Source organism: Vigna unguiculata, chromosome 3, assembly GCF_037176805.1.
Source record: "Vigna unguiculata cultivar grain cowpea cultivar isolate G323 ecotype 2 chromosome 3, ASM3717680v1, whole genome shotgun sequence".
Lineage (NCBI taxonomy): Eukaryota > Viridiplantae > Streptophyta > Magnoliopsida > Fabales > Fabaceae > Vigna > Vigna unguiculata.
In genome coordinates, this window is record NC_140794.1 from 39,033,908 (window position 1) to 39,105,996 (window position 72,089).

The following is a 72,089-nucleotide window of genomic DNA, read 5'->3' on the forward strand; positions in this document are numbered from 1 at the left end:
AATCTTATAATAATAATTATAGCAACATTAAATATCTTACTTTTATTTTTTGAATTTAAAGTGTTAAATCAAACTTTTTGAGAATGAGCGAGGAAGATTAGTAGGTAAGGCCATTTTCTTTTAAAGGTAATAAACTGAGTTTAGTGTATATAATAATTTTTTAATTTAAGCTAATATGATATTTTCTTACGATTTAACTATAAATTGTTTTAGATATTATTTTTGTTTGATTCGATGCATTGGATTATAAAGTTTTAGGGTTTCAAAATTAACATATAATTTATTGGATTTGAAGTCTTAAGTTATTTTCAATGATTTTTAAAAATTGCGATAGATTTTATGATTTTCATTTAGAAAAAAGCCATGCAAATTTGATTTTCCATTTTTTAGCTTGAATTTTTATAATTAGGCTTATGGTCCTAATTAGAGCCCATAATTAGGTTGATGACACGTATTTGATACACACATTTATCATACAATGAATGTAATTTTCAGGTTTTATTTTACATTTTTAATTCATTTCCTTTAGGTGGCAATAAATTGGGTTCAATATATATATTTACTTTAATTTTGTGTTTTTAGCTCGTGTGACTTTTGTTCACTGTTTTAGTTATAATAACTTTTCATCATGATATTATTTTTTTACTAGTGTTTGTTACATTAAATTTTGTATTTCCAAAGATTTCGAATTGACATTCGATTCGTTGAATTTGGAGTTTTTTTTTTTTTTTTTGCTATATTCTAAGATTTTTAGAAGTTGGGGTAAATTTGTTAAAATTCTAATGAAAATAAGATTTTCTTTGAATTAGCTTAAAATGTTGTAATTAAGCTTGTGAATCTAATTAGAAAACCTATTTAGGACCATGTTTACGTTAGATTTTAGAACCTATATATATATATATATATATATATATATATATATATATATATATATATATATATATATATATATGTTCTAAATATGCTTTAAACTTTCACACATAAATCATTTACTAATTTTTCAATTTTGTAAATGGTTTCTTCACTTCCTTTTCCTTCTTTCCTCAAATTTTTGCTTTTGAGTTTTTCTCTAGTTAGAGTCCACATTTATCACCCTATTTACATTAGATTTCAAAACCTATATATGACATGAACATGCTCTAACCTTGTACCTGAATCATTTACTAAATTTTTAATTTTAGGAATTGTTCCTTCATCTCTTTTTCTCCAAACTTTTTTCTTGACTTTTCCTCTTCTCCTCTCCTTTGCCTTTTTGTGTTGTTCATCAAGGAAGAACTAATTTTTGAGAATCAGTTTATGGAGTAAAGATCAAACAAGTTGAATTGCGTTTTACACTTATTGTTTAACGTTTCAAAGTTATTCTTTTATCTAATTTTGGTTTTGCAATGTTGAATTTTGATAGATGATTAAATAATATTAGATTGAACGATACTTTGATTTTATTCATATAATCGGTTTGATTAATTAATTGCACCAGTTAATTGTTTAAATTTGGATATGAATCTTTAGCGGATTGAGATAAAAGAGGAATTGTGTGGGTCATGAATATGTGGATTGAACATTTCATCTTCTTGATTTTTTATTTTTTATTTTCTTGTATTTTTCAATTTACGTTTTTACGATTCGAAATCCCTAGACCCCCAAATCAATTGAATAGGAAGAATATAAAAGATTGAATATAATTAATGTGTCATCTAATCGTTGGCACAATTAATATGTGTTCTCTTGTAATCGATGTTGTGATATATATTACAAAATTTAGAAGAAAAAAAACTTTAGTATATTTTATTTGAAGAACAATATTGAAAATCATAGGCCTATGCATGTATATAGCTCATTATAAAGCTTATATATAAACTAAATATGCTCTAAGTAACAAGCGACTCAATTAATTTGTTTAGTTTTTTTATTTTAGAAATTGTGTTTTCTTTTCTTTTACTCTCAAATTTAGTCTTCCTTTAATTCATAGGATTTAATTTATAGAATCAAAATCATAAAATCCTAACTAAGTTTTACAATAATGGTTTAATACTCCAAATTTGTTATTTTTCTCATGATTTTCTCTCTATCACCTTTCGGTTCTTTTTTCTAGTGTCTCCTCCTAATCCGTGACAAACATCTCATACTGAAATGAATAACTAAGTGTCTTCCTTCTCATTTCTTCATTAAGAGTATTGCTCTTTGTCATTTGGAAAGAAACAATGTCATTTGGAACTAAGTTTGTAATTGAAACCCGAAATATCATCCAAGACTTTGGTAGAGTATTTAGTAATCATTGTCCTAAAACTTCATCATTAAAGTTTATACCCATTCTTGACAATTTATTTAGATGCCTTTAAAAATCATTTAAATGATCTAATATGGAAGATTTCTCCCTATGCATCAAATTCATCAAGCAATTTAGCAAATGAAATTTATTATTACTCGAATCAGAAGCATGCAAAGACTCGATCTTCTCCCACAAAATTCGAGCTTGTGTCTCATTAATAATGTGATTATAAACATTATCTTCTACACATTACTGAATAAAACCACACCCTTGTTGGTGCTCAAAGTCTCATTCTTCATTAGACATAGAATTCAAATTCTGTGTAGCAAAGATGAGAAGATGCAATTTCTTCACAAACAATAATTCTTTCATCTTTCCCTTCAGAAAATGATAATTTCTACCATTCAAAGCAATCATCTTTATATTTGCCTCCATCATTCAAGCAAGTAAATATAGCTCTAAACCAAGAGCTTTGATGCCACCTTGATGGTGAAAACAACAACACAACCAAAATAGCAGAGAATGCATCATATATAATTTCCCTAACTTGTAAGAATCTATGAGGAACAACTACCAATGAACAATAATAATAAATTACAAAAATTACAGACAAAGATACCAATATTTTTAATGTGAAAAATCCCTCCAAAGAAGGATAAAAACCAAAGAAATAGTGACATTATGATCAACAAAGATACAAAAGAGTCTTGATCAATTGGACAAAATACTGTTAACACTCGATCAAACAACAAAGCAACAAAACTTGCAAATAGAGAATAAGGAAGATAAAGAAAACCTCGTTGTTCATTAAGTGTATCTGAAATGTTTTTGATGATGTCCATAATAACATGAAAATGGTTAAAATGACATGTATGTGATAATCTGAAAATGTTAATCTGCTGCCCCGATAGTCGACTAGCCAACTAATGTAGTTGACTAGACTCGTGCTGACAACAACTGATTTATAAAATCAGATCATTGCACCTTCTGTTTTCAGAGTTGTTCAACCAAAAGAAAGAAAGAAAGGTGTGAAACAGGTTCTTGGAGAATATACTGTAGCAAGGTCTCATTGTTCATCAAGATTCATCATCAAGATCAAGTGAAGAGAGTGTAATATTGACACTAAAGCATTGTACAAAATCAGGTGTTATTGTTTCATTATTGTCACTGTTTTCTATCAATTTTGTATTAGTTTTTCTGTATCAGTTTCTTGTAGGTTCTTGAACTTGAAATTGTGTGTGTTATCACTGTGTTTGTGGTAATTGTGTGTAATTGCTTGGAGCATTACTGTTTTCACATTTCTTGAAGGAGTGTTTTCTAGAAAGTGTGGTTTTAGAGTTTAGGAATTGCATAGGTGTTTCTTGTATTCCTTCTCTTGTTGATATAGTGAAATTTCTAGTGAGGAAAGCTAGAGACTGGATGTAAATTCGTTTGAATCAAACCAGTATAAATCTTGTTGTCTCTTGTGCTCTCTTTCATTCTCTTTTAATTTTTGCTAGATATAAAGGTTGAACAATATGCATTCTTAAACTCCTTTTGTCAATTAGTTAAAGATTTCATAAAAACTATTTTTAAAGTGTAAGAACAAATCAAAAGTTTGAAAAACCAATTCACCCCCTTCTTGGTTGTGAAATATTGGTGCATCAAATCCAACAAGTGGTATCAGAGCTGGTTAGTCTAATCCATAGTCGACTAGATCCTTATAGATGGCCAATATTTCACAAATGTTTTCTGAAGGGGTTTCTATCAGTAGACCATCTTTGTTTGTTGAGGAAAACTATCTTTTCTGGAAAATAAGAATGAAAATATTTTTAGAATCCATTGACATGGGTGTTTGGGATGCTATTGTAAATGGATCATTTATTCCTATGCATACCATTAACAATGTGCAGGTTGAGAAAGACTTCTATTTGTGGACTGCGAATGAGAACAAGAAAGTGCAATATGATGCTAGAGCTAGATATATCATCTCCTCATCACTCACCATGGAAGAATTCTACAAAGTTTCTACATGTAAGAATGCAAAAGAAATGTGGGAAACCTTGGAGAAAGCTCAAAGGGGCATTGAAGAACTTGACCACAACAATTCAGAAAGCAACAATAGCAGTAAAGATGTCAACACATGCTTCATGATTGATATTGAGTCCCAAGAAAGCAAAATAAGTACTTTTAATTCTAATATTCAAGCAAAGTATGATGAACTTCTTGATACATTTGAAGAATTTCATAAAGATGCAAATGAACTTAATTGTTTAAACAAAAAGCTTAAGAAGGACTATCAAGAGTTGGAAAATAGATTGGATCAATTAGAAAAGGCAAATAAGAAATTGGATTTTGATTTGGAAAATTTGGACATCATTCATAAAACCTCCTCTTGTAATTGTAATTCAACCTTGCAAGTTGAAAATTTTGATTGTAAAGATTGCAAGAACTGTAAAAAGAGAGTTGAATTTCTTGACGAAATTCTTGCAAAGTTTACAGCAGAAAAATCCAATTTGGATACTCTTCTTAATTCTCAAAAGTGTGTAATGGATGAATATGGATATTCCTTTTCAAAGAAGCAAAAGTCTTTTAAAACTCTTTTCTTTCATCCTAAGAAGGCATTCAATACAACATTTGCATCTTGCTTTTATTGTTTAAAGAATGGTCATACATCAAATTCTTGTTATTTTAAAAATGTTGGTGTTCCAAGTGGAAAATATCTTTGGTTGCCTAAAAACACCATCTATGTTGCTAACATGAAAGGACCCAAATACAAAGTGGGTACCTAGATGTATTTTACCTGTTTTGCAGGGTTTGTGAAAAGCCTAATAATCAATGTGGTATTATTTTTTGGACTGCACAAGTAAAGATAAGTTTGAATCATTCCATGCTTCAAAAATGATGTGAGTAAAACAACTTTTAACACTTTTTGATGATGTTTCTTAGGACATAAAAATTAATCTTTTACTACCAAAAGTGTTTCAACAAATACAAATTGTGTTGTTACATCTATGTTATTATTCTTCAACATTTTAATGAATTAGGCATACTTGATTTCACATTTACAATATAAAAATCTGCATCAGATTTTACCATTCTGCACCAAATAAAGTCGACTACCTAGTTAATTATCATCTAAATACTACAACAGACTTGTCACCACTGCACCAATTTTTTCTGTTTCTGCATTACATAGTCAACTCATTAATTAACTATCCTTTTCATACTACACCAGATGTGTCACCACTGCACCAATTTTTCTGTTTTCGCATTACATAGTCAACTCATTAGTTCTCTATTTTTTTCATACTGCATCAGACTTTGTCATTTTTGTATCAAGTTTTCTTATTCTGCATAAAATAGTCAACTTGCTAGTTAACTAGCCACGTATTTTTGTGTGTTCCTGTGTCAAAATTTGCACCTATTCGACTAGATTAGTAACCTAGTTAACTATGTTTGCAACAAACATGGTTTGGTAAAGTTTCTGAAATAAATATCAAATTAAATTCAAAAGCCATAAACAAAACTACCAAATCCTTAAATAAGATCAGAACCCTAAATCCCCATTCTCTTATTGTTTTCAAAATTCTCAATCTCTTTAAAACCTTTGAATTGTGTTGTTGTTGTTCATCCTTCCCGCAACCTTCATATGCATCTGAGGAGGAAGAAGAGAAATTTATCGTTGCCACTGCTGATAATGAGGAAGGATCTTCACAAGCTGAAATATCTGATTTAATGGGGTTGTAATCTTGTTATCCTTCTTCTTTTGCTTTCATTTTTCGCTTAATTTGGTTTTAATCTGTATAATACCCAATCTAAGTTGACAATTGATATAGGGCACATCTTTTGTTTCTTTGTTGTATGTGTTGTTTGCCACTTCTTTGTCTGATTCACATTTATGAAATTGGTACTGAATATTTCTTCTTTCATACCCTTATTTTGCTAATACCCAAAAAGGGGGAGTTTTACACCACTTTGTTAAATAGTTGCTAAAGACATATGGTGAATATAACTTGTTTAGTATCATTCATTGTGCTTTTGAAAAAACATCTTTTGGATTTATTGCATGCTTGTTCACTAAAAAGGAAGAACCATGACTTTTGGTTCTTATCATATTTTTCTGCATAAAATAATCAACTAGATAATCGATTAAGAGATTGTTTTCTCTACATTTTTGTGCTTATATTTTTGCTCTATGATATTCGTTTATGCCAAGATCCAAGTCAATTAATCTTCTGCAAAATTGATTGCATGATGCTTTGATAATCCATCTCTCACCAACACTTTTTACATTTTAATCTTTGAAAATCTATGATAAGAAAGTACCTATAGGTGTTGAGTGTTTGTTCCTAGGGGGAGTAACCATGCATCTAGATTTTGGGATTAAGATTGTTCTTTTGTGATTGATTGTACTTTGAGCTCATATGATAAAATTTGTTGTATTTGGTTTGCCCATTAAGTCCATGTTGCTCTTTTCTTGGTACTTGATTTGACAATGTTGCTTGTACTTTGGTATTCTAATTTTTGTTATTCGCATCTGCTGCATTTTACTTTGATACCATATTATATAATGACATGCATTCCATAGTTATGACATTCTATGATTTCATTGGCCTATTCGTTATATAGGGGGTTTCAAGTTAGGGGGAGCAAAGTTAGCCCATGGTTTTGAATGCTTTTAGCTATATACTTCATTGAGATTGGCTACTTTCTGCATTGGTTTCTTCTTTTTTATCCCTGTTTTTTATCATGTCCAAAGGGGGAGAAAGGTTTGTTGTTCTATGTAAGTTTGTCCATCATCAAAAAAGGGAGAGATTGTTGTTGATTAAGTGTATCTGAAATGTTTTTGATGATGTCCATAATAACATGATAATGATTAAAATGACATGTATGTGATAATCTGAAAATGTTAATATGCTACCCTGATAGTCGACTAGCCAACTAATGTAGTAGATTAGGCTCGTGCTGACAGTAGCTGATTTATATAATCAGATCACTGCACCTTCTGTTTTCAGAGTTGTTCAACCAAAAGAAAGAAAGAAAGGTGTGAAACAGGTTCTTGAGAATATATTGTAGCAAGGTCTCATTGTTCATCAAGATTCATGATCAAGATCAAGTGAAGAGAGTGTAATATTGACACTAAAACATTATACAAAATCAGGTGTTATTGTTTCATTATTGTCACTATTTTGTATCAATTCTGTATTAGTTTTTCTGTATCAGTTTCTTGTAGGTTCTTGAACCTGAAATTTTATGTGTTCTCACTGTGTTTGTGGTAATTGTGTGTAATTGCTTGGAGCATTACTGTTTTCACATTTCTTGAAAGATTGTTTTCTAGAAAGTGTGGTTTTAGAGTTTAGGAATTGCATAGGTATTTCTTGTATTCCTTCTCTTGTTCATATAGTGAAATTTCTAGTGAGGAAAGCTAGAGACTGGATGTAGATTTGTTTGAATCAAACCAGTATAAATCTTGTTGTCTCTTGTGCTCTCTTTCATTCTCTTTTAATTTTTGCTAGATATAAAGATTGAACAATGTGCATTCTTAAACTCCTTTTGTCAATTGGTTAAACATTTCATAAAAATTGTTTTTCAAGTGTAAGAACAAATCAAAAGTTTGAAAAACCAATTCACCCCTCCCCCCTCTTGGTTGTGAATTATTGGTGTATCAAATCTAACAAACCTAAGTACACAACTGTAGTGAGAACTGAATATCTCCCAACTTAGACCTTGTATGAACTATCCAACCAATCAAATTGTAGAACAAGATGTCTCAAACCTGTTTCAAATTTCTAGCACAATCTAACAATGAACGAATTTGTATATTCAATTTTACAATAGCAATTTAGTAAAAACGTGAACAGATTTCCCTCTTTCTCTCTCTCTCTGTATATATATATATATATATATATATATATATATATATATATATATATATGCTGGTGTTCTAAGTGAATTATGACCTTTCCTTTTTTGTCTCTCTCTTACACTTCAGTCCTCTCGCCACTAGGTTAAATGAGACATTAAGTGAACTTATCAACTTTTGGGCATTTTCTTCGCATGAAAAAGGAGCCCCATATCCAACAAAAATATTCATACACTACTAAACAATGCTTCATTGGTAACCAATTATAGTGACCAAAAGTTGTTAGTTCACTATAGTAACCAATTTAGAAATCAATTTAAAAATTAAAAAAAAAAATATTGGTTACTAAAATAATCACTATTATAAATAAAAAATTATAATTGGTCACTAAATTGGTCATTAATTAATTAGAGACCAATTTAGAAACTAAGTCATTTTGGTAGCCAAAACCTAGGTAGATAATTTTTATTGACCAATTTCCTTTGGGAGCCAAAACCATGGTAGCTAATTTTAAAGACCAATTTAGTGACCAATTATAATTTTTTATTCATAATACTAACTATTTTAGTAACCAATAATTTTTTACTTTGTAAATTGATTCTAAATTGGTCACTATAGTGACTAACAACTTTTGGTCACTAAAATTGGTTATTAATGAAATATTTCCTTGTAGTGATATGTGATATAAGAATCAACTATAAGTTGTGTTATGTAAAATTTAAAGAAAACTTGGATACTAAATAACATTGAAATTCACAAAGATTTTTTTTGCAAGGTTATTTTGGACATTTTATATATCGGCTCTTAAATCAATATAAACAATAAGAAAATTTAATATGATTTAACATGTGAAAATGGTATTCCCCATTGAATTTGAAGAGACGTAGAAAAGAATATGTTATATTTTTTTAGTGATTACAATTGGTGTAGAAATTGACTACAACTAGTGTATAAACAAACACATTTTACTTTCTCTTCTTTTTTTTTTCATAACTAATGTGGAATCAAATATTTTGAAATATTGTTATCTTTTATGCATTTCCCCCTAAACCCCCCTAAATAGCATATTAAACCAAACAAGATATCAAATATGTCTTTATCTCAACTAAATTCCACTAAAAATAAGATAATGCTTAATATATACATATATATATATATATATATATATATATATATCTTTTAAAAACCTAATATTGTAATGCATATTATACTTTAAATAAATCTTAAAACCAATACATTACGAACTAATAATTTGTAATGTAGAAAAAATACGTTTTCCACTTGCATAAGTTTTTTTCAATTCTCAGTATGTCAATGACTTTTGGTTTGCAAAAGGTTCAAACAGATATAATATATATTAGTTTTTCAATATAAAAAATTTAAAGCTAGAAAATTTAATTTAAAAAATCTAAAATATGTTATTTTCTAATAATATCAAGAATCTTTAATACCCGAGACATCCTATATATGATTTATTAGTCTTTGAACTTTGTTTCTTTACTCAAATAAAAACCCCTTCATTGATCCTCTTCTTTAATCTCTCTTGCATGAATAACCCAAATGAGGACCCTATTATCATCATCTTCCAAACCAATCTATTTCAAAATGGTGCAAAGTAGTCATGGTCATGGTGCGGGGAAATGTGGAAGTGAGGACAAAGGGACACAAAATAGAGCGCAAGTCCCACAAAGAAGACAAACACGTTGATGTAACAACACGACAAAGTGGGAGTGTCAAACACTAACTAGGGTTTACTTTGTTTTTTGTTGTTGTGTTTGTGAATGAGTGTGTGAAGTTCAGTATACGCCGCTTTGATCTTCAGACCAATTGTGATTGAGTGTGTGTGAAGTGGGTTATTCGTGCGTGTGGTGTATGTGAATGTAGTTTGGAATGTGTGAACTCAATTGGGACTAGTGTGAGAGTGTGGAGTGGGTGGAGGAGTTGTGAAAAACTTAATGAGTAGTAAGTGTAACATGTGCATAAATGTGTTGAATTATTATATCATTAGATGATCATTTTCAAAAGTAGTGTTTCCACAATATTTGTTTAGACTATTGGATCTTGAGATCTATATATAGTATAGCTGTCAAATCTGGTTAGCATGAATTGGTCGAATCTCTTCTTCTGAATCTGCTTGAAAACATTTAGATTTGAGATTCACTTTTTGAAATATATGAGTTGTGGGGATTGAAATCGAACTTTGCCAAATTCTCCTAGACAACCCTAATGGTTGTTATCAATATGCAGAATAGAAAAGCAAGTTTTCTTCACTTCGTGAGCCACATGGGTTGGTTGAATCTATGGAGAAGAGGTTGGGCTAGCTGAACTGGAAAACTTCGAACTTGTTCATTCAAGCAGAAACGTGGGAAATTTCAAATACAGGTCAATAATTTAATAAAGAACCCATTAAAAGTATTGAAACAATTACCATAATAATTTTTCAGAGTTTGTATTCAATCTCTCTTAGAATTTGCATTATCAATCTATATACAAGCATTTGACTTATTTTAATTTTATAATAACACAAGATTTATACTTATGAGTTAGAGTTTTTATAAGATAAGATCTCTAAATGAGATTATGACGTGGAATAGGAATTGAAGTGGTTGAAACTAATGATTGTTGACATATGAAGCTGATGGGGACAAAACATGAGCCAAATATCTCAAGACATAGTTGAATGAAGATAGTGAAGTTAGAGCAGAAACCATGTACCAAACCAACAAACATGTTAAACTTTGAAGCCTATATATGAGTATAAGTGGTTTGCACGTGGTGTGTAAACCACACTTGATTAGTGCTCTAAATGAAGTAGAAAAATCAGCAGCCATGGGTTCATAATGTGTCAAAACTCCAAATGACTTTTTGAGGCACCCAACAGGTATAGTGTCATGGAACTTAATCTCTAATACTTGGGTTGGCATGTTGTATTATTACAAGGTGTGGTATCGGTGCATTTCTGCATATAAAGTGCAGTGGTTGAGCATGTTAGACATGTCGTGAGGCATGCATGTGCACCAGAATTTGATTGCAAGTATCAATTATTAGGAGTAAGAATTTTTATGGATTATATTTAGCCAATTAATTATATTACTTTTTATATTATTAAATGATATTATAGTAAAAGTAATATATATTGTGATATTTTAGTTATAATAATAGATATTTGTTATTTATACTTTTTTATTTCATTAAGCATCATATATTGGACTTTTATTTGGTATCTATGAATGATTACATAAAAAAAATACCATTGATTAGAAAGAAATTGCTTGCATAAGATAATACTTTTCTAAGAGTTTATATATTGATTACAAATATGAAATTAAGATTCCTCCGAGGATCAATTGGTTTACAATCGGTGATAGAAACACTTTTTTTTTCATTCTTTTGTTAAGAAGCGAAATCATGTTGTTGGTATTACTAAATTAATTGCGGATGGTAAACTTTTGGAGGATTCTAAACAGAGGATGATATTATACAATGCTTCTTAAGAACTTGTATTCTAAAGAAAGATCAAATTTAAGTTAACAATTGGATGATTTGATTGCTAAATGCATTCAAAGTCTCATTTCTGATGATGAGGATAATAGTATGATTAAGTGTCTTGATTATAAGAAGATTAGACATGTTTTTGCTCTAAATGATGATAATGCACCAGGTCTCAATGGATTTAGAGATCCTTCTATCATGCTTATTTGGACATTATTGGTGTCGCGATGTTTGTAAGGTTTTGTAATAGTTTTTTCTCTCTAATTGGATTCTGTCTGGGATGATCTCCAATGTGGTTTCTCTCATTTCAAATGCAACAACATATCAGATTAAAGACTTTTGACCAGTTGATGCGGCTAATTTTCGTTTTAAAATCATTTCCAATATTTTGGCTGATAGGTTGGGTCATATTGCTAGTTGAGTCATGTTTGTCCATTAAAATGGCTTCACTCAAGGTAGGCAAGTCAGGGATTATATTTGTGTTACTTTAATTAATTTGCTCTCTAAAAAATCAAGATCGGGTAATATTGCTTTTAAAATAGATATTTCAAAATCCTTTGACACTTTGAATTGAAATTTTTTTATAAAAGTGTTACATGGTTTTGGATTTCATAACACATTCAATTCATCGATTTTAACTATCTTCAAACTTATTATACTTTTATGTAGTATAAAATGGATTAATTATATTTTTAATCTCTTAACTTTTAAGTGAAATTAAATATGTCAATGTTCCAAACTTTAATTTATTTTCATCCCCAAACTTTATTATTGAATAGATATAGTCCTTGTGACCAAACAAAAATAAAAATTTGTTAATATGACAAACGACGTTGTGTGTGTCTAAGTATTGACACATGTACTTTGTCCAAAATGTTGTCATGGACAAGAATTTTTCAATGATGTGATGATGTGACAATAGAAGTTGAGAACAAGGAAACACTAACACAAAATAGACATTTTATGTCTGCGATTTTACGTCTGACCTACTAGAATCAAAAATAAAAAATTATCGGTGGCAAACTTGTAAATAAGTTATCAATTGTTTGTGTCTAGCGCCTTAGGGTCAGACGTAAATTTCATTTCTTACATCTGATTGCACACGCCGCATGTAAATTTACGTCTGATTTGTCTCAGCCAGACGTAAATTTACGTCTGAGTATAGCGCATTAGACATAAATGTTAAAATATAAATCCCTAATCTTCTTCCCCACAATGCCGCGATTGTGCGAGAAATCGAATTTGCGGTTTCGCGACTACACCACTATTTCATCACGTGATTGATTGTTGAGAGGTTTGTTTCTCTTCTGATTCTGTTTTGGAGCACCTTCATTTATGTTGAAACCCCCAATTTTTTGCAGACACAACGATGGCAAATTGGTGGAAGTGCAACGACATAAATGGATCTGTTGACAAAAAGAAGAAGATGAACATCTTCCTCCAATAAGGAGTTTTGATGATGATGATGACTTATGAAGAAGTATGGAAGACTTGATGATGATGCATGGAAAAATGTTGAAGACTTAAAAGAATGCTTTGATTCAAGAGATACATTGAAGACTTAGGGGTTTAGTTGTTTAGGTCTTGTAATTTGTGTATGTTATTTAAAATAATTAAATTAGTATGTCAAGAGTCAAGAAGGCAAAACCCAAGTAGTAGAGCACCAAGAGAATTTTATTTATCTGCAAAACTTACTGGAATAATCGATTATTCTTAATGATAATCGATTATCTTAGTTCAAACTGATTTTTGAGAAAAGCCTCTGGAATAATCGATTATCATTACTGATAATCGATTATCACCTGCTGATAATAGATTATCCTGACTGATAATAGATTATCACAGCGAGAAAAATGTTTTTAGAAAAGTTTCTGTGATAATCGATTATCACTTATGATAATCGATTATCTATGGTAGTTGTGACTTAACTTTTCATATTCTTAAACTAATTCCTAAATAGGCTTCTATAAATAGAGTAGTAGGCTTTCATTATCAAATACACAAGAGTTAGAGAAGTCTGAGTACTTGAGAACTCTCTGTAGGAAGGCTTTGAAAAACCTAGTGTGGGTAGAGCGATAACTTTCATCAAGTGGGATCTTGAGTGATTGAGTGCTGCTGCTGTTGCTAGGAGAAGCCGATCATCCTTTGTGGGATTCAAAGGAGGTGTTCATTCCTTGAGTGAAGGTGTTTTCATCCCTTGTGGATTTCAAGGGAGGTGTCTTCATCTCTTGTGTGATTCAAGAGAGGTGTTTTCTAAACCCTAATCTTTCTTATCATTGATTGTAAGTTTGGTTTATTTTAGTGATTGAGTTAATCTCGTGTTTTAGAGATTAACAACTGGACGTAGGATCTTTTGATCTGAACTAGTATAAATACTTGTGTTCAATCTTCTTCTCTATCTCCTTACTTCATCTCTTATTGTGTTTAACGAAATTAATTATTGATTTAATTGATAAATTTTGGAAAAATTTTAAAGTGTTAATTTTATTAAGAACCCAATTAACCCCCCTCTTGGTTTTGTCTGTACGCTCAAACATTCCGCTGCGCGATACCAACAGGATCTACGGTGTGGTTTGCATCTTCGTTTTCGGTAAGATAGAGTGTTGCAGGAAGTGGATCGGCTTCACCAAGTGGTCGTTGTGGCTGGTGGTTGATCTGCGCGGTGAAGGGCGATCTGTTCATGTATAGGTGGTGGTGCTCCGACGATTGCGTCGTGGTTGCGTGGTGACTTTGCGGAGGACCTGCGGTGGTTGGTGCAGATCTGGCGTGCGGATGGGCTGCAATTGTTTTTACGTTTCGCGTGGTGGGTTGACGATGCAAAAGCATGAAAATTTGTCAAAAAAATCATGCGTAAAAATTTACGTCTGACACTATGCACCAGACATAAATTTACATCTGTTAATGCATAGTCATATGTAAATTTAAAACTATCGTTACTATGTCTGACCTAAACCAAACAAGAAAAGCAAAAAAGCGCCGGACATAAAAAAAACCTTTTTTGTGTTAGTTAAAAGCGTGAGGAGGACGAGAAGGATAAGGGGGAGTTTTGGGGAGGGGGACGAGTTAGTGACAGTAGGGTCGGGGCATTTGACAACGACCACAATTACTAAGCTGGAGGAAGAGGGGAAGAAGAAGATCACACTAGTGCAACAGAGAGATTTTGGTCACGGTTATTTTGGTTATGTGACTACGGTTCTATACCCAATGCATATTAGGGATAGGTAAAAAAGGGTGGCCTTTTGACCTCAGTTAAAAATCGGGGCAAAAAGGTCCACATTATGCTTCAGTTCTACACAATCGAAGCATAATACCCTTTTTGATTTATAATTTTATTTAATCTTTTAGGACTTATTATCTCGGTTATAGGTATAAATGACGCCTAATATCCTTTAAAATTAAATAAAATTTTAAATAAGAGAAAAATATTGGGCCTCGATTGGTCTAAAACTGAAGCATAAAATTGTATAAATTATTCTACTCTTTTCTCATACTCAACACTGATGCGTGGTGGATTAATCGAATCTTTATTCATACATATATAAACTCAAATTGTGTGAACAATTTCAGTAATCTTTAAATAAATCACTTCGCTTTTATATTCAAGGTGTGACACCCATTCAAGAAGATTCAATTTTTTTAGTTTGCTGGTACATATTAATTCTAATCAACATATCTAAAATTTCATAAAATTTTGCTAGCATTTCGCATTGGTTTTCAGGTTACCCGAAATGAAAGTAATTATTAATCACAATAAAATATGCACCCAAATATCAATACAAAATACAGTTGGCAAAAAAATCATGAGATTTAAGACATGTATATTAAATTATATATGCATTAAACTCTAAAAAATGATTAATATTCTAGATTAAAATACCTTTTTGATCCCAATTTTTTGTTAAGTTTTGTCAAATCAGTCCTAATTTTATTTTTGTGCTCAAATATGTCTCAATTTTCGTCAAATTTGTTCAATTTGGTCTTTTTTTTCTAACACCATTTAAATCATTAACGACCATGTACAGTGACTATCACGTGTCACTTCGTGATTTTTTTTATTATTTTTTTATTTCTTTAAAAAAATTTAAATTTTTATTTTATTTTTTATTCATTTTTTATTTAAATATCCACATGTCCACAGATAGACCTTCTTATAGACATAGGGGAGCCATGGCTCCCCCAATTTTTTTTAATTAATTTTTAATATATCTTTTTAAAAATTATATATATATTATTTATATTAATTTTTTAAAATTTTTCTTAAAATCTCATACATAGTCTTTTATCTTTTATCTTTTATCTTTTATCTTTTGTATCTCCACCTTTTTTTCACCTCTCCCTTATATATCAATCTTCACCCTCCATTTCTCATCTTTTTAAAATAAAAATGCAACATGGTAAAATTAAGGAGTTAAGTAATATTTTGGACCGATCAATTTCTTCTGTTGAATATGTTTATATTGTACCTTGTTTTTTAAAACAATTTGTTTTCCTTTTACATGTGAGAATGTGTACCACTAGGTAGTGATAAAATTACTTTTTCCAAAATAGGCAAGTTGAGACAAGTTTATATTAGAAAAATTATGATGAAGAGTAAAATAATTTGATTTTTTTTTCAAAAGAAATGTTTGTGATGAAGATGAAAAAAATGCATCTATATCAATTAAACTTAAGAAATTTCATGAGAATCCAAGAATTAAAGACAATGAAAAACAATTCTCTAACATTCTTAGAGTTATATATAATGAATTTGAAAAAATCTAATTTGGCACCCCTGAATATTTTGTCCAAGTTCTGCCATTGCACGTGTCAACCCAGTACCGTACCACGTAAGGATGACAAAAATACTTGTGCCCATGGGTATCCACGAATAAAATCCGTGATGGATAGTTGGTATCTGCAGGTATTTGTTACCCGCGGGTAGCAGGTATCGGGTATTTTAATACCTACTTATAAACGGGTCGGGTGCGGATATCATACTATCAGTACTCGCAGATACCCGTTACCCGTAAAAAGTTAAAATTAAAATTAATTTTATATTTTATTAAGTTAAACTTAATGAAATTAAATTTATATTTATATTTTATTATATTAAACTAAATTTAAATTTAATATAATTTATATTTTATTTTACATTGGTTTTGTAATTTTATTTATATTTAAATTTAAATATTTATAATTTTTTTTTATATATTTGTGGGCATCCACAAGTAGCGGGGTGGGTAGCGGGTGGATTTTTTGTCGCGAGTCGGGTTGCGGGTAGGCATTATCCGTGCCCGACCCGACCAGTTGTCATCCCTAGGGCCACGTGTCTGAGTCAACGTTTTATATTCAATTTGGTCCCTATATTTATTATTTTTATTCAATTTAGTCCTAATTTTGTTTAAAATTAAGAAATTTTGTCCCTCTCGAAATTGAGACCAAATTTATTTTTTATATAAAAATTATAATGATGTGAATTTTAATATATTTAATAAAAAAATTAATTTTAATATAAAAATTAAATGTAGTCTCAATTTCTAGAGGGAAAAATTGGTTCGTGTTAAAGAAAATTAGGACTAAATTGGACAAAAATAACGAATATAGGAACCAAATTGAATATAAAACATTGACTCTTACACGTGGTACCCTACTGGGTTAACACGTGGACATTTAAAAAAAATAAAATTTTAAAAATTTTAAAAAAATTTAAAAAATAAAAAAACAACGAAGTGACACATGGTAGTCACTGTTCATGGTCATTTATGATTTAAACGATGTTAACAAAAGAGGACCAAATTGAACAAAATTGACAAAAATTGTGACCTATATGAGCATAAAAACAAAATTAGGATTGATTTGACAAAGTTGAAGAAAATTGGGACCAAAAGGGTATTTTAACCAATATTCTTAAACTATCCAACCGGACAATTTAAGATTCAATACTTATAAATTATTATTGCCTCCTCTTATATAAATTTTAAAAAGTATATATAATTTATTCAAAAATCCTAGAGACAGTTAATAATTTTTGTATTGAGTCTTAAACGGGAAACTAAGACTAACTCAATGCAACAATAACTTCAAATCAAATAAAATAAATCAATATATTTAAGCATTAGCACAATTTTTTCCATAAGTCGATATAATTAATCACTTATCAAACATACAAAAAAAAATATTTTCATTACAAAAAATAATTATAGACTCATTCAAAATAAATTTTGAAGATAAAAATAGGAACCTAAGATTGTGAAACGTGAGCAACAATAGAGAATGCAATCCTATGAATGCTTTCAGAAGCTGCACAAGCCAATGCAATAGTACTTGTACATCAATGCAACAGTACCTATATCAATGGCAACAAAAGACTCAAATTTTACTAATTATATGAACAAAGCACCCAAGGGAAGACACAAACTCAATCAAAATCGCAAAAAAAAAAAAAAAAAAAAAATCTTACATTGCCACAAATCCTAATAGCAAGGGAACATGAATAACTCACCCAAAAATCAAAAAATTCAAAACAAAAAAAAACATTCACAAGTGTCGATGGAGGTAGTAGTGGCAATTTTTGAAGAAATAGCAATTGTGTCAGCTGCAAGCATGACAGTGGTGCAACTACAACGGCCTTCCCTCCCTCTCGCTAGTGTTGACAGAGGTAGCAATGGTGGTTTTCGAAGAAGAGAAATTGTGGCGGTGGCAAGTGTAGTGGTGGCACAATAGCAATGGCCTTCTCCCATAATAGTAGTAGAAACGGTGGCAGTGAACGGAGAAAAAGAAATAGTAATGGAGAAGCTCAAGGAAGAAGAAGAAGACTCATAAAAGAATGACGCCTTCATGGCAAGTGCAGCGGTAGCGCAACAGCAGCGGCCTCCTCCCACAACAATAGTAGCGGCGATGGCAGTGAACAGAGAAGAAAAAATACCAACGAAGATGTGAAGAAGATTGACCTTAGTTATTAAACCGTAGAAAGAACTTATGGCCTCAATTATTAAAGAAAATTGAGGCAGATTCAGTTTTATGGTTCAGTTCTACATATAATTGACGTCAAAAATGAACTTTTAGGTTGTGGGTTTCCAAGATACGAAAGCCTAAAATGCTAGCTTTAGTGGCAAATTTGAAATTTAGGTCAGCTTTTAGGTATCGGTTGCTCAGTAACTGAAGCATAAGGGAAACATGCTTCGGTTCTTTTATAACCAAGGTCTATTCATCTTCCCCTAGATAAAATAATTATAAAAGTGAGGAATTTTGAATATCTGGCTAACTTTTAGGTCTCTGTTTCAAAGTAACCAAAGCATGAAGGTAAACATTCTTCGGTTATTTTGCAATTGAGGCCTATAAGTTTGCGATATTTTCAAAATTGCCACTGTGTTTTGATATGTCTTGTTTCTGTTGGAACCACTACATATAAGTCGAATTAAAAAGCAAAAAATGCACTAGTGTCAGTAGGCTATTAATAATTTTGATTTACTGACAAATTTTAGACATTTCTAACAAATTTTGACTCTCAAAAATATTACTTTTTGTAGTGAAACACTACAAGAAAATATCTTATCAACTACCAATTTTAGTGACAAAAAAGTTTTAGCTACTGTAGTGACCAATTTAGATACCAATATTGGTTATTAAATAATTACTATTATGAATAAAAAATTATAATTGGTCTATAATTTGGTTTCTAAAATTTAGCTACCAATATTTTGTCTACCAAAAGAAACTGGTCACAAACATTAGCTACCAAGGCTTTTGTTACCAAAAGAATTAGTTTCTAAATTAATATCTAATTAATTAGTGACTAATTATAATTTTTATTCATAATAGTTACTATTTTAGTAACCAATAATTTTTTATTTTATAAATTGGTATCTAGATTGGTCATTATAAAACTAACATTTTTTTATCACTAGAATTGATCATGGAGGATTTTCTTAAGTGAAAAGTATCTTATAATTTTGCTTATATTTTATCTTTTATATTTCTCTTTTATTTGTTTATATATTTTATTTCGTACAATTATTTAAATAAAATATTATAAAATATTACTATGCAATAAACAATATTAAGCTACAATTTTAAATAAAAACACATATTTGAAAACATCATACTTTTTTATAATTTATTTTGAAATACAAGCTAAGAAGATTATGTAATATAATGTCAATAGTAACATTTATAATGTTTAAAAAAATAGTAATACATTAATCAATGACTCACATTAAATCATATCAAGAAATAAAAGATGAGAGTAAAAAAATGAGAGTGATAATATTATTTTTCTATACTTTATACTTCATTGGTAACAGATAGAATATCCTTTAAAAGGCACTCACACCTATCACAGTAACAGTAATAACTAAAACATTTACAAAATTATTTGTTGTTTAAACAAAACATATTAGTTCAACTAGTATTAATTTTTATTGAGATTTAGTGACAAATTAGAAAAATATCAGTCTATTGTAAAATTTTATTAAATTCTAATAAAAGTTTATTAAATACTCAATATATTTATTTCACTTTATTGTTAGCCGGATTGGTCTGCTCTAATTCATGTGGAAACAAAGAAAGTGGAAGTGATGTGGAATTTGCGATGGATAGATATTATATGTTGGACAACTACCAGCTAGCCATCAAAACAAACATGAATTCCATATGATATCACATGCAATTAACTTTAGCATTTTCTTTTTCGCTTTCGGAAAGAATTAAGGGTAGGATCTAATCTCTTTTAATTTCCCATAAATATACCATTTAATATAAAATTATATACTTTATATTTTCATGAATTCGTATATGTGAGAAATTACATCATCAACCACAATCACTTTCTCTTTTTCGACAAATCCTTATTCTTACTCAATGTTACTTTAATATTTAGATTTTCTACAATTATATTAGTGAAAAATTTAAAAATCTTCGCGATAAAAAAAATTCATGAAAAATAGCCATTTTATTTTTGCAAAAGATGTAAGAAATAATTAATGTATTATTAGACTTCTTTGTATAGTTAATCTTAGTTTTTTTTTTATTGATAAAAAAGAATGAAATAAATATAACAAGATATTTAGGATATTCTAACCAATATACAAAACATAGAGTACATAATTGGATATCGTATTTGGTTTATAAGAATTGAAAATTAAACCCTACCTCTTTCTTAGGAGGTGAGACTTTTTACCACTAATAACCTGAATTCATATATTTATGTATGCATAATTGTTCTGACCTCAAGTTCAATTAGATAATATCGTTAGAGTCAATCATTGTATTTGAGGTATTTTTGCATTGAAGTCTGAAACTCATGTCACAATTTTGTCTTTAGAAAAGGCTTAAGAGGGTTAAAGATGTGTTGTTCCAACCTTAAGTCCATTTAGATAGTATCATTAGAATCAATCATTGCATCTGGTGTATTGTCTTCTTTGAAGCCTGATTTTATCCCTAAAAAGTGCTTCAGAGGATTGAAGAAGGAATGTATATTTAAAATACTCTTGATCTCAACTCTTAGGCGAGGTGGGACTATTGAGAAATTAGAATAAACCCCTAGTTAAGAGCTAAGGAGTTTTCATTTTCACATTCGGTGCGTCCATGTTTCAATCTTAAGTTAATTGACATAGCATCGTTAGAATCAATCACCTCATCCGAGTTCTTGTCTGCTTTGGAGTCCGAAGCTCTTGTCATGGTTTTGTCCTCAAAATGTGTTTTGGGGGATTGAAGGAGGAAGATAAATATAAATTATCCTTTACCTCAACTCCTAAGCGATAAAGGTATATATCGGGATACTGGAACAAAACCCCCAATCGGGGCTAAGAGAGTTTTTGTTTCTACATATTGTTAATGTTCTGACTTCAAGTGTGTTAATGTAGCATCGCTAGGGTCAATCACCTCATCGAGATATTATCCGCTTTTGAGGCTAAAGTTCCTATCACAATTTTGTCCTTAAAATGTGTCTTAGGGAGTTGAAGGGGGAAAGTGTAATTCTCTTTGACCTTGACTACTAAATAATGCAGGACTATTAGTTGTATCGAAACAAACTTTTTGTCAAAGGGTGAAGGAAATTTTTATTCCCACGAATGATGACACCGTTCTAACCTTAAGTTCATTTAGATATAATCATTAGGATAAATCACTGCATTCGAAGTACTATCCACTTTCAATGATGAAACTTCTATCATGATTTTATCTTTAAAAGATATCCTGATGTTTGAAAGAGAAATATATATTTAAATTATATTAATTTGAAACAAAGAAAAGAAAAAGAAGGTACAAAATAAAAAGTCTCATTTATTTTAGTTTAGAATTCAAAAGGTCGGATAACCTAATAAGTACTAATATTAACATATATATATACTAACAAAAACAGAAAAAGGTAATTAAGTTTAAAACTTATTGGATACCCTAGAAACGAATTTTGAATTTCTTAATTTTTGAGATTAATGTGACAATGTTTTGCACGGTTTTTTTTATCTCACGAAAGAAGTTTTTGAATTTTTAATATGCTACATACAATACCTTCTTGTGCGTCACACAATTGTTGACGATTTTAGTACTCATACCATATGCAGCAGTGGCAGGGCAACAAAGGCTATGATCAATTTATGTAAAAGATATGTCTGGTGATTTCATAGGGAGCCAAAGAGGCAAAGAAGCATTGGTCGGCCAAAGATTGCGAATAGAAATACCATGTTAGAAAAGATAAAAGGATACGTCATATGACGTGTATGCATGCATGCATGCATGCTTTATTTGGGATAATGGAAACCACGTATTCATCCTCTAAATGGAAAATGGGGTTCAGTTCCGTTTCTCTTTTGTGTCAGATTTGCGTCGCTAATCCAAGTGATTATCGGAACATATTGGAATGAAAACGAAAGTTACCATGAATGAATACACAACTCTATAAAAAACTATCCACATTAGGGTTTGAGTGTTTATGCTTCATTTTTTTCCGAGTTTGATCATGGACAAAGTTGTGAGCCATAACCAAGATTGCGATACTTATCACGTGTCTTTTTCAGTAAATGAAAAATTATACTATTTTCCCTTAGTATACATTGTCTTTAATTTCCACTATCTTAAGAATATGAGATTGTTATCTATTAATTAGTATTACATTTTTGTACATTATATCTATGAAAAATAGTTATATGACTTCTATTTTTTACTTTCATCTTTTATTTTGTGACATGACTTAATATGGACCATTGATTCTTTCAAAGAAAAATATAGTAGTACATTAATCAATGATCAATACTAAATTATATTTAGTTGTAATGGTAACTAAATTTATTTAAATTAGTATATTATCTATTTAAATCTATTTGTGAAGTGAAGTTGAATTACTTCTTATTATTCATTGTAGTTTCATTTTCTTATTTGAGATAGTGTTGTTAACTCTCTCATTTCATTACCTTCCCACTTTTCACATTTTGATGAATGTCTTTTCCTTCCAAATATAATTACACTCTCATCGTTCTCTTCCACTTGCATGTCTCTAGTTCCACTCGAACCTCTTGCTATAACTACCACTATCAATTCAGCATGATGTTAGTTTCCTCAATTTTCAATTATTTCCGTTTTTAGGTTCTTACTCCGATCGTAGTTCACTTTTAATCTTTTATACAATTTATCTTTATTTTTTGTCTTCTTGAATCTTGTATGTAAACTTTGATTTGGGGTTTTTACTCTCTTAATTCCTAATTATTTCTTGTGTTAGTTAGATTTTGAACACTGAATCTTTTATTTTTGTATTCTGTTTTCAGATATAAAAATTTGATCTTGTTGACAGTATAAATTTGGATACAAGTTTTCTAATGTGACTATTTGTTTGTTCAAATTTTCAAAAATATTACATTTTTTTTATTAAAAAAACACCACATTCTATATTTGAAATAGTTTTAACCGATTAGATCAGTTGTAAATTATAATTGATATAAAAGGTTATACATTTCTACATCAATTATACTTTATAAATGATGTAGAAACTTGCTTTCAACATAAATTATCAACTCACATTGAAAGCTACTTTCTATATTGACTCATTTATCGATATAAAATATTTTGTAATTACATATTATGATAGTGATAATAAAAATTTAGATTATTATAATTAATAAAAATAAATAATAGTTTATTATGGACAAAATAATTATATATATGTATGAAATATTTAACTTCTTTCACTCATCACATAATCAAACTATATATACCGAAGATGAGGATGATTATAAATTATTTATGCTAATGGGAGCAAATACTTTATACTCATCTTTTACACTAAAACAAAGTTTATAGCCTAGTTAAAAAATATATATACTTCAGGATTGAGGAATAAATAAATTATGAAATTTATTAAAAATATGGTAATAATGTTTTAATAATATTAATTACATTGCCCATTTTCTCTTTGAAAAATAAACTACTTCCTCTATATATTAGCTATACTCGTATTCACACGAATATAAAAGGTTTTTACTCCTCCAAAAATTTATCAACCCTACTTAGAAAGTTTGCATATATACTAATTTATCGATAGTAATATAAATATTCATTTTATGATGTATGATACACGAAATAGAGAAGAAAGAAAAAGAAAATAGTACTATTTCGTAAAGAAAGTATCCCAAAGACGGGTTGAAATTTAGGGGTTTTGGAATTAATTCAAATAAAATTGTATGTATGAACTTATTGAAAATAATGGGTAAGAAAATGAGTGTGGGATTCTCCATATTCCTTGTACAGAAATGGGAGTTTTCAGTCGCGTATACACCAATCAAGATCAATCAAAGACGATGAAAATGGTAAAAAAAATTCCATAGCTATATCAGTTTGAGCTTACTTATACGTCTCAATCACCTAAAAACAGTAAAACTTAAACAGACATGGAGTTTAAGTTCTTATACGTTTAATAACTAAAACCAGATGTTATAGTTTCTATAAAATAAAAACTACACCAGAAATAGTTAAAAAAACAATTATTAATAATATTTCCAAAGTTATCTACTTTTTTTATTTTGACGAAAAAATGTATATGAGTGATATTTCTATTTAGCACAAGAAAGTACATGAGTGATAATATTAAAGAAAAAAAAAATAGTTCTTAGATTTAAATCAACTTTTGATACGTATCGTTTCGTGACTTTAATTGTAGATTTGATTCTTCAATTTTTTTTAAATATATAGTTTTACTAAGCTGATATTATATAAAATTGCTAAAAGAATATATATATATATATATATATATATATATATATATATATATATATATATATATATATAGGGTTTCTTATTCACGTAAACATTAGTAGTAAGATTTAACAACAAACTTTAATACAGTGTATTTGCATGAATGTATCAATGTTTTCTTATAATAATTAAATAATATATTAATAATAAATCAAAATTACTTGACTTGAAAAAATTAAAGAATATATACAAATAATATTTATGGGAACCAAAATTTCAGTTTGCAAAACAATAAAGAGTCAAAATTAATTAAGTCTATTAATTATAAGTCTATGATTTATCTGGAATCAATAAATGTGTTTAACCATTATATGTAGTAATAGTTCTTAACCACCACAATCATACAATTATTAAAAAGTACTAAGTAATCGCTACCATTTTCAGATTTAATATTTATTTCTTAAAAATAGAAATAACTTTTTAAAATAGGTGAGAAATTTAATTTCGTTTGTTGTTTTACCAACCCATTCAGTAATAGTAGTTACTCTCTTCCTTGAAGAAGGAACGTGGAGAGATAGGAATAAGCCAACAAGATGCTGGAATTTAAGGGTGTGAAACCAATTCATTTAATGCGTTATTCAATTGGTTTATCTATAAGAAAATTAAATTATAATAAAACTATAAAAGAAAAAATAGATTGAGTAAAATTCATTCGTGAATGATTAATAATTTATAATTATTTATTAAAATCTAAAAGATCTTCTTATCAATATTAATAAGTTAAAATTAACTTAACTAATTTTTTTATAATTAAATATTTCTTAACTTTATTTTTCTAAGTTTTCAAAAATATTTTTTGTAATTTATTTTAGAATTTTTATAAACTCATTTAAAAAAATATTTTTAAGTTTTTAACAATATTGTTGTTAGGGATGGATTCATCTATACAAAAATTGTTAACGGATGGACAGAATTTGAATTTTTATTAAGTGAATACGATTTTTAATCAGTTTTATTATCCAGTTCTTATAATTGGAATGAAATGTATTTTATCCATAGAGTTTTCACTCATGGAGGAAATAGGCCATGGAGATTGAGGTGGAGGTTTCAATTCTTACACTTCACAAATTTCTTATTTCACTTTTCGTTCACGGTAGAAAAGACTTTTTAAAATATTAAAAAAAAAAACACTCCATAAAATCTATTTTGAAATGAATAAGAGGTGAAATAAGAAAAATGTAACACGTTGAAAAACAATACTATGAATTATAATGATATATCTTAAAAGAATAATCAAATTACACTTAATCTTCTTTCTATTACAATTATCTTTCTTATCAAGGTTCACCATGAATGTAATATAATATTTTTCAAACCTAATGGAGTGCATGTGATGTAAAAATTGGATGACAATAAAATACTTCTAAGAAATTGAAAATTTGTATAAAAGTTTAAAAAACTAAGGTATTAGCCATAATTTGAGAAAAATGAAAAAGTCTTAGTGTAATTATGAGCTGATTTTTCTTAGGGCTGCAAAGAGCGATTTTTCCCATAACATTTCATAAGAGCCCAAAAGGCATTGCATACACTGGCATTCCTTTTTACACTTCCATGCGTACCTCCTGCACCCCATAATGTTAAAATCACTATTTTGCCTTTTTTTATATGAAGACTTATGCAATCCTAATCCAGAAGTCACTTCCAAATTATGTAATATGAAATAGAAATAAACTTCTGAAATGATTTTCTGTTCAATTTAGGACATATTGTGCTTTCAGGAAGTTATATAGGTTTATTAAAATTTTTAAAAGATGTAAAATGGGTTTATAAATTTTGTGGTGGTGCAGGAAGGAAATGGGAGGTGCAGGAAGTAATGTCCTAATCCTAAAGTAGGTGCAGTAGAAAATCATGGGGTTTCAAAATAAAATATTTGGCCCACTCTGAGTTAAGTTGAGAAGAGCTCACTCCAAACCTTAATAGGTCTTTACAATGTTATTCCTGTATTTCACTACAATTAAAATAAATATATCGATACAGTTTTTAATAATTTAATTATACTTCACTAGTAATATACAATATTTATTATCCTTCAGCCACTTAACTAATTTTCATAATAATTACTCCAAAATGTTATATTTACATGATTTTGAATTCATTGGACATAAAATTTGAGGTATTAATAATAGGTAGGAAAATGGGAAGATTCTGACGTTGAAACTTTACTGCATGCACATCCTTTCCATAAAATAACTTTTCTCTGGAACTCTATCATGGCATGGCCCGTTACCCATAGGCACTTGCGCAGACACGAAACACAAGCACAACATAAAATGCTTTGTACGGAGTGTACATGTCTTGAAACATCGTGTGACACAAGAATCCAACACGCACGCAACAATTTTCCCTTGGAGTGTGTCTTTCCATGATGCATAGCTTATGGCCAACATCTGTTTCTTTCTTGTTATTACAAACCCATACAACACAATGATCCATTTCATGTTTTGTGTTTCAAATCCATGTTTTACGTAAAATAATCTCTCACTCTGGATATGTTTCAACACATAGCAGATGAAGCATTCTAAAATGGCTTAAGCATTGATCACCGTAACGAAGGACACGCACACCTACTCATGCTGTTTCAATTCATAATAGCAATGAACCAATTGCAAAACTTGAAAAGAGAAATGTCAGCAACACTATTCCACCTGTTTTTTTTTTTTTTATCTCTTAAAAAATATTAAATGAGAAGTAACACAAAGTTAACTGAAATAAATTATCCATCAAATTGTGATGTTTGGTTGTTATCTTTTTAAGCAAAGATAACTACGTTTTCACAATTAATTGTAATTTTGTATTTAATTGTAAGCGTTGAATTTAATAATTGATATCAAAATGAATGTAGTCAACTAATTATAAGAAAACGTACCTTTTCTAAAACCGATGTGAATTTTTTAAGATATGTAGTTTTTTTATATCATATTTCTAATTTTGCATTAGGATAATTTAAGTTTGAAGTTTAGAAAATGGTAGAAAAAGTCTAATTTTACTTTTAAAATGTATTCTGAATTTTTCTTTAATTAAAAATGTCACCAATTCATTTTTAGTGGAGCAATAGCCGAAGAAATATAAGTCTATTAAAATTCACATGTGGGATTTTAAAGATACGTAGCTATTTTTCATTTAATCACATTTCTAAATTTTCATTCGGGTGGTTACAAGTTTAAAATTTTCTAGAAAAGTCTCGTTCTAGTTTTAAAATTTCAGTCATAGTTTTTCCTTATTTTTTATTTTGAAAATAAACTTGTTTTAAAAGTTGCATGCCGTATTAAAGCAAAATTGAAGATGTGTTTATGCAAAGGTGATGGCATAGATATTATTGGTAATCAAGAAGATAACTTTAGTTCAAATTCAACGTTACAAAATTAGTTTGTAAAATAAGGTTTGGACTTAATTCTAGATCTTCAATAAATAATCTGTATGTATCAAAATCTTTATATAAATGTATAAAAAGTTTAGTTTTTATATTAAAATATAAAATATATTAATTTTAAAAAATATTTTAATATATATATATATATATAATTATTAATTTAGTTTAGATTAACTGTTATTTTTATATGTTTTTTATAAAATTATTCTAACAATTTTTTTTCATTAATTAATATTTATTCTCTCTTTTTTCATTTATTTCATTTTGTTTTTAATAAATATAAATCTTTTTATATATTAACTTAATAATATTACGATATCATCAACTAATATAATATCATATATATATATATATATATATATATATATATATATATATATATATATAATATTATAATATTATTAATTATTAATATAATATTATATATTTAAAAAATAATATGCGTATATAGGTAGCTTTTATGTTTACGCTACTTATTAAAATGTTAATTCAGAATCTAGTACCCAACAACCATATATTACTAGCCATCGAGAAATAATAAATTCAGAAAAGACCAAAAGGGGATATCAAAGCTTTAACAATGAGAAGTGAAGGCATGCATCTAGAACAATAAATTTAACCTAGATTTCGTGATACTACACTTCATGAGCAGAAATATGATTTTTTTTTTTTTTTTGGAAACTTCACAGAAAGTTACACACAAGAAGAGTCTTTAAAACTATTTGAATCACCTTATATATATTTATTTCATATTCTTTATCTTCACGTTTTGCTTACATGATTGATATCCAAAGCTAGAGTTTAGTCAATAAAAGCTTCTACTATGGGTAGTCCACAACCTAGATGCATTATCTCTTAGGCATGTTACATCAACATTTATAGGGTTTTCTTTTTCAACTTTTGTTTAGGTTATCAACCCAAAAGCCCCAAACCCATGCCTAGGTTTCATCTAAAATAGACAACCTTACTCTATTCAAATTTTATGCACCATACTTCAATAAATTCAAAATAAATACTAAATACAATATCTTTTTTTCTTTTATAATGGTTTCTTCGCTCAGTTTTCATAATAAAAAAAATACAAAAACCAATTCATACAGTTAAAAGTTTCAGTCAAGATAACAATTATCATGATAAAAATAAGTTACCGAAAACATTAAAATAGCATAACAAAAACGGAAATAAATTGCAAAAAATAGAATCTTTATTAATTGATATTAATTAAAAATAAGTCAGTTACTAATTAGTAAAAAAAATCTAAAGAAATAATTACAAAAGTGAATCTCTTTTATTAACTGTTATAAATTATAGATTAAAAACCGTCCCCAAAACATTAACAATTAAAAGTAAAACAAGAAGAAAAAAGCACAGGCATAAAAAAAACGTCTACAAAAATAATTGCTTTATTAATGGTTATAGATTATTCTTGTGCATACAGGTGGAACGACCAGATACTGATGCAATAGAAAAAAAAAATGATAGTTGAATGGATTAGATATCTAATAATGGTGAATCAACCACCGAAAGAAATAATAAAATTTAATAACTAACTATAATTGATGGAATTAGGACAAAATAGTTTAATAACACTTCTATTCTAACCACATGTACACGTATTAGATTTGAAACTAGGATGAGAAAGCTAACAAGCATCTTTGGCTCCAATCATAATAGAAATTGTGGAATCAACGCGAGATATTAATTAATCCTCATTCCTCACACAAACATCAAATTAACCTTTGTGATGGAAAAGGTTCAAGTCTTTACCATGCGTTGAGCATCGACATCCCCCATAACTTTTAATTATGATTTCAAAAAAGACAAAAGAAATAAAGCACCGATCATTTATTGTTAGATAGGGAACTTGTTTTTTCATCATGCAGAGTAGCAGACTTGTGTCGTAATCAACCATTCAATCATTGACAATGCAGAAGAAGAAAAACAACTATGTTATGGTCCCAATGAAATGGTTAACTGAAAATAGGAGAATCAAGAATTAATAAACAAGTATGAGGAATTATTCCATCGTTGAGGCTAAGAAAATTATGATGATGAAAATCAAATATCTAGCTGTGTGTTCTTACAAAAGGAAAACATCAAATAAACAACACCAGTAACCTACATTTGTGTTGAGACTTACTTCAATTATTTAACCTATTCCTGTGATACATGATAGCAAGCTTTGAAAATTTTCATGTAAACGTAAATGGGGGGAGATAGGAATTTGAAAGGAAGATAAAAATAAAGAAGAGAATAGCCTCCTTGATGGAAAACTTTTCAGACAATGGTGAAGTGTGAAGTGAATCTCCTCCCGTCATCCCCCAGCGAGGAAAGAAAATTATGATCGAAAAAGAAGGGGGGGAAAGTACCAATTAGCAAGAATGAATGTTGAGGAAGTATGAAAATGTGGGTTGAGAAATTGTTCAGCATCCCATGACAGCACAATTATAAACAAAGTTGCCAGAGCGTTTTCTGGCAAGTAGATTCCACTGTAGAGGTCCTTCACCAGGGACACAGGAATTGAGTTCGATAAAACCTTCACCGTGAGTTCTCGGACCACCAATCACAATTAGCTTATCTCCACATGCCCTGAATGCAAGACCCCAACCATTCATCGAAACTACTCGTTCAGGCAGCCTCCCAATGCTGCGCCAAAATCTTCTCTCTTTATCGTATTTTTTCACCTCCATGTCAGCGTAATCAGCAGCATAAAGTTCATTATTTACAACCGCAACCAGAGGTGGTGCCTCCGCTGTTGCAGGCATGTCAGAGGTAGCACTGCGTCCGGGGGACATGTTAGGGATTTCTGTCCATGTTCTACTTTGTAAGTTGTATTCCTCACCACATGTAAGAAGCTTACAATCTTTTCCGCCGATTCCCCCAATAACATAAAACTTTCTATCCATGAAGACACCAGAGCACATCTTCCTGGGCTTGTTCATGCTCGGGAGAACCTCCCAGCTTTGATTCTCGGAGTTGTACAGTTCGGCCGAGTCAAGAATCCGACCCTCCGAATCACACCCACCCGCCAGAATAGCAATCTCCCCGAGGCTCGCAGATCCAAACAAACACCTTGGACCGTTCATCCTCATCCCAGATGACCACGAGTTCGTCAAAAGACTGTATCTGTAAATCACATGAGACCTCAGCTCCCTCCCAAACACAATAAGCTCCGTACCTACGGCCAGAGACTCCTTGTCCGAACACATGAAGCATTCGTTGGAAGCCATTCTTGGCAGATGCATCCACCTTTCACGAATTGGATCGTAGGCCTCCCATTCCAGAAGGGCACAGGAAAAATAAATCCAGTGTTCCACTATCCCTTTCAGTCTCCTCCACCTGTACAGCTCCCCACTTCTGATTGTGTTCCGAAAGCTCTTATTCAGTGACGCCAGAGAACCATAATCGGACCTCGAACATCGGCTCAGACATGCGATTGAGCTGTCCCGGTTCATTCTCGGCAGAAGAGAACCCGAATCTGATGAATCCCCACCTTGATGCTCTTCCTGCTCCATCTGCCGTTCACTCCAATCTGACGAATCTCCGGACTCATTCTCTTCCTCCTTGTTCTTAACTTCAAGGTCCTTCCTCTCATCCTCCTCCACAGAATCATCAGCATCATACAGTCGTTGTTGTTGAGAAAGAACTCGAACTGTGTCCCCCCCTGGATGGACAGATTCAGCTCTCCTGTTAATCTTCCTGGGCTGAGATTCTTCTTCGCAATCGGCATCATCAGAAGGGCGTTTGCCATTCTTCGTGTCCAAGTCTGGCAGGTATGCCATGAAAGACCACTTGTTATCTGCCTGACAAGAGCTCGGAAACAACCTAACCACGCACGAACGGCCTTCCAACATAGTCTCCACAAGAGGCAAAAGCAGCAGCAGCAGCAGCAACAAGAACTCAACCTTCAATTATTAGATGTCTTCTTCTATATATCTTTGCCTGAAGGGTCAAATTCAACACCACATAGATGATTGATGAACAGCCTCAGCGTCCCCCAGAAGGAACTACCTTCCGAATCAAGAGTCTGTAAAGGAATCAATCAATTTCAGTTACAAGTTTCAAGTACTTCTCTCTCTACAGTTCCATTTCTTAAATTAAATGCCCAGAATCGTCAACACGGCAAAATCACTGTTACAGATCGGGAATCCATTCAAAGTCACATTTTTTTTTTATTGTATGAACCCCTGAGTAGAGAAAAGAGAAAAGGGGGAATTGCCGGTCCAGAACCAAATTCACAGAGAGATCCCAAAAATCAAAACACCATAAATAGCTGGCGACTTTAATTAAACAAAACGGGTTCAGTGAATCCGTCCGGTCCGGAAACATGTAATGAATCCAACATTCCAAGGCTATGACGAAAAACAATCAATTCTGAACAAAACCCATTAACCAATATCCCCAGGATTCAACAAAAAGCAGAATTTAGTTAGATCTCCGTAAATCTACAATCTTCACCAATACCCAACAACATAGCAGACAATTCACTTTGTTCATGAGAAAGCTAGTAAATCATTTACAAAGAGGGAGTGAAGAGATGGAGAGAGAAAAATAAATAAAAAAAGGATGCAAGAAACTTACAAGTTGGATAAGAAGCAAAATCAAAAATACAACAAAAGTACTTGATGAGCAGATTTTGCAAGATTGAAAAACAGTCTTCAACTCCTTCTTTCTCTATCTCAAACCCACTGTTTTTGCATGTACCTCACACACTCACCCACACACAGAGAAAGGAAAGAAAGACCCAGAGAGAGAAAGAGAGAGAAAGTGTCTTTCTTTCTCTCTCTACCCAGCTCTTAGAAGTTCTTTGGTTTTAGGTTGGTCCTTTCTTGGGTTAGTGCCTGCAAATCAGGTGAAGGGAAGGTTTTGGAGCAAAATCTCAGAGAGGACCCCTCACATGGCCTTATCTCCCTTAAATCATATCTTAATTTATAATTAAATAATTCCTTAATTCATTTCTTTCCCACAGTCATTAATTAACTAATTAATTGATTAATTTAACATCCTTCTCTGTGTCTTTTTCTTCTCCTTTTTCCATTTCTTTCAATTTTGTGCGTGTGCGTATTTTTGGGTTAAGCAAATTTTGATGGAGGAGGTTGGGTGGAGCCTACCAAAAGGTTTTCCGGTAACTGGCTACTGGTAACCGCCGGTGTCAACACGTGTTGACCAGTGGGATAGAGAAGGATGAGATGATTTGTTTTCTCTTTCTTTTTTTTCGCTGACTTACAATCCAATTATTTTACAAATTCATTTAAAATATTTCCTTAAATTATTTTTAATCAATAATAAAATACTTTTAAGAAAGTCTTAAATTCAAATCTCAAATATTTTTTAACTTAATAATCAATCTCAAATTCAAATGTTATTAAATACTCATAAAAAATTAATCATACTAATAATCTTATCCAAAAAATAATTCTCCCATAATAAAACATGAATTTAATTTTATACAACAATCTCAAGTACATTTAAATTTTATTTTATAATATAAAAATTAATAATAATACACTAAGTCACACAAAAATTGAATGAAAATTGTAATATACAATCTTGCAATATACTTTATTAATTTATAAAAAAAAACATTGCACAGATGCTTAAAATTCATTTTAAAAAAAAGGACAAATGAAAAGTAGTGTTCGATTTTCGTTACCCATACGTCTCTGTGCAGTTGGATTCTTATTCCAAATTCTCGGCTGGTCAATTTCTCGTGGGGAGCGGAGAATCTGATGCGGCAGCGGGCAATTAAGATTGGTGGAAGAGTTTTATTTTGTTGGTTAATGATGCAAAAGTAACCTCCTCTGGCTAGATTTTTAACCTAAGGTGAGACTTTTGACCGGTCAACTTTTGGTTATTATACTTATTAATTGATATTTTTATTGTTAGTTATGGGTGGGTGTTTACACACTGAAAGAGAAAAAGAAAGAAGAGAAAGGAATATTTTAACTTAACATTTTGTGATAATGTTGTTAAGTGTGGTGATGATTATGATTATTACTACCAAACACGGCTGAATCATGGCTAAGTCAAAAAAGCAGATTGTGCAACACTTCATTCAATTTCCGCTTGCGTTTTCGGCTGGGCCTCTCTATCCTTTTTACGCTCTGTTTTATCCCTTGATGGGACATCTATCTATACTATTGTCCTCTTTATACAATTATTTATTATTATACAATTTTTTATTATTTTTATTTCTCATCTTTATCTCACTGTTTAATAATGTGACAGACTATTATTTATAAACTACCTATAGATTCAAACTACGTCTCACGTTAAAACTGTCCATTTAATTTAATTTGTTGTCCCAAGGTGGATCATGACTAACGTACCCTTCAATTCAATTTCATTCATACAAGTTACTGGAAAATATTGTAAGTGCTCGTTTTTTCCCTTTTTAGAAATATATTTCATTTTTTTCCCTCATATTTAAACATAATAAGAATAATAGAATTCAGGCAAACAAGTACACCAACAAAATTTTGTTGCGAGCACTGTGTTGAGATTCCCTAATCATTCAACTTTTAATTATGTTTTAATAGCAATTACTAGCAATCTAATATCTAATCTTGTAGGCTTTGATGGACCTAACTTTTAGATTTTCGGGTCTATTACCCTTGAATTAAAATAATTATTTTCAAAAACTTTTTTTTCTACCTCCTTTTCTGTTTTCTACGTGATGATCACGGGTGGTAGCTTGGTCGGCATTTGCACATAATCACAACAGTTTGTAATCTTAATCATCCTCAAACTTCTTTCCTTTCATACAACAACATGATTAGATTGTGGTTTGTCGCCAATCTTTTTCTATTTTTTTTTTCATAAATGGAAAACTCTTGTCTTTCGTTATAGTACATCCCACCACCTTAGATTCACACACCTTTTTTTGGTATGGAGGTTAAAATTTTCAAACCCAATTAGTGTGTACACTCGTAATAAAAGGAAAAGGCAAAATAGATAACTAATAAAAGAAAAGACCGAAAAAAAAATAAAGTAATATGCAAATGATAAGATACATAAAGTGGATTAACAATTGAAGTGTGAAAAAACAAATGAAAACTGTTATAATAACACCTCCATTCTTATTCTATTTCTAGTACTGAAATATTACCTGTTGTATTGGTAGATCAAGGCATTTTACATTTTTAATTACTATAAATGTAAATGCCAAAAATATCATAACTAATTTCTTGATTTATACATGCGGGTAATCAAAATAGAAGAGTAACGTGCTATGACTGTCTTGTATATTTTCTTATATCATTTTATTGTTTTTTTTTTATTTTTCCTCACACATTATTTATCTTTTTTTATTTTATTTTAAAATTTCTAGAGAATAAACGCTCAAAATTATTAAATTCGTTCGGTACACACAGTTAGGCATAGTTAGGATGCATTACAATAATTTCATACTCTTAACTTAAATCATTAGTTAACACTTCTTATAATCATTTATTATTGTTTCTATCAATAAGATTATGTAGTCTAAGGGGTCTATCTATCTATATATGGAAAGTGGTTTAGGAGGTTTTATTAAAAAAATTATTACATTCTTATGAATTCAACCAAAAACATTTACTCTAATGAGTACAAAATTAAATCTTACGAAAAAAATTGTGGTAAAATCATATTTTACATCTTACAATTTTTTCTGTATCAAGTATGTTGTATGAATGTTTATTTTTTTGAGAGACAATTTAAATACTTTTTTTTTGTTTATTTGAACTAACAAGTTTTTCGTGTATACATGTTAATTTCAAATTTAAATAAACATTCGATGAAAATGGCCTATGTTTTATTTATAATCAATATTAAATTGGAATACAGCACTAAACTAAAAACAGAAGACCTTTCAAGCATGTTATCATTATTTGATAAGAATTTAACAAATTTAAATATTATTAATTTTTAAAAAATTAAATATATTTCAAATCTTTATAAATACCGTTCTGTCGATTTTAATTAGCTAGAATAATAATAACTTTATATTAGTGATATCTGCTTGATGATTTCAATTATGGTGAAAATTTTAATAGCTATTATGCTTTTTAATGTTTTTTTAGTCTGTATCGTTAATCTCGGATAATTTAGTTTTGACATAACTAACAAAATAAACTGTTAATAATTTATACTATTATTAGAGAGTTGACCCTGTCTACTTTTTTTCTTTTTTAATTTTCCAATAAATAATTATATTTTTTAAATTAAAACAATTAATTATTAATATTATGATTTTTTTTAAATTAACTTATTTTTATTTGAGTCTTTTTAATTTATAATTTTTTAAACTAATAAAATAAACTTTTATAAAGATAATTTACCTATAAAATAAATAAAAGTTACATATAATAAAATTATAAAAGATTATTTACATTTAATTGTATAATTATAATTTTATTATTTTGTATTATAAAAATAGGAATTGTAATAATAATAATAATAATAATAATAATAAAGAAAAAATAATAAAAAATATTTTAAACTAAAATAGTTATGTTATTTTTAAATGTGTAATTCAATTAAGTAACGTATGTCTTATTGTTTCATATGAACAAAATAATTATATATAATATTTTTAAGTTTTAATATATTACAAACAATATTTTTGTTATTTTTAATATCATTCTTACTTTTGAATTATATATGTAATTTAATTTGAGTTATAACTTACTTTTAACACGTCTTTTACGATATCTAACCACATCTCTTTTTTACTTTATTCACATTACTCATATTTTTTCAGACACTTTATAAAATTTCTGTTCCAACCCAACAAAAGAAAATATTTCTGTTCTAACCACATGCTCTTTATTTATTTATTTTTCACCTCCTAAACTACAACTAACTTCAGAATTGACTGGTTGAATTGTTATAGAATATGAAACACTCTTAAAAACAATTTTTTAGCATTAAAATATTACATTTATAAGTAGAAAGATGAAGAATTATATGAGATTTATCTTAAGTTACAGTAGTAATTTATGACAAAGTGTAAAAAAGAGAAAAAAAAAAAAGAACAGATGGTTGATTATTAATATGTTCATACCGAAACATAGAAGATGTTAATAAGTTATAGTTTTGAAGATGAATGCTGGCATGACAATGAATAGTTTGTCTGAACATAAGATGATAAAAGTTTTGAAGGTTAATGAATGAGAGTGCAGTTGAAGAGAAGAACTTAAATGCGGCAACAAGTCTCCAAAAACAATCACATGGCTTATGCTATTACATCGCAAAATCAATTATAAAACAAAACAGATGAGCTGTGAATGAACAAGATCATGCCCCCACCCAACACACTCTCTCTCTCTCTCATCAATCTATCTATGCCACTCCATTCTGTCAATGGTCCCCACCAACCCTTTTCATTTTTCCTTCTTCTCTTCTCACCACCATTAATTACTATAACAATAAATAATAACCCTTCAAACCACAAAATAAAAAATAAATAAATAAACTCTTTCCTTTTTCTGATCATTTCTTAAATACAATAATTCTTTTTAATCATCTTATTTATTGTTTATTATGTTCTTTTCTAACTCTTCACTTGAAAATTTTGAGTGTGGGGTTGTTATGACATTTCACCACAATTTATCTTAACTTACCTTGTGAATTTGGACGGTAGTGTACACGTATCGTGTTGGTAAGTCTTATTTCTTTTAGCGTGTAAGCTTTGACGGCGTCGTTGGGAGCATAGAAAGTGGACGCATAAACACCACGTGCTCTGCATGTGCGCCATCTTAAATCTTTCTTAAAGTATTTATTTAATGGAAAGCACAAGGATTTGATTTGGTGTAATGATCTAGTCTAATCACAGACACGTGCACATTCCTCACACGTGCCACAGATAAGGTACCCTTGGGATTTCGAGTCACGTGTCGGCGCACGTGGGGTGCTTCTCAGTTGATTCTTTTCGTTTTTTTATTTGCAAAAAGCTGAAATGCTTTATAGTTTATATACATGTTTACAAGTTTCTATAGTAAATAATATATAGAACATGGGCGTAATTTATTGTGGTTCAACTTTAGAACTTTAGGGTTAAATTGTTTAAGGATAATCATTGTGATCACTTATTATTTACCCAAATTATTGTGTTTAATAGATGGTGCTTAATTTATAAATAAAAACCCACTATTTCAGCAGCACTCACTGAGCTTAATATTTACACTACCTGTTGTCATTTTTTAAATATACACAAAGGAAGTATAGGACGTGCGGAAAAAAATTTATTAAGAGAAATAAAACAAAAAAGAATTATAATCCTTAGATTGGATTAAAACGAGAGTTTCCATGTTTATTCTCTCACCACTTAGCGTTTCTTATTTTGTTGTAAAGGTCTTCATGTTTCTCACGCCGAAGCCACTTCCATCCTTTCTGCTTCCTCCTCCACTCTCTTCAAACTGTTAATGTTTTTTCTTTTCCTCTGCACCAATAGTAATAGTGGAATTTGCAATCAACGGAGTCAACGGATAAGAACGTTGCGTTAGCATGACTGAAGCATACGGTTACGGAGGGCTTCTTCACTTCTTTTTTCCTTTCTAACTTGCTTTAAATGTGTAAAATAACACTTATTATTCTTAAGAGAATTGCATTTTATAATTTTCAGAACACAAGTAACGTCATCTTATCTTCTTCATATATTTCTTCTGTATACGAATATTTATTTTTGGAAATTTCATATTATTAGAAATTACATTAATATTATATTAACAAATATAAATATTTTTTTATAATTTAATTTTGTAAGTTAAGTTAAATTAGAAATATATTCTTAAGATAGTATTATAATTATTTAAAATTTATCATATATATATATATATATATATATATATATATATATATATATATATATATATATATATATATATATATATATATATATATTGATGTAAAGAGGCTCAATAAAAATGTCATATCAACTTAAAATAAAACTAATTTATATCAAATAAATAAATATAAAATTTATTTAACATAGAGTTAAACTTAAAATAAATTCCTTAATATTTCACCACACTCTCACTAAAAGCAAAAAAATTGAAAATAAATCTTTCAGAAACTAGATGAAAACAAGTTGAAAGTTGAAAATAGAAAAAGGAACTACTATGTGGTGGAAAAAAAAAACTACGAGCAAAGGGCACTTTAAATGAAAATAAATAAAATTAGTTATAATTTTATTCTTTCTTTTTTATAATAAACTTTCCTTCCATATAAATATTATATATATATATATATATATATATATATATACACGGCGGATTAAGATCCTAAGTTAATGAAATAATTAAAAGTTATTTAGGTTTTAATTCAACATTTTAAAGTAAAATAAATAATTAGTAAAAACAAAATTGGAGAAAACAAATATATAAGATTAGGAGTAAAATATTTTTTTTCAGATAGATATTTAATAATAATCTTAAAAAATTTAAAAGGTGTGTATGTCCATCCTCACATACAAGTAGGTTTTCCACTCTATCTATCTAAAACAAAGCATAAGACAATTAAAATTCTTAAACACATTCAACATAATCAAATTAGGGCCATTTGAATGTTAAACGATACTTAAAAATATTATATTCTATATAAGCATGGTGGTCCTGTCACTCTCTCATAGACATGTCAAAGTGAGCCAACCCGACTCACACGGGTTGGCTCACCACGAGCCGGGTTCAAAATGAGTGAACCCAACCCGGCTCACTTTCTGGTGAGCCAGAAATTTTGTAACCCGGCTCAACCCACCACGGGTTGGTGGGTTAAGTGGGTTGGCTCACCAACCCACCTAAAAAAATTATTTATTTATTTTTTTTATTATTCAAATATTTAAATAAATTTTTAAGTAACCCATGAGATGACAATCATAGTAAAATTAAGAACCAATATTTTGATCACGCTCACCACCAATATATGAAGAATTATTTCCAAGAAAGTATTCATTAGTCTAAGAAAGCATGACTAATATTACAAATTTTCTGTCATGCTATTCAACAAAATATAAATAAAAAAAACTATACATTTTTTTCATGCTAATTTAGAAAAAAATTGTTTATAAGACGGTTACTTGAGTAATTTACTATAAAGATTATAGTTAAAGATTAAAGTATCAACATATATATAACTTGACAATCAAATTAATTAAACATTCAAATAATTCAAATATAATTAAGCAACATTCTAGCATTTAAAAATATGAAATTGTGAACAAATATAATTGGAGTAGTAAATAATTAAAAAAAATTAAAAGAAAATTTAAAAAAAATAAAAAAAAATTGTAAAAAAATGTTGGTGGGTTAAGTGGGCCAACCCACCTTCAACCCGGCTCGAACCCGTTTAACCCGTGGGTTAAGTGAGCCGGGTTGAGTTCAACCCACTTTTGAAAAAGTTGAATTTTTCTCAACCCAACCCGGCTCGAACCTGTGATGAGCCGGGTTGGCTCACGGGTTGAAACTCATTTTGACATCTCTACTCTCTCACCACAAGAAAAATAAAGGTGTCATAAATTTTTGGATCTCAATATTTGAAAAGGTTTATTTAATGTGATGTTTTGTTTTTCATTTTCAAAGTTTAGCTACCAATTTATTTTAAAGGAGATGAGTTGAGTTTGAATTTTCTATTGGTTTTACTTATTGTTCCCGTCTTCAAATTACACTTTTATGACCAGTAATTTTAAAATTTTAAAATATTAAAACAGTATATTTTTAATACTTGAGTTAATATGATCTTGACATCAATGAAAAGATAATTATATATTAGTAATTTTGGACATTTATAATCTTTTATTTTCTATTTTTATTCATCCACCTATATCTACTTTTTCTAACTGGGATTTCTAGTGTACATAGACACAAAAAAAGTGAAGGGTAGAGAGTATGATGTTAATATTAATTTAATGGAAGGACTACTTTTATCACTAAAAATTCTTATATTATAAAATTCGTAAGTATTTCCTACAAAATTATAAAATTTGCAAGTATTTCTTACAAAATTTGTTGTGAAAAGTGTTTTATACAAAATATTTTGTAAAAAAATTGGCAGCAATTTCTTGCAACTTTTTTTTCATAACAAAATTTATAAGTATTTCCTCAAAATAAATTTTAAAACAAAATTGGTAGGAAATATGAGTTTTTTTAGTAGTGTTTGACTCATTTTAAATAAAATGTGAACTAAATTGAAGACAAAAAAAGCTTTGTGCAAGTAAGGGAAGTTAGTGTTTTATTTCAATTTAGATAAATTGTTGGTAAGGGGTGACATAGTCACCAAACTAGATGATTGATAAATATACTTTGTGCATGTTTTATATAGTTAGTGTTGATGAGATTGTTAAAAATGAGTTTGATTTGTGAACAAATTCTTTAAATTGTTGTACTTGTGTATTTATTGATATTGAAATAAATGTTTATAAATAATATATTATTGTTTTAAGTAGTATCAATATGGATAAGATTGTTTTGAATGAGAGTTGGATAAGGATTTTGAATGTTGAATGAAAAAAAAAATTCACATGGTTATGTTGAGTGAGATCTTGAATGATTCTACAATATCATTTTAATCTATTTGTGATAGGTGCATGCATTTGTTAACTAAATAGTTGTATTTTAATATGAGAAAAGAGTAGAATTTCCTAGATAAACCAATTTGATGATCTAATATATTTGTTAAGTTTTTAAAATTATGCATACTCGCTAGGCTTAGGTTACTTTACTCGTTGAGAGAGCCAACACTCAATGAGTGAGCCTTGTTTACAAGGCTTCCAAGGTTTAGGTTGCTAGGTGAGTAAATCGCTCATAGAGCGAAATTCATTATAATCAAATTCATAGAACTCAAGGTGGTTGGGTCATTGAGCAAATTTGTTCTCGTTAAGCGAACTATTTTGTTGAGAGCTTCTAGTAATTGCTCACTAGGCGAGCCAATACCTTCATTGAGTGAAATTCAAGATATTAAGATCTAGAGAGCTCATAAGGGATTAATTGTTTGGTGAATCAAAAGTTCATTGGGTGAGTATACCTCCAAAGGTGTCTCAATGAGGAAGTGAGGATACTCACTAGGCAATATTTTATAATTAGTTTGTGAATTAGAATCTAAATTGGTCTAACATTAGCTACAAATATTTTTGCTACTTAATATTATTGATTCTAAATTATTTAATAATTTTAAATTAGAGACTAATTTAGACATTAATTTCTCGGTAGTTAAAAATTTGGTAGTTAATGTTAGAGACCAATTTAGACTCTAATTCACAAACTAATTATAACTGTTATTCATAATAAAAACTATTTTAGATGTTAATAATTTTTAGTTTGTAAAATAGTATTTAAATTAGTCAATATAGTAACTAATTATTTTTTTTCTCTAAAATTGGTTGTTATTTAATGATTTTCTTGTAGTAGTAGTAGTAGTTATTTTCAATGAGAAAATACTACATTGAGTGATTTTAGGATGTGTATTGAATGAGGATTCTGAGAATGAGATTATCCTAAATCTACTAATATTGGACACACATATAAAAGGAAATTAGGTGGTGAGTCATGTCTTGTAGGTCGAAGGAATTTACCATGTTATATGAGAAAAGTTAGTTTTTGAGTTGTGACGCATGTGACAGGTGCATAACCATTGATTTTAATTCAATATACGAGTATTCCAAGAGCAAAGTCAAGTGTCTATAAATATGTATTATTGATGATTGATAATATGAGATCGAGCCATATGGGTTGTTAGAAATAGATACTTGATTTTAATTGTAGTGGGTGATATTCTTGTGTGAATCTATGGTATATAATGTAAATAAAATAAAATACTTAGTATATTTATAAACCACTACCTTATCTTATATGGTGTCTATGTTGTTTTCAATTGCAATGATGGTGTGATACAAGAAGTAAATGATGTTTTAGGTGGAAGTGCCCAATAGGGTTAAATAGAGAAAAGATTATTTTTATTTATTAATGTATATATGTATATTTGTGTGTGTGTCTATATATATATATATATAATTATCTCCTTATGATAAGTTTTTATTTTGAAAATTTTATTAAAAGACATTTGCAAAGGTTCTTGGGTTGTCTGGACTAGCTTGAGTATACATAATTATGCAGATTCTGCAAAATTATGCAGACTCGCTGGGCAAGCATTACTTGCTGGGCAAATGGGCTAATTTGCAAAATTATACAGAATGATGATTTGCATAGTTATGCAGATTTGCAGACTCGTTGGGCGAGTTTTCAAGTTAGTGTTCCCAGACTTGGGAAATCGTTGGGCGAGGCATCTCGCTGGGCAAGGTGTCTCTCTAGGCGAGTTTCACAGTCATTGACTTCTTGATTTGGAAGTCATTGGGCGAGTAATTCTCGTTATGCGAATTAATTGAAATACTTTCCTCTGGAGCAAAAGTGATACACTTGTTGGGCGAGCAATTTGTCATTGGTCAAAAACGTACTCTTTGCCTAGTGGATCAGAACCTAAGCAAATGCTGATTGAACTATTTAGAAGCTCTTTAACTGTTATGAATGATGGGTATATGATATGAGATTGTTTATATGAGACTAAGTTGAGATTGGTTGATGCTAATCCAAAGAGGATTAGAAGTGGTTGTGGTAGTGTGTGCATTGATGTAGGGATTGTCTTGGCAGTTATCCTGATGCTCTAATAGCCATTCAAATTCTCAGATAGAAAGGAATGAGGTATGTGGTGAGAGGAGTAGAAGGTCCCAATCTAGGGGTTCTTCCTTGACCAAAGGTGTTAACAGACTAACCTTGTATGTGGTAAAGTATAACTCCTTATCTAACGCTCTGTAGAGCATGAGATGCCATTATAAGTGTACAACTTGCCTGGATCCAATATCAACGCATGTATCTGAATAATTGAGTTATACTTTTAGGTCTTTGTATGAAATAGGATGATTGGCTATGTATGATTTAAGTGATTGTGTTGTTTAATGATTAAAAACCCTTTTACACATTAGCTTACTCTTCTTTTTTGTTTCTATCTTGTGTTGTTTATCTTCCTTTTGTGATGATCACCTATTTGATAAAAGCAGTGGTGGTTGCGCTTTCAAAGGCACCTCTCGAGGATGAGGAGTTATCTATTAGATTCGAGGAAGGTCTCAGTGGGAAGATGTTGTAACTGGTTAGTCAATGTTTAGAGTTAAAAATGTTTGATTTGTATAATTGATATATTTATATAGTCATATCATTTGTAAAACTGTATGAATATACTTTATACATTGGTTTATCAGTTTTGAACGCTAAGGTAAAAGATCTTATTTTATTAGTTTTAAGATACTAAAATTGTGATGATACAAGTAATATTAAAATTTTAACATTTTTCTAAAATGAATATAAGTTAGTTAAATTAAATATTTATTGAAATGTTTAGAGTTTTTAAAATTTTAAAAAGACAAAACTTATTACAAATAAATATCTTACTATATATAATTAATATATTACAAAAATTATAATAAATTCACTAAAATTCACTTTGTGAATATATAATGTACAAATAATTTTTAAAATAATTTAATCTATTGAATATACAAACAAATTTTAAATTCATTAAGTGAATATATATTCACTTAATGAATGTATAATCTACAATGAATATATAAATAATTTTTATAATTCACAAAGTGAATATGTATCTACACTTATTCAAAATATTAGTGAGTTTATCACAATTTTTTAATATATTAATTTCATATATTAATATATTAATTTATAACAAGTTTTAATTTTTTAAAATTTAGAAAATATTGAATATTTCAATAAATACTTGATTCAACACATTTATATTAATTTTAAGAAAATGTTAAAACTTCAAACATGATTTAAATTTTTTTATTAAAAATAAAATAAATTATTTTTATATAACATAATAAATTAGTTGAAACTATTATAAGTTTAGTTGATATTGTTACATGTAAAATTGAAATTGGGTTCTGTGCACAAAATTAGGATGCATTACAATAATTTCATACTCTTAAACTATGACCATTAACTTAAATAATTAGTTAACAAATCTTATAACCATTTATTATTATAATATTACGTAGTCTAAGGGATATATATATATATATATATATATATATATATATATATATATATATATATATATATATATATATATATATATATATATAGGTGTTAAAATGGTTTAAAATCAGCGAGTCAATTTGGTTCATCAGGAGTTCAAGTTAAAAACTTTTTACAACTTTAAGTGCGGGTTGATTTTTAACCTGGTCCACCTAGAACTCGATTCATCCAGATTGAACCTGTGGTGAATCGGGTTAGTTGCAAGTAAAGGATCACATAAGTGTTTTCTTTTAACACCCTAGACGAATATTACTTGGTAAAGCGAATTATAATTAAAATAAACATCAAATATCATTCCCAAACGAGGAAAAATTAAAAACTTTATCGATTAGTCTAAATGAAAGAAAGACCATAAATCTCAATTCATTATTATAACTCGAGAATCCAAAGCTAACTAAAAAGAAAATGCAAATTTTCCAAAAATATATGTCTTTAGTAAAATTTTCCCAACCTGAAATAACATTTTCTCTTGGTGATTGTCACACGATCATCACCAATCACAAACCGAAAGGGTGGGCTCAAACAAAATAAAACACGCATAAATAACATGAATACACCACTCAAAAGAAATAACTTCACTTGGCACGACTCACACACTTAGAGACCTTATAACACAAAGTAGATATGAAATCATAGACTCATAACCTATATGAGACTAGTACAACCAACCACATCGTGTACATACTTGACTATGATCTGAAGGATATCATATGCTTCTACGAACTTGCTCGCTCGTAATCCAACATTTACGAACCTCCCCGCTCATAGTCCAACCTCTACGAACCTCTCTGCTCATAATCGAACACATTCAATTACGAAGCTCCCTGCTCGTAAAACCCTTAAGTGTGAGCACATAATATACGAACCTCCCCGCTCGTATTCCCACACAAGAGTATCACCAATACAAACCTCTCCTTCCATATTAATCGTGCGTTCAAACCCGATTACAAACCTCCCTACTCATAATACTTTCAAGAATATCCTAGACTCAAGGTCGTCACATCTACGCATGCAAAACATACAAAGCGCACAACATATATTTATTTTAGAACGGGTTGCGAGCAGGCCCGATTAAACTCATGGGTTTGCCCTCTAGAATAACAGATTCAACAAACCGAGGTATATTGGGTTGGCAAGTTAAAATCTTTAATCCGACCTGTTTTTTTTTTGCCAGGCTGGTGGACTACCCATCAAACCTGACTTATTTTGTCATCCTAATATCAAGTTAAATAATCATAAAAATTAAAAACTAGCGTTTTGCAAAATGTACTTGGATTAAAGTATACAAAATGTTATAGCAAAGTGAAAAAACTTCTAATAGGATCAAACAAACTTTATGTCAAAACTAAATTGAGAAGTTTCGCTAAATTAATCACAATTGAAGACAATTAATAATATACAAAATAATATTTTATATATTTTATAATTAAAGTTTTTTAAAATTTCTTTTGTACAACGAGGAAATGAAAATGTTTGTTTTAGAATGAATCTCAATGATACAATATTAAGAATAAAATAAACAAAGCGGTATCAGGTATCTTTTCTGACATAATAATTGCATTTATGCTTTTTTCTTAAGCTTATGGGAATTTTAAATGCTAAGTGCGTATCACAAGGGAATTGAAAATATAATATAAGCATAGTGGTTTCTGTATGATTATATGTCATGGAATTATTTTTACGTAGAATGATTCTTATTTACTTTTTGTGAGAAGAATTGTTATTATATTTTGTTTTTTGACGAATGATTATTGTTCATTTAATCTAATCATTGAGTATAGTGAAGTATAATACAACATAATATAGAGTAAAATACCATATAATATGTATTAATTATTGTAATTGACTTATGCTGATGGAGGTATTTGATTGATAAATTATTGACATGTTTACATGGGTTGGTTCAAAAATAGTGAGCACACCTTGATTTATTTTATAGTGAGTCATAATTTTTATAATACGATTCAGTCTATCACGAGTTAGTGAATTAAGTGGATAGACTTATTAACCGTGTAAAAAAATATTTTTAACTATTCATATATTTAAATAATTTTTTTAAGCAACTCATGGAATCACAATGTTGGCACTAAATGTAGTTTAATGGATGAATGATTTACTTAGTTATGGCATAAGCATTTGAGAAACATTTCCAAAGAAAGAATGCAAAGATAAGTATAAAATTAAATCCTTCCGAATTTAGATTTTACTAACCTGAGTGAGTGTATGTGTGTGTGTGTAAATTGTATTAAAGGCAAACAAATAAAACATACAAAGAAAAGAGCCATAAGAAGCACTCAACTTCTTGAACTCATACACACTGATATATGTGGTCAATTTGATGTAAATTCTTCCAATAAAGAGATGTATTTCATCACCTTTATTGATGAATTTTTGCGTTATTGGAATTTCTATCTACTGCATGAGAAATATCACTTAATGAATGCCTTTGAAGTTTATATAAATGAAGTGGAAAGGTAATTAGACAGAAATTTAAAAATCGTAAGGTCGAATAGGTGTGGAGAGTATTACGAAAGATATGATGAAAGTGGACAACACCTTATTTATTTGCTAAGTGTAACATCCCAGTAGGATATTACTTAAAATAAATAATAAACAACAATTTATATAAATAAACCTCATTCATTAATGAAATCATTTCCCAAAAACCAAGGGAAATTTCCACTTTAAACCTTCACAATAAAATATTAATAGTCAAAATAGCACAAAATCCGCCTTTACAATTAAAATCCAAATCCATGAAACTGTAATCAGATTACATATAAATTAAACCAAAAACAGTATAAATCCCCTCGTGCACTGAACCCCCTCTCCGCCACTAAGCGTCTCCTGGCTCACCTGTAACATCATCTGCTCCCGGATAATAAATTACCCAATCATCGCCACACACAAACAGATAGGGTAAGCTATGCACATATCATAAACAAATATGAAATTAAACCCCAGGCCAAGCATAAGTATTCACTTGTTTAATTTGAAAAATACCATCTTCCCCACACTCATAACCAATATGAGTTCATGCATGTACTCTAAATTTGAGATTTCATGTGCTTCCACAACCCTCCTCGCTCGTGGTCCAACCTACAAGCCTATCTCGCTTGTAGTCATGCTTCACGGACTCCCTCGCCCGTCATCCGAACTCCTCGCTCAGACCCGGACTGCATACTTGCCTTTCCTACTATGAACTTCCTCGCTCATAGCATTCTCAAGTTGAGCATGAAATGAACTCCCTCGCTCATTCATCCCAACAAAAGTACCTCCGATGAGCTAAACAGTTCCGCATGCGGTCCACCCATCACGAACTCCTCACTCGTGACCAAAACCAAGCACATCCCAAATCCTATGGACTTAATCCTTCAAGCCCAAACACCACAAACACATGCATATAACTTCCTATAAGTTAGGAAATATCAAACAACAATCCAAACAGTGCATAAGAACATAGTTCCTCACCATTCTCGCTTAAGCCATGCCTGTTCGCCCAAGCTAGAACCCCAGTCTCGCTTAAACTAGCCCACCTCCCCTGAGCGAGCGTGTAACAGTGGCTATACCTCTTCATCTCGCTTAGGCGAGCTCTTCTCGCCTGAGCGAGACCTCAAGTCACTCAACACTCACAAAGCTCCTCGCCTGGACGAGGATTAAATCAACAAAACACCAAGTCTCATCGCGACCTCGCTTAGACAGGTCTTTCTCGCCTAAGCGAGTATGCTTGTCGCTCAAAACCCCAAAACCCTCTCGCTTGGGCAAGAAATCGCGCTCAAAACGTCTAGGTTTCCTCGTGACCTCGTTTAGGCGAGCAAATCTCGCCTGAGCGAGATAACGTGTCGCTCAACCCCCTAACTGGGTCACCTGAGCGAAAAGCTCGAGCCAAAACCCTGTTCAAGCTTCTGCATCTCTCGTCTAGGCGAGAGAGACTCGCTTGGGCAAAACTTGTAGAGTTTCGCCACTACTCATGCACTCAAACGCCAAAAACATACCCAAAAACCAATTCATTTGAATCCAAGCATTTCATTCGATCAAGCAACCACAGGAACATGTATTAAACAGGTCTAAATCACCAAAACTAGAGGTTTGGCCATAACCAACAACAACACATGCCAAAAATTCGCACAATTAAACTCAACACCCCTAACCTGAATTTTCTTGATTGAAATTGGGAAGAAAATAGGGGTTCCTTGGTCCACCAATGGCTTTGCTTCAACCTTTCTCCCAATTCAGCCTTTGCACACACAAAACTCAATGGTTTTTCAGCCCCTATTGCTAGGTTTGCCCCACCTTTTCACATTCACTCCAGTCTAAAGTTGGCAAAAATAAAGGTAAATTCCTATCTACCAAGGTTTGAACTCGTGACCTTCCACCCATAAGGCCAAAGCATAACCACTATGTCAATTCACATTCAATGATAACTATTATAATTTTATAATTATAATATCACTCACTATTCACAAATATACTATCAAAAACAAACAAGAATGCTTAAATAACACATCAAATGTCATTTCAAGTCCTCTCATACAAACAAAGTACTTTCAACCATTTAAGCTAGTACATTTCCATGTCATACCCATTAACATTTAATGACTTCAAAGCTTCCCACCACCCGCATTTATTACTTAATTAATTATTTAATTAATTAATTTCCACGAGTCTTACACTAAGTTCCTTGAGAAACATGGTATTTGTGCTCAATACACAATGTCAGGTTACAACTGAAGCTTAATGGGTATGCTTAGGAGTATGTTAAGTAATTCATGTTTACATGCATCATTGTGGATGTATGATTTAAAGATTGTCATGTATTTTTGAACAAGGTTCTTAGTAAAGTTTTTCAAAAGACTCCTTTTGAGTTATAGACAAGTAGGAAACCTAGTTTGAGACACCACGTTTGGGGTTGTCAGACAAAAGTAAGAATTTACAATCCATAAGAAAAGAAATTGGATAAAAGAACAAGCAATTGATATTTCATTAGTTATCCAGAAAAATCAAAAGGGTATATGTTTTACTATCATACCCATAGTACAAGAATCATTGAAACTAGAAATGCTCGATTCACTGAGAATGGTGAAACTAGTGGAAGTGAAGATTCACGAAATGTGGAGATTAAGGAAGTTATAGTACAAGTTTTTGTAGCTAGTACCTCTTTTTCATGGTTTCCCGTGTTGTAGAACTACACAAAAATCAGCAAGAACGAAAAATTAATAATCCCGAGGTTAACTCGGAATCGATAGTAGAACAACCACAAGAAGTAGTATTAAGAAGGTCTCACAAAGAAAGAAAGTTTACTATTTTGAATGATTATGTGGTTTATTTACAAGATCGAAAAATGACTTAAGTATTGATAATGATCTAGTTTCATTTTCAGAAGTCCTTAATGGTGATAATTTTGATAAGTGGTTAGATATGATGAAAGATGAACTCAAATCAATGGCACAAAATGACGTGTGAGACTTTATGAAATTTTCATAAGAATGCAAATGATTTGGATGTAAATGTGTCTTTAAGACTAAACATGACTTTCATGGCGATATCAAATGTTATAAGGCTTGAATTATTGCCAAGCATGTTTCTTAGAAAGATGACATAGACTATAAGGAAACATTTTTGCTTGTTTCTAAGAAAGATTCCTTTAGAATTATCATGTCATTAGTAACTCATTATGATCTTGAGTTGCATCAAATGATTGTTAAAACTGCCTTTCTGAATGGGAATTTAGAAGGGAATGTTTACATGGACCAATCAATGTGGTTCACTGAAGAAGGAAAGGAACACATGGTGTGTAAACTTAAGAAATCAATATATGGATTTAAGCAAGATTCTCGATGGTGATATCTTAAGTTCAATGATATTATAATGTCTTGTTTTTAAGAAAGTTTTAGAAAGATTTAGAATTGATAAATATTCAACATCTTACATTCCAATATAGAAAGGAGACATGTTTAGTCTCATGCAATGTCCTAAGAATGATTTGGATTTGAAACACACGGAAGATAACCCTTATGCATATGTTGTTGGGAGTTTAATGTATGCTTAAACATGTACGAGGCCAGATATTAACTTTGCAATTGGCATGCTTGATAGATACTAGAGTAATCCAGATCTGGATCATTGAAAAATTGCAAAGAAAGTTTAAAGATACCTACAAGGAACAAAGAATCATATGCTTACTTATAGGGAATTTGATTACCTTAGGGTGATTGGTTATACAAATTCAGACTTTGTCAACTGTATGGATACAATAAAGTCTACATTTGGTTATGTGTATCTTTTGGCCGGATGAGTGATTTCATGGAAAAGTGCGAAGTAATCCGTCATTGTTGCATCCACCAAGGAAGCTGAATTTATGACATGCTTTAAGGCCACAATTCAGACTAATTTGTTGTAGAACTTTATTTCAAGACTTGGAGTAGTTGATAGTATTGTCAAGACAATGAAAATTTATTATGATAATTCCGCAACAATTTTCTTTTCTAATAACGAAAAGTATTCCAAAGGTGGTAAGCATATGAAATTGAAATACTTTGTCGTTAACGTAAAGTGAGAATATAACATATTAGTACTGATCTTATGACTGGTAACCCTTTAACAAAAGGTTATTGCCAAAATCGTTGGTTGACCATGTAAAGAATATGGACATTATGTCAACGATGAATATTAAATGTTGAATATTAATGTTATTAATGCTTATGTGTCACTCTACGCTCTTTGATTTACAAGTTTCTGAAATTTATGTTTTTCTTATTTTGTTTATGCATGCAAATTAAGATGAAGAAAATAAATTATGTTATTGTTACTACTATTGAAATGATATTATGTTTGGACTCATTATGGACTTCTCATTGTAAAGTCATATTAAGGAGAAAGGAGGGATAATAAATAGTACATGGAAGATAACATATCGAATAAATGATTTGTAATTGTCATAACTTTTGTTTTTTTTTTTATCTTTAATTGAATAATGATGGAACTATTTTATGTAAGGTGCTTTAATGTATATTATGTTTATGTATTAAATCAGATAATGTTACAACATCATACATACGAGTCAAGTGGAAGAATATTATAATTAATTGACGAATTAATTATATTATGTGACTCATTTAAAATATTATGATGGACCCATATATGATTTAATAAGATATAATGACCTATTGGTTATTAAGTGAAGTTATAGTAAAATAAAATAAAGATAAAATAAAAACCAACTTGACAGATGTTGGTTTACAAAAAGGAATTAGGGATCTGTCTCTGGTCATAAGGTTCTTTCACAGTTACCCATCAAGAAAGTGAGAGGAGAAAGGAAGACAAAGAGATAAATTGAAAAACGAAAGTGGAAGAATAAACAAATTGAAGACCGCATTCTCATAGGATCTCTTATTGATCAAGGTTAGTATTCTATTATGATTTATTATGAGAATTGAAAATCTCAAAGTGTTAGAGTAGTTTTCTAGAATGAAATAAGAATTTGGAAAAACTACAAAATAATTTACATACACACTATTTTACAAGAATATAAATAGTTCTATTAAATTTTACATATTTATATTTAAAATGAGTAAATTAATGAACTTATTTTGTAATTTAATAAGTTATCAGTTATAAGTTTTTATTTACTTGTATAAAAAAAATTGGTAACAATGATATAGTGACAATAATGAGAGTCAATGATCAAAAGAAAAAGAAAAATGTGCATTGTATGGTAATTTCTTTTTAGAATTTTTTTTTATTGTACATTCGATAATAACCAGTATGTCATTTCATGCAGTGCCACTACAAATAGTATAATTGAAATTTTTGATTTATGATTTTCTAGATGTATTTGATATCTCTCAATTTTATTTTGAAGTAAATAGAGATCGTTCCAACAAGATCCAATGAACATTTAATTGAGGAAAACATATGGTTATTAATATCTTTCTTTCTTGTTTGTACATAATTGAATTGGCAAATGAAATCAATGTTTGTCTTTTATTTCTACAAATGGAAGGGAATAAATCTCCATCTAGCAATGCAAGTGAGGTATGAGACACCACCTTGTGCTAGACACATGTCAAACATGGATTGAATATATGTTTGGCTCTTCAATGTGAGGTTGACCTTCTTCATACACACTTCATTTAGAGGTAGCATATGTTCCCACTCCCTCACTCACATACTTGCTTCAAATCATTTTTAGTGGCTAGAGATGCTATATTACAACTTCATTATTTCCTCTTTTAGATAAAAACAATTCATTTTATCTTTAGCATTATCTTTCTCACAAACCAAATATACTATTGATGGAAAATATTAAGATAAGGCTCAACCAACATGAAGATATATAGTGAGGCAAACTCATATCTTTCTCAAATTATTTTAGTTTGTGTAATTTGACTTAAGATCGGTATTCTCCATATTAAAGGGTTGCAATTAAATTTGCAAGATCATCATAAATTTCATAAATATTATGTATGTTTAAAATAAAATATTTATCTTGGAGTTTTTAAATGTCTTCCATAAAATGGATAATTTGTTGATTGATATATTAAGTATACGAATGTGATTTTCAGTGAATATGTAAAAGAAATTCTGGAACTCAAGTCAAATTACAAATTTACTATAATTATAAAATAAATAAGATACTTACAAAAAAAATATTAGCACATATTTTATTTATAAAGAGTTTGAGCTAGAAAATTTCTTACACCTATAAAACATAATATAGCCAAATATAAGGGTACATCAATTAAAATCACCCCAGAATAAGGGTACACCAATAAATCTTTTGTCTCTATATAACAAAAAAGACATCAACCAATGAATGAAATAACACCGGTGCAGCAAAAGTAAAGTTTTGTTAATAACCTTTTTAAAGTGTAGTATTTGATCAAACATTTAAAAGAAGTATTTTTAAGATTTGGCTGATTTGTTTACAGAAACCTCCAACTAAAACTTAGAACATGGCCACGTGCTGGGCCACTTTTAAATGGTATAGTAATTATGAACATTAAAAGGTGTAAGTATATAAATAAACATAAAGTTCATGCACTATTTTTAGAATAATAATAATAACAATAATAAATCATAAAATTTTTATTGACAAATATTCTACAGACATTGGTTAGAGAAAAGAAAACACTTCACATGCCTCACTAATTCTCTTTATTATTAAAAAACGTTGAATTTATAATATTAATTCATCCCATTTTGTTTCTTTTATAGCTGTTTTAAAATAATTTTGTTCATATATTTTGATAATATATATCTATATATGATGAAGAACAAACTTCAAAACCAAGCATTCCACAATCTCCCAACCCACAAAAAAGATTCTTGGCGTGCACTAACCACTTATAATAATTCCAACCTCTGGCACTTTCTCCACTGCCATTCTCACACGTGTCAATCATACGTGTAAAGACGTGTGGTCATGTGAAGCATTATTGGGCGGTGAGAAAGGTTGCAATTTGTTTCTCACAAACACAGCACGCTAAACAAGGAATATCATTCTAATTCTTCTCAAACAAAAGGACAACACCTTAGGGTTTAGGGTAGCAAACTATGAATGTATATATATTTTTTAAAACATCAGAAAAATGAAGAATTAATTTCACATTTTTCTGAGAATTTCGTTGAGTTAATTATTTCAATATTTTTAAATGAAGAAAGTGTTTAGGGTAAAATAGAATTTTTTATGAGTAATTGTATTTTTGTAGTAATGAGATTAATTTTAAGATCCATTAAGATTTTGTTGCAAGTTGTGCATGTGTATGACTACATTGCTGAATGAGGCACTAAGGGGGGCATGGTGTGGTGCGAGTGATCTGTTTTATTTGACGAGAGTTCCCATACATGGAAAAACATGATACCTTTATTTGCATTTGAGAGAAATGAAATGGCCCACAATAATCTGGCCTATTGAGCATTGAGTAAGAACAAACAAAGCCTTAACTTTTGGAATCAAATTAAATTAAATAGATGGATAGAAACAATGCTCATGAGGGGTGTCTTTATGGGACATCCTAAACATTTTGTTTTGTTTTTGTGGTGTAGATATCTATGTTGTGGGAAATAATAAGGGAATGGTTGATCACAATTAAAAGAGAAGTTTGGTTTTAATGGTGGTTGTGTTGATCACTTTTTGGAATAGAGGAGAACAATAATAAGTGGAGGTCTTATAGGGCTACCATGTGACTATGTAAGTTGTTTACATGACACAAATTGCATATAGTAGCTTTGTTTCCATATTAAGATAGGGAGCAAGCTCACTCATACCAAACTCTTCAAATAAAAGCTTAATCTTAGTTTAATTATAATTAAAGTATTTACTTATTCTATGGTAGTTTAATTGTGAAAAATACAGTATTACTTCATATTAATATATTTTCAATTATTTGACAAATACACCATTTTTAAAATATTAAATTAATAAAAATAAATATCAAAATGAAACCCTCTTTTATTTGTTGGAGAAGCTCTTCATACTGTTACACCAGTGGTTATAGTTTTTCACTAGGTTTCTATGATCAAGACTTTGTAATTGTTGTTTCTATTGACGTGAATTTGGGAGATATAGATACTTCATTTATTTCCCAATACCTCTTTGTAGATAGTGGTGTTAAAGACATATTTTATATATATAAACTATTGACAAGCTTAATTTTAATTGCTTAGTTAAGAGGTTTAATTTGGTAACATTATAAGGATTAAAATTGATGAGTTTAATGAGTAGATATCAATATTAATTCATTAGAAGATTATGGACATCTCATATACCAAAATATAAGTAATTAATTACTTATATTTTTAATATTCCAAATCAAAATTGAATTTCATTAGGAAATAGAAATAGAGAAAATAACAGCACGGAAAGGAAATAGGAAAACTATCTTAATAGTGTAAAATTTGGAAATTACAACGATGAATTATACTTTTTTGAAATCAATGTGAAATAAGAACGCAATGTTATTATTGTAATTATAAATAAAACTTTACATAAGTTGGTTTTGTAACCAATATAACAAATATATATTACATTGGTTGGTCGAAGGATCTTAAGTTATATAATATTTTAGTTCTTTTTTACGTCGGTTGTTTGTTTTAAAAAAGAAATTGAAAATAATGGATATTACATCGACTAGACAGAGAATTGATGTATTATGTAGTTTTAGAGTTTAAAAGAAAATTAAAATATAGATACTACATCAGTTGTTTTTAAGAATCAATGTAGTATTTTTTACTATTTATTATTTTTGTTGGCCTTTTTCATCACCCTTTGTTTCACGTTTCATCTTACTCGATTCACTCTTCCTCCATTATAGTTTATTAAATTGTTAGTTAAACTTTTCTTTAAACAAGTTTAGGTATATGTGATCATTATATATTGTTGTCTGGTTGATTACATTTTAAGTAACGTGCAAATTTTTATTTAAGAAAAAATTTTACATATAACATATGTTGTTACCTTAATCATGTTATATGTGGTTCTTAAGAATATATAACATCAGTTATAATCTCTAACCAATGTAGTATCTATTCTTGAAAAGAGATACTACATTAGTTAGAAGTTGTAACTTATGTTATACGTTTTAGGAACCACACATAATATCGGTTATAGATTCTAATTGATGTAGTATATCTCTTCAGAAATAGATATTACATCAATTATAGATTGTGACTGATGTTATATGTGGTCATTTTCAATTATTTGGTCATGATTAGACATTTAGTTATTGTATTAACTGATATAACATGGATATGTTCTACACCAGAATCACCCCTCTCTAGTCTGGTAGGAATTCCCTCTCTTCTGTAGTCATGCCAGGGAGTAAGGAAAGCCGCTTGAAAGCCAGTACGGTACCACTCTCTCTGCTATAAGAATGGGGTAAGCCGATCCCATTCATTGCTTTCAATCAGGGTGAAAGAAAGGCTAGTTAAAGGTCTTTTCGATAAATGACATCGTATCTCCGGTCGAGTGGAACCAAGGCTCCTGGCCGATTTAAATTGAATAATAAAAAAGATCCTCTAAATAAGATAAGGTTATATGTTGCACTTTCTACATCGCTTAATTCTATATCAATTAGCTTACCGATGTAATAGGTAAAAAATAATTGATGCAAAATGCAATTTCTATACTAGTGTAAAATATACATATTCAAGACATAAGTTATGATAAACTAAAATAGATATGTAAAACATAAGTTATGATAAATTCCAAAATTGTAAGATAAGTGCTTTGGTACACCATCTCGTTTAAGAGTTGAGGTCAAAGACAATTTAAATATCATTTTCTCCTTTCACCCTCTAAAACGTATTTTAAGGATAAAATTGTGACAGAGTTTCAAGCTCCAAAGTGAATAGTATATGAAATGTAGTGATTGATCCTAATACCGAATGAACTTGGAATTGAAAAAATATCCAACGTATTTGGTTAAGTATTTACAGTTAAGAAAATTAATGATTAGTTAATATATAGTTATTAGTGAACAGTTTTACTTATAATTATAATTAAATTTTAAAACATTAAATTTTGTGATTATAATAACAATCTTACGGTGAATGAGTGTTTCAATATAAGAGAATATTCTTTCAATTATGATAATTGTTACACTTCTAAACACAACAAAACTTTGAATATATATATATATATATATATATATATATATATATATATATATATATATATTAATTTGATCACTTGAGTGTTAAGGTACCTTGTACTCCCCTTGTTGACCAAAGAAAGGAGAATAAAATGAGTTCAACTGTACAACATCACTTTTAGACAATTGAGATTGTATTTAGATAAGTTTTAAGAACGTACACTTTTATAAAAGTTTATTTACAATTCAATTTTTACCACTTAAAAAAATGAAAAAGTTGTCTAAAATATTATATTTTATGGTTAAAGTCAAGGTCGACTCGAGATAAAGATGGTAAAACACTTACTTAGGCTTTCAAAGTAAGAATGCTTAAAAAAAATCCAGTCATAATATTTTTCTCTTAAATTATGTTTAAGAAAAAAAATACTTCTATTAAATTAATTATAAAATTATGTTTAAGAAAAAAGAGTTTCAAAATTTTTTTTTAGTACTAATACACCTCTATTAAATAAATTATAAGTTTATGTTTAAGAATAAAATTTAATTAAATTATTATTTGTGTGTGATAATTTTTATTGGTATTAAAAAGGATATTTAATGAGTTAAAATATTTTTGTAGTAAATTATAATTTCGTTTATGAAAAAGAGAATGATTAATTATCTTTGTTATCTTATAAGTAATCTTTATTCTATTTTCTTTCTTTTATCTGTATGTGACTGTGACTTCTCTTACCTCTCCTTACTTTCTTCTGTTCTAGAATTCTTTTTTTAGGATCTTGACATATTACATTTCTTGAATCTCATTAGTGTTTGTGTATACCAATTTTTTTATCTCGTTTCTGGTTAATATGTTTTTTCTTTCTATTTGTATTGCTGTTGTTTTTATTCTATTTATTGGATTTGAATTAGGATTAGAAATGTTTTTCACTTGTCTGGTTTTGTTTTTCGATATTTTTTGATTTATAGGTTTCGAGATTTTTTATACATATATTTTGATGAGAAACTATTTTTTTCTACAAAACTATTAGTTAGATTAGAGTTTAGTCTTTTGGTAGATAAAAAATTAATTGGAGCATAAGAATTAAAAAATCAGAAATGTGACAGGAAAATAAGATCCAAATCTAAACTCTACGTTCAAAATTGAATTTTTTGAAGAAAGATAATTCAAGTTCAGAAAAAGAAAATAGTTATCCTTTTTTTGTAACAAAAATCATATAGAATAACTCTCCTCAATTTTACAACTGTCATTACCTTTATCCTTGTTTTGGTCTCCTCCTTTGTCCATTACTCAATCCATTTGATCATTCTAATTTGTTTTTATTTTATGTTTATCATTACTTTCAATTTTATAATATTCCATGAATTCTCATTTAAGAACAATGTCTAAAGAAAGATTAAACGAATTAGTCTTATTAGATATTAAAAAACTCTTAAATAAAATTAATTATAACAATTTTATAAATAATTTTACATAATAATATAGTTCAAAAAATAACTTAAATAAAATTAATTATAACAATTTTATAAATAATTTTACATAATAATATAATATAGTTCAAAAAATAACTTAAATAAAAGCTTGCTTCAAGCCTCCTAAATTCTTGAACCACCCTGATTAAAGTTCAATAAATCTCTCATATAAGGATAGATTCTCACGCCTACGCCACGATTTCTTGCTCTAGTGATTTTAATTTTTTTTATGAAACATAATACTTAAATTAAAGAGTCTTTTTAGGATCTTTACATCAAAGTTTGTTTTTTCATTTAAGAGATCTAATACTTAAATTTAAGAGTCTTCTTAATATATTATACTTACATTAAAGGTGCACATAATATAGAAAAATGACATATTAACTAACTAACTAACTAATTCCAAATCTCCCACGGGCTAATTAATAATGAAAGATTGGAAATAAAGCATTTTGTATAATTTAGTCTTTTAAGTTTCTATTTGCACTTGAAATAAAATAATACTTGAAAGTGAACATCCATAATCGGGTTAGTCTAAAATTAAAAAGAAAATAACTAAAATGATAATATTAATGTATATTTTGAGAGATTGAAATTACTAAAATCTATTTAGCATTTGTGATATTAATTTAATATCTTTAAATTTCAAGTATGAACGAGGATTTATAGTCTTTTTTTTGGAATTAAAGTGTCAATTAACTTAAAAAGAATAGAAGTTGGACATTGCTTGATAGTAAACAATAAAAACAAGGAAAAGGCCGAACACTGGTAGGTCAATTGAAGAAACTTATCCCTTTCTAGGAAAATGATTTTTTTATTACTAAATTAATAACTTTCTCTTACAAACTTAGGTGTTATTTCTTAGGTGATTTTTAATTTTTCTATTTTCTCATTTTCAATATTTCAAAACCACTTAAAAAATGTCACCTCATATTATAAGAAAAAGTTGTCAAAATTTAATAGTCAAAACATCATTGTCCCTTCCTATTCACTTTCCTTTCCTATAATACCTATTTCCTCTTCCCTTCATCATTTCAACAATCTCAAAAACTTTCAAACTTTCAAAAAACAAAACAAAAGAAGGAATAACAAGTTGAACAACAATGTAGTTAGGCACCCATCATCTTCAACCTTGCCTTCATTTTCATTAATTTCTCATAATTTTATTTTATTTTTTTAACAACTTCTCACCATATTTGCTAATAATTTTATACTTTATTTCTTCAAAGAACTCAGACATATTATTGAGATTTCAGATATTTACATGATTTATGCTTTTACAATAATAAAAAGTTCATAATATAGATAGTTGGCATGAAATCTAGACACGTATATTGTGTATATGGTGTCATCTTAGCTGTAATATTATATTAAAAAAACTTAGCTGTGGTATTACATATATATTTATATTGGTAGTTCTTAGCTGTGATATATGATATGATAGAACTTTATGTCGTATTCAAAAATAATAAAGACTAGGTGTGAGAAATCCGTGAATTTCGCCTAACCAAAGGAAACCGCTCCTTTTTTGGTACAAAGGAACCTCTCTCTCTCTCTCTCTCTACATATTTTTTTCCAGTGAAAATGACCTTGCACCATTAAGGCTTTGCCAAAAGATACAGAAAAAAAAAAATTAATGTGAGAAAACAACTTATCAAGTTAATTAAAAAACCTAAGAGAGATCAGAGTATTAATTAAACTATAAATTTAAATCAGCTCTTTTTATTCTCTTAACTCTTCAAATGAAAAGAAATTAGAGAAAAGATTAGATGCTGTAAATGACATGATTTGGAATCTGTGGCCTCCCAATTACCACAGCCATTAAGGACAGTTTCCCTTTATTGTTTCTAATGAATTAACTTTTTTTTCTTTCTTTAAAGTTGAGTTTGTTTCCATTATTTAAGAATCTTCACACTCTTATACGAAATGCAAAAGAATAAGTAAAGAAAGAAGTTAGTAGCACGTCAAGCTCTCTTAATCATGGCTAGGTTATACAATCTATACATAATGAAGAATCTTGGGTGAGAATTTACGAAGGTATGAACATTGAATTTTATTCATTCATGGTGGCTCAGACGTCATGCATGGCAAGTGATCAATGATCTGTATTATTCCCCTCCTCTTTCACCGAACACACTTTTTTGTTTTTGTTTCTGTAATAATATTTAATTTTAAATAATAAATCATAAGTCTAACTCAATCACACAAAATTAGATTGAAGTTTGTACTCTTTTATATAATGTAAATTTCTTTTATTTTTAGTCGATATATAAAATCTCAAAAACATAACTCTTACACAGAAACATTTACATCTCTAACATGAGACTGCATTAATGATAGTTTGATAACAGGTGGTACGATAAATCTAATATAAAAACAAATCTTTAAAGAATAAATTTTTGATAATTTTGACATAATTTTAAAAAGTAAACTTTAAATCTAATTTAATCTTACAAAATAAGTTTGTAAAGTGAGATTTACATTCATTTATATATAGTGTAAATCCGTTTGTTCTAATCTATGTAAAATGTCTAACGTTAAATAAAAACTTGTATTATAATTTGTTTTCACTATCTTCTTTTAGCATGTTAATTTTGTTTCATGTTTTCACTTCATAATTTTTGTCAGTCGTATATCTTTTTCACATAAAATGTTATATTTTTAACTATCGTCAATGAATATGCTTGCTTAGTGGTGTGATATGCCTTATACCTAATTTCATGGATGCTTTTGTAGCGGTAAGAATAACTTAATTGGGTTTATATCATGATATAAATAAATACTTAGAATTTGTTGTAGTTTATTTCTACTTATTTTATAACATAGTTAATGTTTGCAACTATGAAAATAGTTTCTGATGTGTATATAAATAATATTTTCAGGTTATTTAGATTATCGCTTTAGGATAACTTATAAAAGTAAACTTGGTATAAAATACCTAAGTATTTATTTAAAAGGTCTTTCATTAAGTTGTTCTAGACATTTGGATTAATGTTTGAGAAAACTATAATGATATATTTATATTTAAGTTATTTTAGATTTATTATAATAATTTTGAAGATAACTTACAAGATGAGTTTAAATAACTAGTACGAAATTAATTTAACTCATCTTAAGTGTCTACAAATGAAGAACGTGTGAGTTATTATCTAGTTATATTTAATATATCTAAGAAAATATACTTTCTCCAAACCTTACCTAACGAGTCTCAAATTAATCACATAGTTGTATAAAGGAAAGACAAAGTAGTTGGACCATAAAAGGTATGATACAGGCCTAGTGTAAACTATAAGACCTATGACTTCGTTTAATATATTAATTTTTACCACTGTTCTACGCATTTTTTTCAACAAGAGCAGTGGCTTTGACTTTGAGTTTTCTATATTTTCTATTTACTTTTTTTTTTTATTATTGTTATTGATGTTATTAAACAAATAATAACAAAAATATGTTTCAGTTTTATTCGCTAACTAACTGGGACATATGGAATGCAACAATTCAAAGATCCTACATTTCTTTTAAAAAAGTAATTAATTTTGGAAGGTTTGAGATGGGATATTTGATAACTGTTTTAAAATTATTGTTGTTGTTATGTTTTAAAATATAGAATATGTTTCTACCCCATCCAATAATCATAGTTGAGAATTTGAGGCCTAAGACAGTTTAAATATCTTTTCCTTTTCTCATCTTTTTAATTAATTTTTAAGGACAAAATTGTGATAAAGCCGATGCTTCAAAACAGATAATACTTCAAATGTACGTTGATTGACATATGGAATCAAAATATTAACTAACACTCACCGTAGATGCAATAATGGAACCATCGTTTTCAAATGGGGACTTATGTTTTTACCGTTCCCAATAGTTTCACATGACTTAAAAGTCGAGACTAAACCGGTTTAAATACTAATTATTTCTTCCACTCTCAACGGTTAGGGAACAAAAATTAACTAATGCCCATTGTAGATCCGATAATGGAACCATCTGTCTCAACTAGAGACTTATGTTTTTATCACACCCTATAGTTCTGCATGATTTAAAAATCGAAACTTAAGATGGTTTCAATACTCATACTTTCTTCCGCTCTCCCCTTTAGAAAACAAATATTATTAATAATATTTTAAATGTAACAATCACAACAACTTAATCATGTTAAATTAAATTAAATCCACAAACGAACAAATTTTCAACAACTAGGTTAAGTATTTGGGAAGAGAATTGTGGTATTTTTTAGTAGACTTTATTTTGTTTACATCTTTTTCTTTCTTTTTTTAATTTTGTCATTTTTTTCTGTACAAAACTCGTTTGTCCAAAAACATCTAAAAAATAAACATTTTTAAAAAGGTTAAATATGGTTTTGATCCATTAACTTTCAGTGAAAATTGAAATTAGTCCATCTTCGAAATTTTGGTCAAATTTAGTCTCCAAACTTTATAAATATATGATTTTATTTCTTTTAATCAAATTTTGTTCAGTATATATTTGACGTTTTAAACGTGTTCCCTAATAATATTTGAGTTGTTTACACCGTTTGACATATTTTTGCTTTAATGTTAGCTAAGAAACAATCATGAAGAGCATTTGAAACATTAAATAACCTTAACAAAATTAGGTTAAAATGACTGAATTCACACATTTCTAGAATTGAAGTACTAAATTGAACCAAAGTTTTGAGAAAAGACTAATTTCAAATTTTACCGAAAGTTTAGAAACTAAAACCATATTTAACACTTTATAAAATTATTTACCATACTTTAGCATCCTTTTTAAACACAGCCACCGAATTAATTTTTTTTAAAATTAAGATAACTATATATTAATTATGTATTATTCTTTCTATATAACTATATATATTCATAAATATACACAAATATATTATATTTATATGTAACATTATAAAAAAAATAGTTATTAATACAATATATATATATATATATATATATATATATATATATATATTATAGGATATTGTAAAACTTAAAAAGAATTACTTATACTAAAATATACTTATAACTATAGTTGATTAATTGATTTCTAAAAATATAAAAATTTATATGAAAAGCTTTAATATTCTATGAAATTCATAAATTATAATTTTTTTCTTATTGCTTAGAATCACTCTATACGTTTATATATTATAATTAAAGTCAATTCAATACTATCATTAAATTTGTATGTTCATAAAATTACACAAAATTTGTTCTCCTATTTTTTTACTTCTTAATTTGTATATATTTAAAAATAATATATATATATATATATATAATTAATGATTTTGAAAATTATATTTATCAATTGAATTAATAAAATAATAAATTTCTTACAATTATTATATTTAATATTTATTATTAGTAATTATTATCATTTGCTATTTTCATTAATAAATTATTAAAAGAGTGTATTATTAATAATAACTGGTATTAAAATTATTATTATAAAAATTTGTGAATATTAGTATTATTAACTATTAATTATTTTAAATTTATTTATACCTAACTATATTATAAAGGATTTCTTTTGATGTTTGCATTTTTTTTCACATTTACGCTTTAAATAATTAACTGTTTTTTTAATTCAAATAATTTATTATTAATTTAATAATTTATTATTTGATCATTTATTTAATTTAACTTTTATAATAATTTATAATAAAATTTTGAAAATTATTTACTTTCACTTTTATAATTATAGTAATAATAATTGTATTATTTTTTGTTATCATACAAAAGATGTAAACACGCTACGCGAACGTTTTTACACCGATTTATATAAAGGAGATTCTCCTCTGTTGTATACATTTTTCTTCGTTTACAATAATAATCTTTATTGGTGTCAACAAATAACTATGTGGATTACTTAGTATGTTAATACAATATGTGAATTACTTAGTATGTTAATATAATATGTTTATCTGATATATGATGCATCTTTTGTATATTAACTTACCCTCTCATCTTTTATGGTATGTTTTGTGTGTATGTTCTCTTTTGCAATAATAATCTTTATTGGTGTCAACAGATAAGAAAGTAAAAGACAATACCTTTGGAGGGAAATGATAGTGCAATCTTATAGTTCAAAGACCGTAGTTCTTATTATATAGGACCACGTTGAAAGACTTTCGATCTCTTTATCTTGTTTATAGTTTCTTTGAGTTATATATATATATATATATATATATATATATATATATATATATATATATATATATATATATATATATTTATTTTGTTGTTATAGTTATAATGTTGAAATAACTGCAATATCATACTCTAATGTGTTTAGGATTATTTGTCTTTGGGTTATTAATTATGAAATATTTAACTCATCATGATTTATACTGTTAAATGGAATATTACATATTTAAATCCAGTTTTTTTTTTCTAAATTAAAATGATTATCTACAATAAAAAGGACACACATGTGTAGCGTTTCACCTGTTTAACATAGATTTAATAAACTGTGTATACCGATTTTAAAAATATTAAAATTTATTTAAAATAGCAAATTAAAAATATGAAAGTAAATCTGACCAACAAGAGTGATTTGTGAACATTTTTTCATTTCCCTGTAAGTGTATGTGATGGGTTTATACGGTAGATGTATTCATTATCATGATAGATAATCTTATCTCACTTGATAGAGATTGATGATGAAATGCAGTGGGTTAATTTGATTAAATGAAATCATGGTTATTAATTTGATTAGAAATATGATTATGTAATTTGGTGTGTTGATCTAGTTATATCTAAGGATGACTTTGTATGGAATGAGTTAGGAATATGATAATGAAGTATGACTATTGTGTTGATTTTTATGAAGGGCATATAATATATGTTCATTTGATGAAATTTAATCATGATTATTGTTGTTTTTCCTTTTCATGACATAATACATTAATATTGACAGATGGAGGTATATGAAGATGTAAAGTAACCTAAGAAGAATAGGTTAAATGTTCATTTTAAAATTAACTTGTAAATCTTTTAAATATATAAAAGTAAAATTAGTGTAATTTTATGAATGGTAATTTTACATTTAATAATAGTATTAATCATATTAGTTATTATATTTTTAGAAACTAACTAATTAAATTATGATTATAATTATTATGTATATAATTTATTTTTTTAACTTTTTATAATATCATATTTATATATTTTTACTATTTTTTACTATTTTTCTATTAATAAAGTAATTTTTTTATAATTTTATTTACAAATATTGTTTATGTATATTTATAAATTACTAGTTATATATAAAATAATTTAAACAAGATTTAAATCTACCTCTTTTTAAAATATTTAAAATAAAAAATTTACAAAAACCACTTTAAGTATTCGATTGCCTACCAGCCGAATTCTCACCTCTTTATTAATCAGGTTGAGTATTGTAAATAATTTTAGAAGTGTTTGCTTTTCGTATATGTTTGAAAAAAATGGTCCTTTTCATAAAGAAAGAAAAGTAAGTGATTTAAAGTTGGTTTTGGGTATCATTATTCATAATAAAAAAATTTGAACTCGACTATGTAAGCTTTTAAAACCAGTTTTTCTTTTTTATATATATTTTAGTTTTAGCAAATAAGATATAATTTTAACTCAATTTAGATAATATTATTCAAATTAATAATTATAATTAATGTATTGTTATTTTAGAGTTTTTAACTTTGTTATGATTTATCCTTAAAAGATTCTTAAAAAGTTAAAAAAAATTATATTTAAAATATCTTTTATTTCTATTCTTAGATTATATGAGACTGTTGAAATTATTCAAACACTTTAGATTGGAAAAAAATTGAAAATTTTATCTTTAACTTTCAATTTTAATCATGCGAATGTTAAATGAAAGTGATACTTTGCAATTAAATTAAGAAATTGTGTCTTGTTTGCATTAAGAATTAATAAGCGAGTATGTAGCCATTGAAGAAGCTTGTCCACATCTGAAATGATTAATCTCCACAACTTAAACAATGAATTAAATTGTTTTCGAGAACACACATCTGAAAATATGAAGATTTTAAAGTCACTTTCTGTTTTACGTGGTCTTTTTTTATTTTGTTTGGGTGGAAGTAGAGGAACAAGGTTGCGTGAAGATTGACATTGTAATTGTTTGAGGTGGTTGGAATGGTTATACCCACAGTTATGCCAATCTTTCTAAATTTGTAGGCAGACAACTAATGCGTGCTATATCAATGTCTATTCTATGCCTAAGATAACCACTGAGTCACTTTCCCTTTCTTTTATTCTTCATCACATGATTTCTATCACTTTAAAATTTCAAAATTTATCTTGCGTTACATCCACATGTCAAAACCAAATCACAAGTTCAATTCCTAATGAACAATTGTTAAAGAAAAAAATTGTTGCAGGTGACATCAATTGTTCTCTAACAGAAGCCAAGTGAGTCAGATTACAATGAAATCGTGTCACTTGAATTATAATTTTAAATCTAAGGACCCTGACTAAGGACCATAGCTTTTGACCTAATGGTAAGCGCTCAATTCTAGGTATTAAAGCCAAGTTCATGTAGTAATTGACTCAGACGAGTTCCTGTATCAAAAGTCTTTCTAATAGTAGCTCAAATAAGTCTGTCCCGTTAAGGAAAAGCGGTAGTACAAAATGTGAACTAAAATATATCAGATATATTGTTATCTTCAAAGTTTTTATAGTGTTATCGACTAATTTGAAATAATAGCCTAAACTATATAACTACATATAATAATATGATTATTTTTTTACATGCAACTCTTTGCTTTGGTAGTTTTCCCAAATGTTAAGAATTTCAGTAGTTTTCAAGTTGTGTAACCAAATCGACAATCTCAACTTGATTGAATTATTTATGACATTATTTCTCTTAAATCGTTAAAGATTTAATGTCATTTAACTTTGAAAATGTTTTATAGAGAATTTTAAAAAGGTAAATCATTTTATAGAGAGTTCGAAATGTTTTAAGAAGTAACTCATTTGGAAGTTTGGGAGTAGTTGAATTACTTAAAATTAAATATTTCAAATATTATTTTAAAAGTATGATTTGAATTTCTTCATTATCTCAATTTCTTATCACTTCTCTTTGTATTTTTTTTCCACGACTTTCTTTTTTCCGAGCCTTTGATCAAAACCATTAATTAGAATTGTTTTTTACTAATATAGTTGAAAAAAAATCAGCTAACATTGATAAAAAGTATTTGAAAATAAATTCTGACAATATCGTAAAATAATTGTAATTGTTGTTAGTTCAAATAATTGTAATTAACATCAATCGAAAATAATTTTGCTTGACATTAATCGAGATAGTTTATTTATCAATTTTGACGAACTTTGTGTGAAAAATAACATAAATCAAAATTAACTAAAAGAGATAATCAATATTAATATATTTTAATTATTTATAATTTTTAAAATTTTAAAATAATTTTTTGCATTTGTTGATTATTAAAATATCTTTTTTAAATAAGTTAAAATTCAATAAATTTAAATTGTTTTATTCAAACAAATATTTGCAAACTAAAATTGTTTGAAATAAAATAAATTCAATTTTTTTAGAAATTGTGAATTTTTTTTTTATCATAACACAGTGTTGTTAAGAAAATTGAGAAGTATTCAAACATATTAGAAAAAAAAAATAGTTTAATTTGATTTTTTTACTAGCTCAAAGTTTATTGATGCAAACATAGTAAAATAGTGATATTAATTAAATTTATATTTTAAATTGCTCATAAGATTTTAGGTAATAAATTAATATAAAATTGGGGTGTTAAAAAAAAATTAAACTAAATGACTAAATTGTTTTATATATATGTATAATATATATATATATATATATATATATATAATATTATTATAAGATAATAGTAATCGATAAAATAATTGAAACTTATGTGAAATATTTCAATGTAATACTTTTATTAGATTATAAAGATAAATTAATTTGAAAAAGACCGATTGAAACCTATATTTTAGACTAATCTTTCACAAATTTTGGGCTTGTTTGATGAGTCTTTTATTACTTATTTAAAAAACTTTTGGATCTGTCATCGAATTGATTATGATTTGGACCAAATAAAAGTAGTGAGTGGGGTTCAATTTTGGAATCAGGAGTAAAAACTGAACACATGTATTATTTATTGATGATAATAAAAGTAATAAAGTAACAAGGTCGGTGATTTGTTGTTGTGGTTGAAAACATGATGATTATGCTGAGTAGTGGTAACCATTGTAGTGTAGCAAAAAGCAGAATGTGATAAGCTCCTAAAGTACTATGTTAAGGGTGTTTTGTAATGAGAATGTGTTTGGTTGGGGTTTTAGAACGGAGAATTAGTGTGGGAAACGGCAACGCGTGTTAAGATTGTGATCTGTTTGTGTAGTTAAAACTTTTGCTTTTTCAACTTTTTTTACTTTTGTCTAAATTTCCTCCCATCTAGAATCACTGGTCGGCAAGTAATTATCGTTGTTAACATTTTTTTATTCTTTGGTGCAAAACCCTTTCTTTCTGTTTATGTTGCAATACCTTCCAAGAACCTAAGAAAACAACAATGGTTTTCAAAATACAATGCTTCACTGCCATAATTTGGCTGTTAACTTTTGCTTCAAAATTCCAATAGCACCATCACAGGTTTGTTAACTTGGCACTTACGACACTATTCTCCTCCTCTTTCTCCACGGATTCTCCACCTCCACATTTTTCATATTTTGTTTTTTATGCCTGTAAAATAATTTTATTTGGTTGTAACCTTTTAGAAATGTGTACTTTATAATAAGATATTATACTACTTTAATCTTGAATAACAATAATTAATTTTATATTGAAGGTAAAGAATATTGTTGATTAAATGAGTATTATTTCGGGATACACACTTACTACAATCAATATCTACTTAAATTCATACTCGTTTAAATTTGTATTCCACCTAAATTTGTATTTAGAAAGGAAAAATTTTCGAATCAATAATTTTGTGACTTTATTTTTAGAGAAGATCACGTAAAGTTATTTGACAACTATTTTCATTCATTCATTCATATGTGATTGTTGATTGATCATTTTGTAAAATGCAACAAAGGGTGAAGAACCCTTAGTTTGATTTAACTGATTTGAGTTAATCTTTTGCAATAAGACAAATTGCTTTTTCAATTGCTTTTATAGAAAATATAGGATTTATTATATGACCAATTGTTGAAAATATTTACTTAATATATTTTTATTTAAATTAGATTTTAGAAAATTTTTGTTTTTAAAATTATCTTCCAATTTGAGAAATTAGTTATTATTTTAGAATTAAGAAATATTTTATATTTGTACTCTGTTACATTTTGTTTTACACACACACACACACACACACACATATATATATATATATATATATATATATATATATATATTATGAATAAAATAAAATAACAAGTTTCTCGATTTAACATATCTATTTTATCTATCACATATTTCATAGTTTCATAACCCCTAAAAATTCCCATCACCCACAATATTTCATACTATAATTATATGACTCCTAATATCATATTTAATTATATGACTCTTAAAATTTCATAAGTTCGCATCTTAATTAAGTCAACATCAAATTTCCCAGATCAAAATGTGAATTAAACTATAAGTTAAATTATAATTTTTAATATTTTTAATAGAAGACACACAAAGTGTGCGTATGTATGTATGTATGTACGTATGTATGTATGTATGCACACACACATATATGTATGTACTAAATATCTAATTATAATTACAGTCCCTTAAAATAATTCAAAAGACATTAATTCAAAAGACATTTAGATGGTATTTGAAAACAAGTGGACTATATTTAATACAATTATCCCAAAGGATAATACACATCATTATATAAACTAACTCTTATTTTTATCCTTGAGTGACCTTCTCCAACACCTATGTTACTACAACCATATGTGCCTATCTTTGCTCACATATAATTATACGATCATTGTAGAAAAAAAAGAAGAAAAAGAAACAAACACAAAGAAGAAACACAATGGTAAGCTAATGCACTTAAAGAAAAGCAAGGAAAATATAATTTGTAAACGACGAAGGGATATAAAATTTAAATGTTAGTTATTCACTAAATCCACAATTCTTCCTCTTTTCTCCATATCTCTACTTCTCAATTACTCATTCAACAAACTTTCTTTTTAAAGTCCAACATAAAAATTCACATAATTCCCAATCATTAGACATGTCCTATCCAACATCAAACCACATTACTCTATCCAAATATCTCAATTAACAAAAATTCAGCCCACAATCGCAAACATTTCACATTCATCAAATAATAAACTACGTACACATGGCTCAACCCAATGGCTCAAACAACCATCAACCCAATGTTGCTCAAACAACAAAATTAAGTATAGACTCTGCTTGCAAAAAGCTAGTGTATTGAATGGACTCGTGAAACTTTGCACTAGTCATGCTTTCTACCAAATCCTCCATTGATATTCCATCACTTAGGACTAATGCCCCCAAACCAAAAGCCTTGACAGGGTTAACTCCACTAGCTCCCTAAGTATGATCCTCTTTCATATCATATTGCTTGCCATGTTGAGCCTTTTTTGACTCACACCACCTAGATTTTGTACTTTATGTGAGTTAGACACTAGTTGGGTCAGGATAGTCTCACCCTTCATAGCTTTCTTCAATACACTTTGACATACATTCACTAGTGGTATTTTCCTTTGAAAATAACTACTTTGACACAAACCTCATAATATCTAGCCAAATCTAATTCACAAGATTCTAT

At 28.7% G+C, this 72,089-nt stretch overlaps 1 protein-coding gene across 1 annotated transcript; it reads right to left on the reverse strand.

Moving 5' to 3' along the window:
* Positions 1-30,225: 30,225 nt before the first annotated feature.
* LOC114176124 (F-box/kelch-repeat protein At1g26930-like) lies at positions 30,226-33,067 on the reverse strand. The gene is made up of 2 exons (XM_028061060.2): positions 32,779-33,067; positions 30,226-32,224 (listed from the first exon to the last, which is right to left on the reverse strand). The coding sequence occupies exon 2, from the start codon at positions 32,049-32,051 to the stop codon at positions 30,621-30,623; it is 1,431 nt and encodes a 476-aa protein (XP_027916861.1). The 5' UTR covers positions 32,052-32,224; positions 32,779-33,067; the 3' UTR covers positions 30,226-30,620.
* Positions 33,068-72,089: the final 39,022 nt, after the last annotated feature.

Coding starts and splice junctions, on each gene's coding strand:
- LOC114176124 (XM_028061060.2), bottom strand. CDS start 32,051: ATGTTGGAAGGCCGTTCGTGCGTGGTTAGGTTGTTTCCGAGCTCTTGT.